Source organism: Vigna angularis, chromosome 4 (assembly GCF_016808095.1).
Source record: "Vigna angularis cultivar LongXiaoDou No.4 chromosome 4, ASM1680809v1, whole genome shotgun sequence".
Lineage (NCBI taxonomy): Eukaryota > Viridiplantae > Streptophyta > Magnoliopsida > Fabales > Fabaceae > Vigna > Vigna angularis.
This window is the reverse complement of record NC_068973.1, coordinates 12,830,311-12,902,399: the sequence shown is the minus strand read 5'-3', so window position 1 is coordinate 12,902,399 and position 72,089 is coordinate 12,830,311. Positions and strand designations below refer to the sequence as shown.

Here is a 72,089-nt window from a genome sequence, read left to right as displayed (position 1 = left end):
ATTGGTTCTAACTCATCAATGTATGAAGAAATAAATTTCAAATAAAGTGACAAGGGTATTCATAAAACCTTGTAATGACGACATCTCCAAAATTGTCTACCAGCATTCTGTGGAGTTCTCGCCACTTTGCTTACAGCAAAATCACCACATTTGCAACGAGGGATTATCCCACCTCCCCTCCAACCACCATCATTTGAAGAATGCGAATTTCTTTCCCACCATGTATTGGAACAAGAAGAACAACCTTGGGAAGGAGCCATTTCTATCTACCCACAACCACTTTGCTCAAAAAAGGGAACAAGTTGCACAAACCCTAACCAACCCTTTTATTTTACCCAATAAATTAAACTTTAACCATTTCCACAAAGTCATTGCACTTCACATTGCCACATATTCATCAAACTGCACAAATTACTCAGTTTTAGCCACGGTGACATTTGCATCGTTATGTTTTTAACGTCGTGAGCCAAAAGGACCTTATTGAACATTTTTTTAACGAAATATGGGGTTTTACTGAACTTTTTTAAAAGATAAGATCACTTTGAACCAAACTTCCAAAAATAAGAAACAAATGATGTATTAAACCAGAAAACTTCTAGTTTGAGGTTTAAGGACCCTTAGTTATTTAGATTAATTGAATTATATATGAGATAATAAACTTAACATGATTATTGAACTAAAAAGAAAGAAGTACTAGAAGTATAATATAAGGGAGAATATACATAAATATATATTAATGGAGATATTTAAGGTGTATAATGAATGGTATGATAGGAAAATAATTATAAAATTAAAAAATATAAGTTACTTTAAAAATATGTGGTTCCTTAAGCAAAATAAAACATAATTATGCCTTAAAATGAATCTTAGAACGAGAAGTAGATAAATTAGCATTGAAGGTCTATGTCCATTAAAACTTTTCAATGACTTCCTCTTGTTACAACCAACATGGTTGAAATACGATTTACATAGTAACTCTATTAATATAACCTATAGTTTTGAAACCTCTTTTTATTTACAACTTAATATAAATTAGAAAATGAAAACATGTATTAGACAAATTTCTTAAAATTTTTAAGCAAATGATTTTACATTATAAATATAGAATGAATAATATATATATATATATATATATATATATATATATATATATATATATATATATATATATATGTATGTATAATATTGTTCATATCAATGTTGCTTTTATTTCGTATAAAATATATTAAGTAACTACATATCTAATTCAACAAAAACTCTTATTATTCTTACTGTGATAAAATATTCCAGTAACAAGTAATATGAAAAGGTAATGCAATTAGATATGAAACGTGTTTATGGCCACAGCCCATTAAGTAAGAGGTCAGAAAATTCTGAACTGCTCCTGCTCCAGGCCCACCTAATTCAGAAATAGAATATGGGTTCCAGCCAAGTTAGGATCTCCCCAAAGATAAAAGGCCATGTTTGGGACCACTGTTATGGGCCACATCTCAGAAGATTCTTTTCACGCCCCCACACTTCTCAGTCTTCAGCTTATGTCACTCCACTAATATATGCCTTTTCGCTAAGGGACAAGTGTTGCTTCAATCAAATTTTCATAATAGTACTACCTCAACAAACTTCTCCTTTCCAGTAATTCTGTCAATTGCAATTCAATCCATATCATCCATTAATTAGCAACCTACATTATCAAATCTTAACTAATATTTTTCTATCCAAAATAATATAATCAAATTAAGTTTAATTCTTATATTTTGAGAAGGTTTTATTGTGACTTTTTTTTATGTTGAGTTGTATAATTCTTTTTTGAAAATTCAAGTTTGAGTATAAGTTTTATATTGGGTAGAAATTTGAAAGTTAAATAGAATATTCATAAATTCATGATCTTAAGGTTTTTGATTGAAAGTAGTGTTAAGATTGAACTCAGGTTTCATAGATGTTGTATATTCTCAGTTAATGCCCCTCTTGAAAGATCCATCACCGATATCAAATATGTGTTATGTTAAGATGAACGATAATACGAAAGGGATACTGGTAGTTGAGAATGTTTCCACTCGAGGTCTAAGATTGGGAAAAATTCAATGTAATAAAGATATGATGTGATATTGTTAGGTGTGTATTAATAAGAAAGTGCATGCTTTTCACAAGTATTCTGTAGTTGAAGTGGCAAGAACACCTTATTATGAAATTTGTGGTCTTATATTCTATTCCTACGTGTGCAATGATTTGCTTTAGTTAATTCTTTTATTTTATCTTAAGAATTGATCTTAAATATGTTTATGTGAATTATTATGCATGATTATGACAAAAGATAAATGTGATTCCTTAGTTGGTTTAAGCAAGACGTGACATCATGTTTAGCGTGCAAGGTTTTAACTTTGGCCAATGTTTTTATGTATCTTGTGTTTTTCTTTCTAATTTATGGTCACCACATGTTTTTTTTTTTAAGAATTGCAGACACACGAATCAATTTAAATAGAGAAACAAAAAGCTACTTGTTCGGGGGAAATCGGTTTCTAAAATTGATAAATTTTGATTTTGAACGAGGGAGTTTTTTAGGAAAAAAAAAAGGCTTTGTGGGCAGTTAAGGTAATAGGGTTAGGTTGGACATGGGTTATTAATAAAGTTTTAGGGTGAGGTTTATGCATGAAACCCTACTATAGCCATGAGTGAAAGAGATGTTAAGACAAAATCGTCTATAAGACTTATATGTCTAAACGCTCTCATGTGTTTTGAACTTTAACAAAATAACATTAAACAAAATGAGAATCTGAAGATGTTATAACTAGAATAGAATAAGCAGATACATAAGTGTTAGGCTCAAAATCCATAATCATCTAGCAACATAGGAAAACCTTAGGAAAACACTTAGCCATATATGAAATGTAGAAAAACCTAAATTAAAACATCCAAACACAACACTAAATGACTCCCAAGTCAAAGCATCTATGAGAGTTATGCTAAACGCATAATCAATACTTAACGGTAATCAGTTAAAGTGTCGAAATATTTTTGGCTAAACCCTTTAAGAGTCTCAAGTAAAAGTCCAAAAACATGTAGAAAACAAAATGTACTAAACGCTCTAGCTAAAGAAAGCAAAATCTAAAAAGTGTTTAGAAACATACTTAATGATACCATGAGCTAAACCTTTCATTTCGTCCAACGATGAAGTTCTCATTCAACGCTTGGTATCTTAAAGAAAAAACTTAAATGATAAACGTTACCTCAACGGTAGAAAATGTAAAAAGCATTTTGTTGTTCTGAACAAGCATTAAATGTCATTAAATGTTCAACGTTCAAAAATAACAAAAGTGATAAGAGAAAAGACATATATGTTGAATGCCCATCTACTCTATTTTATGCATATAACCTACTACACGCATCCACCTGCTAAATTTGAAATATATCAAAAATGGATGTTAGAGAAAAAAAAACATTCACGGAATGTTCTCACCATCAAAAGTCGTGCCAGAAAAATAGTACAACCTACTTCTATCAAAGTACTGGAAAAGCAAGTCTACTCTAACAAGTTGACTTTAACCAACGACTACTTCACACGACAAGACAGAGAAAGATACAAGATTCAAGATAAGAGCTTAGTCTAACGGATATATTTTGAAGAGCCCTTTAAATAGAAGATGATTTGAACTAAGAATCCAGAGAATACCTTACAACGAGAATATCATCCTATGAAGAGAAAAAGTTTAGAGAAAAGCATAAAGAAGCTCAAGGTCAAAGAGAATATTTGAGAAGAGAAAAAGCAAAGTCAAGAAACATTCTCAAGTGTTACTGTGAGAGTAATCGTCTAACGACTTGTAAGCAATCAGTTGGTTGTAATTCTAAAGAGAATTAAAACACTTGTTGTATAACTCATGCGAGTTAAGGAAAACTAGGCAACATATCATAGTGATACCATGAGTGTCTAATGGAAACCAAGAGTGGGTGAAACTCAACTAATCTAGGGTAACATGAGTTATTCGTTGACCAAGGATACTAAGAGTGATGAAGAATATTACACAACTAGGAGTGTGTGAAACTCAACTAGGCAACATATCAAGGGATACCAAGAGTGCCTAGGGATACCAGGAGTGGTGAGAATATTCAGTTGTAATATTGTTGAAGATTATAGTGAAACCCTCTAAGGTTAGAAGAGACTGGACATAACTCAGTTAGAGTGAACCAATATAAAAATATCTCTGCACTTATTGTTTACTTTTCTCTCAACGCTTCTCTTATAAAATCTACAGTTACATTTTCCTTTTAAATATAAGAGCTTTCCATACTAAACGATTATTCATTAAAAGGAAGTCTTTAGAAACACTACAACGAATATTCTGATCAGCACTTGAAAGGAACTTATTATTTGAAACTAATGGCAAGGTCAAGAATTTACAAACATATTTGAAAAATCTTGTACTCGACGACAGTGTTATATCAGAAAGGTTGTGAAAAAGTCTTGCATTAATATTATTCAATCCCCTATAGGGTTTTTAGGTACTTCAAGAGAGCATAGATTGCACCACTTTATTCTGTCCAAGTGAGGGAGAGGAACATGTCTCATAGATCGACTAGAAGATTAGAACCTAGGAGTCCCTATGTTGTGCTTTTGGAACCACCTAGAGGTTGTAATCTCTGTTGGATTAAAGGTAAGGTAGTTAACCTTCACTGTTTGTGTGATCGTCATGATATGTGATTTTTAGTTGTTATATGTTTTGGCCATGTTTCTAATATGTGATAATGTAGATTGTCTGGTATTTGGCGATGTCATGCTCTTTGTGCATTAATGTTGAGGGTGTCATTCTGTGAATGCCATGATTGTGATTAAATATTGTTATATGCGATGATAATTGCCTCTTGTGGTTAAACTGTGGTTTGAGACATTGTTAGTGAGTAATTGTTGCTATGATAACTCATTCTGCATAATAAGCCTGTTGTTATTCTCGTCTATATTAATTGATTAAGAATCACATGATCTACATCAAAAGTTGACTTGACCATACTATTTTACCTTGAAAACCAGGTTGCTCAAGTTTTGACTGTTTTCTTCCCTTATTATGTGAAACGTTATTCTTCTTGGCATGATGGTGTGACTTTTCACTGTGTCTGCATGATTTTTGAATTAGCCATGTGGTTAGGCATTAGAAATTATGTTGGTCATGTTCTTTTAGTGTTTAGACCATGTTGTACTGTGTCCATTGATATAACATATTGGTTTTCTACATAATTTCCTTTGAGCCACGTGGAATTGCATAAAAAACTAGCTTGGCAGAGCTATTTTCACATTAAAACCAGGCTTCCTTTTATTAGACCGTGCTGCAACATCTTTTGCTAGCATGATTAGACTGTTTTTGCAAGTTTTCATTGAACCATGTTGTTCTACATTAAAATTAGTTTGACCATGCTACTTTTGTATTGTAAATCGTATTTTGGGTCATTAAACCATGTTGTTTTTCAATGAAACTATGTTATACCACTTTCTTTTCATGTGACAGAATCGCTTTCAGTTCATTTGCATCATTTTTCATAAGCCAAAGTGTGCTACATTAAAACCTAGACCTTTATGACCTTGGTTGTGCTTTGTTTTCAATAACCAAGTTGTTTAATATCCTATCATAAGGTGAGGAAGGGTTGCTAGGCTTTTTTAAAATTTATTAATTAGAATTCTGAGTTTGTGCTTAACCTTTATCATGATTATTTGCTTCAAAACCATGTATTTATATTGTGTCTGTGTTGTTCAGTGATTAAAGAGTTGTTTTTTTTTCATATTCCTAAACTGTGTGTGCTGTTACACTATTGTATGAGGTGTTACCAAGCTGTCTGAGTTGTAGTGTTGGGCAGTCTAGGTTCTAGTGTTGGGTTGTCTGGGCTGTCCATGCTCTAATGTTGCATTGTCCGAGTTGCAATGTTAGGTTAGGCTATCTAAGTTGCGCTTGACGGCGTTGCGACCACACTTGACAATATACCAAAACCGAAAACTTCATCTTTGAGTTTTGATTTAGCAAATTGATTCTTCATGAGCTATTCCCACTTAATAAACTTTGCAAAATCATAGTATCACTATGTCTTAGTTCAAGAAGTGTCAATTTAGTTAATCAAAAATCTCATAGAGGAGCTCAGATCAACAAACATCAAAACTCATTCACAAGATCAAAACACCCTCTGATACCAATTAAAACAAATTCACCCATCTTTAAAGAAATCCTACCATACTAAACACATTACACACTCATCATTGTCATTTTATAGACACACTTAATTAATCTTCCAACTAGTGAAATAATCTCATTCATCAATTTAGTTAAATTAATCAAAATAAACTCATTAGAGACTAAAACATTATTCCACATATTTATTTACCAACTTCATAACTCAGTTATCAAACTCAACATACAACACAATTTTAACACAATTTTCTCACTCAATCCCTAATCACACATCAACCAAATCAATTCAATCAATTGTCACATGTCCACTTAAAATAAAAAATTACAATTAAATCAAATTATACAATAAATTCACAATTCAAACATCAATTCAATCGATTACTTTAAAACATATACAATTATCACTCTAAAACATATTTATTAACAATATTCATAAAAATTATCATCATACATGTAGTAAACATTTTGAAAATGATCGTTTTAAATCACATTTTTAATATAATTATGAAAACTATTTACCATCATACTTGATCTCATACTTCTTTAATAATTAAGACTTCTATTTCTTCATTTATATAATAATTTTTTGGAAATGATGACCTTAATTGTTAATCAAAATTTTCAATTAAAATATATTTATTGAAACAGCTTTATCTGTAAATTGAGAAAGATGTCAAGATTCAACGTAAAATTTTAAAATTTATCAATTAACCAAGAAATATTTGATGGAAAAGAAAACTATCTATTTGTGATTTTTCATTGGAAATGAAAATAAATTCTTAATAAATCTAGAGAAATATTTTTTTATTAATATGCTTTTTCTAAAAAATAAATGAATAATAAATAGTTTAATAGTATGATTTAAGTGACAAATGAACATTTTAAAAAAAATCACATTTAATTAGAAATGTCGTTTTAAGACTAATCATATGATGGTACCACCTTTCCTAATCCGTAACCAACTCTGGAATCCAAGATTGATTTCATAAATCATAATGCAAAATTACGTTGTATATTGAAGACTCGCAATTTATTTAAGTTTTTATTTAATTATAGGTTTAAGATTGTGGTGTGGTTTATGCGGATGGATTTAGATATAGGTGGATGTTGAAATGTGAGAGGGTAAGAATAGAAATTAAGGGAGGTAGTGGAAATAAAAGCTTAAGGGTTTGTTCTGGTTTGGGCTTTTAAGTGACTTAGAGCATAGATTTTGCAAGAAGAATTTGAAGAATTTTCATCCTCTAGCAGCAGCTTCTTCTTTCTTTTCTTTCTCTCATTGTTTTTCTTTTTTTCATTTTCTTTCTTTACTCCTACTTACGAATATTTATATTCTCTTTATTTTTTTTCCACATTAATATTTTCTTTTTCTTTTTCAGATTCACTTTCTCTCTCTTTTCCTTTTTTTTTTCCTTTGTTCTTTTGTCTCACGTTCACATCATTCTTAATACTTTTAGGATTTATGTTTCATAATAAAAATAAATATGATGGACTCAATTTTTCTCATTCTAGTAAGAAACATGATGAAGGGCATATCATCATGGGGATGGAATCTATGTGGGCAACACTTGTTTCCAAGAGCTTGGATAGTTTATGATGGTATGGTCATTGGTTCTTTGTTATATGTGTATGATCCTGTTTTTTTCATTTCTGAAGGAAAGGATTGCTATAGCTTGAAATTTACATTGCTAATTAGTTGACGCATATTTAGAAATGTATTTGTAAAGTTATACAGTCGTCTGTTAATAGTGAAGTTGAATTTTTATAAATCTGTATGAATTAGTAAATACTGATATTTTGTGTGAATGAGTATTGATGTTTATAGTCGACTTTTAATGTTGCTGCCAATGGTCCAAGCGACTTATCATCTAGATATGGTTCTGGTGGTCATAGTAGACGTTACAGTGACCCATCCCAAAATAATGATGCGAGCTCAGGCTCCAATTCTAATAGTCGTAGGACACCAATGTTGGGAGGAAACTTTAAAGGCTAGAAGGAAGTGTTTAAGATTGGGAGAGGTTGGAAGATTTTAGAGAAAAGGAAAGGCTTGTTGTATTGAGTGCTTTTAGACTTTTTGGCTTGCTTACAAATGATACAACCATCCCCTATTTATACTAGTGGCACCTCCTTAACAATGGTTAGGATCTTGCCACCACAACATTCATCTAATTAAGGGCTATAATTTATTCTCTAGAACTTTCTAAAACATTCCTATAATTCTAAACTTATCTAGAGACATCTTATGGATAAGCATCTCTAGATATTTTTGTAGATCATTCTAGAATCCTTCTCGATAGGATTTTCTAGAATGCTATTTGGGTCTTTGCTAATATTGGGCTTTTATCTTTTAGGCCCAACATACAAAATCAATTTATATTTCAACAACCAATTCTAATAATCCCAAAATTGTGCACTTTGGTGTGGTTTCTTTGAGGCTAGTTTTCTTTTGATTTGTGTTAGGTATTTATTAACACATTCTTCACGTTCATACTATCCTTTTGAAATACATGTGAGACTAAATCGAGAGCACTTAAACATTGAAAAATTTGAGCTTGAGTATGGACTAGATCCAATGCTTGATTTAGCTTTGGTGGGATCTCCAGGTTATCGTGAAGCTTTTGCACTTAAACATTGCAAAAGTTAGTATCAGAAGCTTCTCAAGGTTATTAGGTTATTAGAAGATCTCTTTTACTTTTTGTTATCTTCATATTGTTCTAAGAGAGATAGACATATGAATTTTATCACTTGAATGTGTTTTTATTGTTTTTCTTTTGAATGACATCTATGGTTACCTTTCCTTCCTTTTCAGAGAAACTTGCTTAGATCACTCAAGCCACTCTTAATTTGTTGAATTGTTAAAAGATCAGCATAATTGTGGTTTCAATAAGGATTGGTTGGATGATGTTGAAAAACTCAAAAACGTGTTTTGATTTCGCGTTTGGAGGATCTTAAACATTAAGTGACGGAAAGTCTTAAAAAAGTAGTGGAGCTAAACTACATATGTATTATATGATTACCTTGTAATGATGTTTTGTAATGGCCGAGTAGTGTAGCCAAATAGGTTTTGTAGATCTGTGTTGAGAATGAATAGCGTAGTTTGATTGTTAATACAAGGCTTATGCTTTATGATTAATATGTATGAATAATATTAATTTATTTTATATAATAATATTCAATTTTATATAATAATTGTATGAATCATGTTAATATGTTGAATAATATAATTTATTTTATATAATAATATTCAATTTTAGTTTATATTATTTGATTGTCTATTTTGTTATCAAAATCAATTTTATTACAATCAATAAAAAAAATTAATTTATACACATTTTCGACGGTTTGAGTGGATCCTTTGCTAATCTCAGCGATTTTTGCAAAACCCCTATCAATCCCGACGGTTTTTGCAAAACCCCTGCCAATTTCGACGGTTTTCGCGAAGCCCCTGCTAATCCCTACAGTTTTCGTAAAAGCCCATCAATAATTATTTACCCACACAACTTTTCCCATGGGCTTTTTGCAACCCCGAGAATTATATTTTTCGGGAGTTAAAACCCCCGCTAACGTCAAAAAACCCCCTACTAAAATTACAAATTTTTGTAGTGCTAGTTGCTAGTTATTCATTGATTTTGGAGCCTTATCAACACTCTTCATCATCATAGTTCCTTCTGCTGAACCATCTAACAACATTTTAATATATGATCTATGTCCACTATAAAACATGTTGAATTGTGGTACATAATCAAATCTATTATTAGGATATTTCTTCAACCAGGCTTTATATATCTCCCAATTCACAAAAATGTTCTAGTTCCAATAACAGTTTTGGCATGGATGTATTTGGATGGTGGGAAGAATCTAACTAGAAATTTTCTCTCCACATCTTTCCATCTTGTTAAGCTTTGGTTTAAGTGAGATTGCTGGCTTCACCTGGGAATGTAAAAGGAAAGAGTCTAAGATAAACAACATCCCCGCTTACCTAAAATAAATGAGGGTTATTATAGATAGATTTTTCACATTTGAATGAATTTTTACTTCAAATAGTTAAGATCCCTCCCAACGCATTTTGTACAGATTTTGTATCCAATCAATGTCATTATCCCCCTAAATGGCACAACACTTATCATTAGTAATTATATATGTCATTGTTTCCTAAACACATATCAAACATGTCCCTTCCTTATTAGTATTCTTTACATATCTCTATTTTTCTGGTCTCCAAATCCCCTAATATTTAAGTTAATCATAATCATTTACCCTCATCCCTCTTTCCTCCCTCCCTTGTCTTTTTTGTTTCATTTTGCTATCTCTTTCCTACAAAATTTTTAGTTCTTCCATAATTTCATCATCCTTCCCATTGTAAGTTAGACCTATTTCTTTTCCTCATTCTCATAATATAGATGCTTCATTAAACTCGCTTCTTAACCAAAGTTATTTATTACAATTAACTATTACACTATAAAAAATAAACTTACAAAGGTTGTAAGTAGTTGACCGTATTTGGGGTCTTGTTAAGGTCTGATTCTCAAAATCAATGAAACATTGTCGATTATATTAACCCTCCTCAACTTGCTTCGTTCCCTGTGTAAAACATTTTGCTCTTAAATGTGTCCTTAGGGTTGGTATTTATTTTGCTAACGAGAATGATTTTGTTCCTATTCTGACAACCATCTCATCCATAATTGCTTGGCTTGTCAACATCATTTTTGTCTGCATTCTTTATTGCAGTTTAAAGAACTGTCACAAAATCAACTATTTTGTACATCTTCATTTTAATATCAGAGTGGGAGATACCAATATTAATTCACATGTATTCATCTATCTAACTTTACACAAAAAAATTCATATTATAGTCCGTACATTCCAAAGATTCATGTCATATGCAATAAAGAATGCTCAAAATACTCCAAAAACAAGGTTTATCAATAAACAAACCAAAACGAGTAGTAGTAGAAGAATCAGAATTTCATATAATATTAAAAGAAAGCAAATTATCTAACATTGTATCCAATAGAAGACATTCACACCTTCTTCAAACCACTTATTTAACTCATTTACTGATAACAATATATCAAGACTATTTGTTGTAAAAAATGCTGACAAAACCACGAACAAAATTTTCTGAGGCGTGTAGAGTCATTGTCCTTAAGGACTTATCCGCGGTGTGTTGCGCAAGTCCCCCAAGATACAATAGGAACTTCCCAGAATATTTCTGAGGATCTCAGAATATTTCTGAGGATCTCAGAACTAGCAAGGATCTCTAAAAAGAGTATAAAATAAACCCAGAATAATTTTAGAAGAGGAAAAGAAGAAAGTAGAATCAGAAAAGACTGACTTGGGATGTTTTTGGAATGGGGGAAGAGCTCTCTATTTATAGAGTTAGGGAAGAATAAAATTAATAAAAGACAATAAAAGCAATAAATAATTTGACCGTTGCAGCACTTAAATATATTTACATTGGTTAATTTTTTTGCTTTGCCAATTAATAAAATACCAACGTTCTGAAAAGGAACGTTGTCATCAACATTTTATTAACCTTGCAAAATATTCTTTTGCAATAACATAGCATTATTACAACAATCCCCCACTTATTGCAAAAGAAGTTGAAAAAAAATAATAAACTTTTATTCTGGGTCTCATAGGATGTAATGCATCAGAGCTGGTATAGCAAGCTATATGAACCAGTCTTAGATTGAGATACTTAACACACAGTGTAGTTGGTATAGCAAGTTATATGAACCAAAGATACTTGACGTGTGTTAGAGGTTTCTCAATCACAATACACCCCCACAATCCTTGCTGTTATCGCTGTGTTGCGCTTAATAGGCCATGTGCGTGCCCGGTATTCATGAGTGCTCTAGAGATCATGCTAAGATCGCATGCAAGCGACCCCACTCGACACTCATATAGGTGATTTCATCAAGTGTATGCTGCAAATCATACACCACCCATAAGGGATATGAAAATCATTAAAACTTTGTTTAAGATAAAATTCTATCACCATATAGAATTTTAATGACAAAGTTTAGCCTCTCAATAATGCAGTCTCTAGCACTTTCACACACACACACACACCATAGGAAGAGACATAATTGATTAAAATAAATTTAGTGCTATCATAACTAACAAGTGACTTGTTTTTACCCATATGAACCTTATTCATGGGATCTCCAATCACAAAGGTTGGGTTACCATCACTTGTTTGTTTGCAAGTGGCTTAAGTCTCATTCCCCTCGATGTTTCTAATATCATTTGTCTTCTCATGGTTTTGTCAGAGGATCTGCTAGATCCCGTTCTGACTTCACATAGTCAATGGAAATAGTTCTTTAGCAACTACTTCACCAAATTGTGTCTCAATTGTATATGTTTATTCTTTCCATTGTAATTCTTGTTTTTAGCTATAGCTATTGCCGATTAGAAATCACAGTGTATTGACACCAATGAGGTTGGTTCCATTCCTAGTGGAATGTTTGCTAAGAAGTTTTTCAACCACTCAGTCTCATTATCAGCCATCTCAAGAGCATCAAACTCAGATTTCATTGTTGATCTTGCAATAATTGTTTGTCTGGCTGATGTCCATGTAATCACACCACCCCCAAGTGTGAATACATAACCACTAGTGGATTTTGTCTCATCTGAATCAAAGATTGAGTTAACATCACTGTACCCTTCTAGTACAGCGGGAAATCCACTATATTCAATGGCATAATCCATTGAACCTCTTAAGTATCTCATAAGCCTGGAAAGTGCATCCCAATGTTCTTGATTTGGACATTGAATGTACCTACTCAGTCTACCTACTGCATAAGCAATATCAGGTCTAGAAAAAACTCATCAAGTGTAGTAAGCTCCCAATTATCTGGGCATACTGAGGTTGAGATAATGATTCTCCTTTATTTTTCATTAATTTAGAATTAACATCATAAGGGATACTGACTGGTTTGAGGTTATAAAACCTAAACTTCTTAAGAAGCTTCTCAATATATTGTTCTTGGGATAGTAATATATTATCTCCCTTCCTTATGATTCTAATACCTAAAATCACATTGGCTTCACCCATGTCTTTCATTTCAAATTTTGATCCTAGAAACAATTTAGTTCTAGCGACAATCTCATTGCGTGTACCAAAATTTAACATGTCATCCATATACAAACATATAATGACACAATCACCATTTTCAAATTTAGAATACTATCAATATCATTAGGTGAAAAGCCAAAATTTATTTTTCGAGTAATTAAGTAAAATTACCTACACCCCCACAATTTTAAAATATTTAATATTGGTAAACGAGAAAATACCTGGTTGTGCTTTTCTCTTTGTAGGTAAAATATACGAAAATTTACTTAAGTACCTCATCTTCTTCGTCCTCATCCGCGGTCCTTACAAATGCGACCAGAAGCCATCGTTGCTACAAGCACCTTAGCAGCCTCTAGAAGTTATGGGTTTCCCAAATATCGTCTGAGTTCTGAAAACAAAGTTTTGATCCTCGGAGATTAAGTTGTCATCAACATTCTAAAAAGGAACGTTGCCATCAACGTTTTATTAACGTTGCAAAATATTCTTTTGCAATAACATAACATTATTACAACATTATTTATCAAATATAAATTAAGATAATTAACATTGATAAAATAGTCTAACAAATACATAAATATTGCTTTTAACCAAACCATTATTATCATTTACTAAAACACTTAGAGAAAACTTGTGCTTATTGTGAGATTTCTTTTTATTTAATTACTCAAGTTAGTCTCGTTAAAATGAACTTTGAATTTACGTTCTCCTTTTTCGTGAACAACATTAGTTAGATAGAGTTCATTAACGAACAATCAATATAACAAAAAAAAAGGAAACAAAATTACTTATATAGAATAAAAAAAACAAATATAATGACAAATCATAATTTTTATGAATGGCAACTATGGTGAAAACTAAATTTAAGCAATAAACTTTCATTTAATGTACTAAATGTAGTTTTCCTTTAAATTTAGCTCTTGCGTTGAAATAATGCTCTGTTTCCTAATTAAAATGTCGTAAATAAGAAGCTCAATTAATATTAAAAAGCTTAAGAACGAAAAAAAATGTTTAGACTTCATTCGTTATAGAAATTTGAACCTATTTTTCAAAAAGAAATGTTTAATAAATGATTTTAAATAATTAAGCTTTATCAATGTATTGAATTTCACTTACCCTTTCAAAATTATCTAAATCGACTTTTGTTTCTTTATGATTGTTTTCAAATTCTTGTTTGTAATAGTGATAATTTATAAGCCAGTAAACCAAAAGAACAAAAATTACAAGCATACTTTAGAGAACTAGAATTTACAATAAAAGTTCAAAGACATATTGGATGGGTAGTTGAGTATATTAAGATTTTTGTCAAGTGTGGTCACTTCAATATTAATATTAAGATCTTTCGATTTCCTGAATAAAAAAATAGTAAGATATATGTCAAAATAATATTAACAAAATTAGTTGATAAATAATATAAAAGAAAAATAAAGAAAAAATATGTTACATGAATCACCTCAGAGTTAACTTGGTGTTAGTTTTCTCCACTTTTTCCCTTTTTCCCTTTTTTTTCTCCTGGGCTGGTCTGACTTTTGTTTATATATATCAAAGTAAATTGAAAGACATTGCAAAAGTTTCCCAAATGTTAAGAAAAACAATAAAATTTTCTCTAAGACAATGACTATTGACAACATTGCAAAAGAATGAAGAAAGAAAGTAATCAACGTGACCACCAAATTCTTACATATAAAAGTAGAATTAAAAGTTGTCTATTTATAAAACTCACCTGAAGAACAAGAAGATTGGTAGAGATGTTATTCAAGGCCTGTGCATTTTGCTTTAAGAGCTCACCTACAAGGCCTACAAGAAGCATGCAAAGGAAAAACACAAGATCTGCAAAGCAATGAAAATGGCCGACAAGACATAAATCGTAAATGCAAACATAAAAATATCTGCTATGAAAGAAACGAACCTTTAAGAAAGATATAAGAATCTGAGGTATATAAATACAAATACACATATAATACAATTTAAATAATCAAATCATGTCTATTTTCAAAATTTAACAAAGGGATTTTTGAAGTTGTAATAATCTCGCATATAGTTGAAATGTTTTTATAGAACCGAATATATCATGTAAAGATTTTTTCTTTTCACAATCTCTCCACACTATCACATATGTCTTCTAAGCCTCTTCTTCCCGTCATCGAAAAGGATAATATATGTAAAAGACTTTTCAACGTTCAAGTCAGCACTTGGTCGAAATTCTTTCGTCAAATATCAATTAATGCAAAAATGAATAATAAATCATTATTATTGTGCTATATATAGTGTTAACCTTGTTGACAATGAGTCCATTCGAATAGGCCACAACTTATGAGTCCATTAACCTTGAAGCCCAATGGCCAAATTACCCGTTAAGCAAGATTCGTCTTTGGTTAAGTCTTTCCATGTTGCATCCTCAATAGACCATAGAAAATACCAGCACGTGGTGCCTGGTCTTCGGCATTTAGTCCTCAATCTTAATGACAAGTTAATCGAATAACATGATATGACATCATGGATATGATTTCAAAATTCAAAACATACTTAAATTATCAAAATGATCAAAATTCAAAACAAAATCATGCACGAACACAAGTATGGATTCCTAATCAATTAAACCAAGAGGTTCAAGGATGAACAACAAATTGAACCTTCATTTTTCTTTTAAACACATATAAATGATTTGAATTGAAAAACAATTTCAAGACAATTAAGAAAGTGTGGAGTCAATGCGAAAAAATGAAGGAACTGATACTTAGCTCATAATGACTGTGAATTGACTTGGCTATGAATACACTTGAAGACGCCATGTATTCCACGAAGACATGTTGAGCTTGGATTAACAGAAAACGAAAGCATAGATGGTTTGGTGTGGTGCGTGTGTGTGCAATGGTTAGTGAGGAACGATTTCTAGAAAGGTTATGCATATTCTAAGGAAGGAGGCTAGAGGAAGCTAAACAAGAACCTCTAGCTAGGACTTTCAAATATGAAAAGGTATATGAAATGATCTCAATAGAGTTTTATTAAGCATTCAAGAGTAATCTTTACAGTGATGTAGGTCTTTATTTATACGAAAGGAGACCTCCAAATTCTCAGCCAAATGAATTACATCACACGTCTTATTTACATGCTGGGAATAATGGATCAAGGGACAAGTGTCACCTCGTTCGTTGCATGGTTTTCCACCATGTGCTTAATATGCTAAACACGAGATGTTCTAGAATAGTGGATTGTTCTTCTTGCACATAACTCAGCATATTGGCAATTAGTATGGAGCTTGGCAATAGGAAAATCAACTTGGTATAAGGCATGGAAACTCGTTAAATAAAAAGGAAGCTCGACAGCTTAGCATGGAAGCTCATTTGGAACATAAGAGCTCGGTTGGAAGTAGAGGATCTCGACTAGAAGTAGAGGAGCTCAACTGGAAGTAGAGGAGCTCGATGGAAGCAAAGGAGTTCGACTGGAAGCAAAGGAGCTCGATTGGAAGTATATTTACATGGTCAAAAGGAAATCTATACTATTGGATTTAAATACATTCGATCAAATTTTAACATCTTCCTTGACCCATGTCATTAATAGTTGTATCCTATTATGCCCACTTATCTTAGTGTTTTCCCAACCTTCTACTATTCTTCTTACCATGCTCCTAGCGATAGGTCCTCTGATTAGACCTAAGTCATCAGATGAAGACCCATAAACCCATTACTTTAAGGTTTTTGATTAATAATAATGTCAATCTTTTATGTGTTTGAGCTCAAGTTTCATTGTTTTTGTATCTCTCCGATGAATCTCCTCATCTATAGATCAAACACTATCCTCAAACATTATAAAGTGTCATCATTATTCTCCTTCTCCTTCTTAAAGATTGAAAGCACGAGGAGAAAATGACATTCACAATGAAAATTGTGTATTTTCAATTTTTGTACTAACTCTAAAAAAAAACAATATAAAACTTAAAGCATACAACCCTTAACATTGATTTCACTCAAACCTTATCGTTATAGTTACTTTAATATTGTCTTATACAAGGCTAAATCATTAACCAAGATTGAACAAATTTGTTCTTTTAAAAATTTTGATTTATTAAAAGATTCTTTAAAAATATTTCCTAAAAAATTTAAAGAGAAAGTAAGTTTTCTTTTTGTCCAAGTCTTTTTATACATCTAATATCAATTATTCAACCTTAAAATAATTGTTTCACGATCATTACAACTACAAATGTCAAACAAGCAATCACACATCCAAATAATGCAACTAACAATCTCTTTGAACAACTCTCAAAAGATATTGAATGCACAACCTTCTCAAATGTTCTGGGATGATTTCTCAAAGTATTTCTTAATAGTGTTATTTTTACTGGTTATAACTTTTCATAATGTTTATTGTATAGAGAAAATCTTAAAAATTGTTTATAAAGATACTTCAATTTTGACTTAATTAATTATGTTAAAATATAATCAATTATGTTATTCTTAGTTATTTTTGGAAACACAACTTGGAACAATATAAATAAATTTATGCTTCATCTAATTGATTATAAATGCAAACTTGTAAAAACTATTAAAGAATGTTAGATTATGTTAAGTCAGACTCAAAAAAGAGAAAAGAAAAACATTAAATTCAACTAAAAGAATAACTTGCAATAATAAAATCTAATTGATTAACAACATAATCAAGGATTATTTTAAAAGATAACATATCAACACCAAATTGATTATTTAAAAAATAATCAATTAATAACGGAAGCAAGGTTTTGAAATAATTTGTGCTAACTATTTTATAACAAATTAACACTAATGATAATTGATTATAATCTTATATAATAGATTATTACAAGAAATTATCAATTCATAAATTTTAAAAAAATCACTCAAGGTTGTATAACATCTGTTTCTTTAAAATTTAAATTCACATCTTTCCTATATATAATACACATATTCAAGGAATTACACTCTAACACACAATAGAAGATCTTCAATCTCATCAAGATTCATCATCAAAATATATTTTATTCTTCACTTAACTTCATCTTGATAGACTTAATCAATGTCTTGTTTTTTCGTGGTTGTTTAATTATTTTTATTTATGCAAATGACTTCTTCTTAAGATGATGATTCTTGCACTAGGTTGAAATTGGAAATAGTTTCCCTTAAGGCATTTTCATTTGGTTGAGTTATTTTGCAGATTAATCGGTGCGCTTAATGCGTGTGTTTATTTATTTATTTTTTGTTACGTTTGTGAATTTAATAGGTAACTGGTGATTGAATTTTCTTTTTGGTGGCATGCGCAAATGGTCGGTGTTCCTTTAACTAATATTAACTGTGTTATTGTGGTTTTTGTGTTTTATTTCATTTTTGTCTCATCTTATTTGGTAAATGAATCCATAAACTTATGTGTCAAAATGTTAACCTCATTGGGTTATTTGACTTCTATTTTTGTTGCCTAGTGAGTTACTTTTTAGATTTATCCTCTACCATATATGTATTTATGATTTTACCTGAAACTTTTAAGATCAAAATTATTATCTTTTAATGTTTACAAGTTGCAACTCTTCAATTTCAGAACCCTGAACTTCCTTTTGTATATGCCATCTTCTCAAAACCCTGAAACTTTCTTTTTCATCTTTTCAAAAAAATCATGTGTATTATATACTTTTTAATAAACTAATCTATCACAAAAATTACTTTTAATGTCGGTTATTTTAGATGTTTAATGTTAGAAGAAATCCTTGACGTCTTAGACCGAGATGTCAAATTAACTTTGTTAAAAGCAGACATTTAAATGTTAGTCATATAGTGTAATGTCCCTTAACAACGAGTATTATAACATACCGACATCCAATTAGTGTCACTTCTAATGGAGAGTATTTGAGGTATGTCAGTGTACTAACAAATGTTGTCTTTTTTTTTTTTAAATATTTTTTATATTTACAATTTAACCAAACTTGAAAAATAAAAAATGCTCTAAAATAGTTCAAAAAAATTTCAGTATGATTATATTTTAAAACTAAAACTATTGAAACACAAAATGTGACTACTAATACTAAAACTATCAAAACTAAAACTAAAATAATAAAAACCTTGTCCAGACAGTTTTCAAGAAAAATACAATTGTTACTGTGGGTCTTAACCCCATCATTCCAATACACATGCTACCCATTCATGTCTTATCTTCTTCATTGTGTCATACATTGTAGGTGATAGATTTTTGAACAACTGCAAAAATAACATAACTTCATTATGTATGCATACTAATGTTTAAAGTTTGATGTGATTTGTAATATGTGAAAGATATATGTTATTATCTTAGTCCAATCATCTTTAATTCTTGCTCGAATGATGGTTTTTATCTAAGACATGACATAATAGTCACATGCCCATGAATCTGGTTGTTTGTTACACTAAACAAGACAAAAAATAATCATATATCAAGGTCATAAATTGACATGCAAAATTAATAACTTTAAGATGAATGAGTTTCAACCTTTAGATATAATACTTGAATTTGTTGTGCTTTGTCTTACCCGCAACTAATTAAATTGGAAACATTTAAAATATAGGTTAGTATTAATATAAATAAGTAGATGATACGAAACAAAATAACACTTATGTTTGTAACATGGATTTCAACTCAAGTTTCATCTTCTTATGTAAGGAACAAAATCATACAACAATACATTATCATTGTATAATGACCATTAATTGTTAATGGGCCCTACCATGAATAACAAATAGTTAGTTGATTAATTAGCATCACTTAATAAAATATTATATTCAATAACACATACCAATCATGGTATGCATAAGGTACATATCTTTTGTTTTTACTCAAATATCCATGTTTGTAAATAAATTTGCTTGTGATCAAGTGTGTTTCCAGAAGATTGAATGACTAAGGTTCAATAAATTCATAGGTGGAAGTTTGACCTTGGTTGACAATGACTATGTCCATGTACCTATAATAAGAAAGTTAAGTATATATTAAAAAGTAGCAATTCCAAGATTTATATATGAAAGACAATTAAAAATCTTACATGCACCATAGTTGTATGATTCAAATATTTAACATTCAGTCTCCCCCAATGACCTCTAATGCATCATTTCGAGTAATGTACAATGACACATGACATTGGAGGCCAAATACTTTTAGCTCTCACTCTACTAGTCCTCTATTTAACCTGTTTAATTTCGTTATGAGCTTTCCTAGACGATCATTGTCTACTTTTGTCATGTCATCTTCTTCATGGACAACAAGTTGACGCATAACCTGTTTCTCAGGATGGGAGAACTAAAATAAATCTTTTCAAAGGTATGAGTCCTTTATTTATAAAATGTTACATAAAAATACTAAGAATAACAATATAGTATTCATGGTGGGCCAAAATATGGCATGATCAATACTTTAGGTCAAGCTATAAATGTGCCTAAGGTCTCTTCAACAAATTGAATTTCTGAAGTTGACACAGACACTCGAGCATGGAGATCTTGAACTTCATCAATTGTCACATGCACGTAGTGGGGCAATAGAGGAGCACCATGAAAGTTTTTCCCTCCTCCAAGTTATTATCCTACGGTCACTACAACGATCTCCATCAACCAATAACTCATATTGATAAGAGTAATCAATAGCATCTGTACTAGAGCATGAGCCTTTTTTGCTCACATGATGTCCTGTTGACGCTTCAATGGGTAATTACATATTCTTTTGGATCATGGACTAAAGTTTTTCTTCAAGTGCTCTTTGCATTTGTTATTGTTGTAATTATTCCATGAATTGTTGTTCCATAACTACCATGCTTTGGTTGATTCTTTCTTCCATTTGGAGCTCCATCTTTCGCAACGCCTTTTGACTCATGAATTCACTACTTGAAGATGTCCAAAACACAGTCCCTACACAAAAGCAATAGGTGAAAATGAAAGAAAACAATACCAAGGCATCCAAAAAACATGCATTTGAGATAAATGAAAGAAAATTTACCTATGGTGTGGTCGCACGGGTCATCGCAACTACTAAGAGGTTGAGAAGAGAGAGTACAAAGGAATTGTGAAAGGGAAATGCTCTCACACTATTTTTTTTTTAAGTTCTTTATATAGTACATGATGTTGGGTTCTATGAGGGATCAACATCATATATCTTTAGAGATAAGATATTATGGAGACTGACATCTAATAGGTACATGAAAATAACTTTGTGCTATATGAGTTTATTATTTTAAACATCATTAGACATCAACCACTTTACAACCTATCGTGTAATTAGATATCACATCACCTTTCCTATAATACAACATCTAAAGGATATAGGAAATGTCATTCTTAACTCAATTTTTTAATGTTTAAAACATCATTAGATATAGATTCTAGTAGAATATAATGTCTAAAAAAATATCACATCGACTATTATAAAATCCGACATCAAATTTTTTTATAACAGTACTTTTCAACTAATTTTTTAAATATTAAAAATAATATGATGTTTTCCAATTAACTGTTTTAGATGTTAAAAAATCATATAATATTAATCTCTCTCCATATGTTTATAGCTTTATTAAATGGGAGATCTTATAAACCCAGTATAATGTTGCAAATGTAATACAATCATTTTATACTTTATCTTTGGTTCTATTAGTTTTCGTCCAACAACTTCAAAATTTTTCTATTTAGTTTGTATAATTTAAGAAACATTTGTTTTTGTCTCTAACTCAGTTACATTAAATGTTTTACTTATTTAATTAATAATTACAAGTTATTTATATATTGCAATTTTAATAGTTAACATTCTATTATAACACGAGTTTTTAAAGTATCCACTTTAATAATGTTTAGACAGATACTTTAAGATAAAAAAAATTCTAACCTAAACTAAAGATTAATTTTGCGTTTGAAGGACGGGTACAAATTTAGCTCAAACTGAACATATTTTCTATTTTTAAATTGAGTTTGATGAAGAAAATGTCAAAACCTTAAAATAAATCATGTACTTGGCTAAATTTTTTCAACTAAAGACAAAAAACAATCTTGTGTTTTTTTAAGAAATAAATAAGAGTATAATTATTAATTAGCATTAATTATTTTAATTTTTCTAATAAGAACTATAAAATAACTTAATTACAGCTTTGAATGTTTTTAATTAAACTTTTATTATTTTTTTTACAAGAACTCTGTTTATATTTTTCAATTTTGAAATTGTATATTTCTTTGTATCTATGGTTTTGAAATTAGTATAAAACAATATTGGAATAATAAAAATCATGTTTTGTGTTATATTAATAAAAAATCTCATATTTTTAAAGGCAAAGTAATAAGATCATGAAAATATATGATTATCATATCACCTAATCAATTAAAAATATTAAAAAAATAAAAACTCAATTAAAATATATAAATTTTTAGATATCCAATCTACAAAAAATCATTAATAAAAAACTAAATTAAAAATATTCATAAATTTACAACTTAATTAATTCTTAGAAAATTTAAATTTAATATTGTATTACTTGTTTATGAAGTAAATGAGCAATAAAAAAACAAAAATAAGAGAGTAGTAGCCGATGAACTTGCCTTGAACGCTATAAATGAGAGTATTTGACTTGGCCAGCATAAGATATTAACAGCATGTTAGTTGCGTCTCCTTGAACTTACTCTGCACCTGCACGCACCTTCCTCTTCCTCCTCCTCCGAGTCCATAACGGAAACGGAGCGTTTCAATCGAAAGCATCTTACCATTATATGTGCTGTTTTCACTCTGCCAATAACCAGAACCAGAACCTGAACCTGAACCAGAGCTAGCATTGTTTCCTCGCGTTCTCCGAAATTCCAATAACAACACCCATAATTCCCGTTCCTCTTCCCTTCCCCCATTTTCTTCCCAATTCAGCACTTCCTTCTACGTAGCTAGGGTTTCTGCCAATGCTGCCGGATTCCTCCGAGCAGGACCTCGACGATCCTGACATGGAATTCGTCGAGGTGGATCCCTCTGGTCGTTATGGTCGGGTCAGTTTCACATCTTCCTCAATGCGGATCCTTAATGCCTTCCGTTATACCCCTTCGTTTACCTTGTTAATTCTATTAATAATCGATTGATTACTTTTGCAACTTATTTTTAAAACGCTTCGCTTGATCTGATTTGGTTTGCTGGATTATTCTGCAGTACAAGGAAGTTTTAGGGAAAGGGGCTTTCAAGAAAGTGTATCCTTTTTCGGTTTTTTGTATTTTTCCACGCTTGATTAAAATAACCAGTAACCAGTCTGCATGGATTCGTTTTGGGGGTGGGAGGATTTTTGTTTGGCCTTAACAGTGAAATGGAAATGTAGATATCGAGCGTTTGATGAATTGGAAGGTATTGAAGTGGCTTGGAATCAGATTAAGCTGGCGGATGTGTTACGTAACTCTGAAGATTTCGAGCGACTTTATTCGGAGGTTCATTTACTCAAGACTTTGAAGCATAAGAATATAATTAAGTTTTATAACTCATGGATTGACTCTAAGAGCGAGAACATCAACTTCATTACTGAAATTTTCACCTCAGGAACGTTGCGCCAGTGAGTCTCTTTCGGCTTCTGTTGTGCTTTTATTTTGTAACGTTGGTGAGCTTTTTGTGTTTATGTTTTACTTTCTTAATTTAGATACCGGAAGAAACATAAGCATGTTGATTTGAGAGCTGTGAAGAAATGGTCTAAGCAGATTCTGGAAGGCCTTCACTATCTTCACAGTAATAATCCTCCGATCATTCATCGTGACCTGAAGTGTGATAACATTTTTGTCAATGGGAATCAAGGGGAGGTAAAAATTGGTGATTTAGGATTGGCGGCTATCCTCCAGCAGGCCAATTCAGCTCACAGTGTCATAGGTAACATTTCGTGTGAAATTGTTATACTCATTTTTTTTCTTTTGTGGACTGCTGCGGGAAACTGAAAGCGTCTGTAATTCTCATTGTGACCCTAGGAACTCCGGAGTTCATGGCCCCAGAACTTTACGAAGAGGAATACAACGAGCTTGTTGACATCTATGCTTTTGGTATGTGCTTGCTAGAGTTGGTAACAGTTGAGTACCCGTATGTTGAATGTGCCAATGCCGCTCAAATATACAAGAAAGTGACATCTGTAAGTTAAGCTCTTTTATCAAAATGTTGCCAACTATTTTACCTTACGTGTGATGCAACGCTGATATTAGAATTGTTCATTTCATCTCAATGGAGATGGATATAGCATTTCATTTCTCAATGAAAGCTTTTCAAAAATCCTAGAATATTTGATATGGTATTTTTTCTTCTTCTCCAGTTTTTGAACCTGAATTTTAATTGGCTTCTAAAGAATGAGAAATGATATTAGCACATTCTTTCGAACACACTCTATGCTATTAACTGGAATTTATTACAAATCACATAATTCCATGGGTCTCACTTTTTACTTAATGATTCTTTCTCATAATTTTATAATCTCCTATACAATTTAACCAATAGCAGAGTGTGGGTGCTAATACTCCTCTTTTGGGAATAATGGTTAACACATCTTCGATAAGAATCATCTTAGGTTTTAGCTTATGTAGGAAATTGCTAAAGATCTAATCTATAGATGTTTGAAGAGGACCACAGATGTGGTTGGGCATGCTTTGAGGTTTAAAATGGTCATGGAAAAAAAAAATCACTCGGGAATTTTTACTTAATGAGTCTTTCTGATAATTTTATAATCTCCTATACAATTTAACCAATAGCAGAGTGTGGGTGCTAATACTCCTCTTTTGGGAATAATGGTTAACACCTCTTCGATAAGAATCATCTAAGGTTTTAGCTTATGTAGGAAATTGCTAAAGATCTAATTTAGATGTTTGAAGAGGACCACAGATGTGGTTGGACATGCTTTAAGGTTTAAAATGGTCATGGAAATTTTTTAACTCAACTTGAAATATATTTTTCTGTCTCCATAGTCTTATTCATAGACTCTGCAAAGAATCAAATAACTGTCCAGTAGTCAACAGTTGACGGGTACTCATGATATTTTAGGGGCTTGTTTGCTTCAAGGTAACATTTTTCATTGCTATTAAGAACTATAAAAATGTTAAATAGTTTCACCTTATCTTGCCAAAATCTTTGAAAACAGGAAACAAACCAGAAAATAAAATGTTTTTCAATTATTGGTGAAAACGGTAACGGAAACCATTTTCTTAAACCAGCCCTTATTCTCACTTATCATCTTTATGTTTATTATTGTTGTTTCCATTCCTGGTAGGGAATAAAGCCAGCATCATTGGCAAAAGTGACAGATCCTGAAGTTAAAGCATTTATTGAAAAGTGTATTGCTCATGTATCTGAACGGTTGTCTGCGAAGGACCTCTTGATGGATCCCTTCCTTCAGTCAGATTATGATAATGAAAGTGTAGGCCGATCTTCAAAAGCTCAAACCCATCATTTAGGTAATTATATCCCTTGCATCTAATTTCCCAATTAACTATATTATTTTGTTTACCATCTGATGCATACCAAATGCAGCAAATATTTCTCATAATCAAGCTATTGTTGTGGATACTTCTGCTGAGGCAAGTAGGGAATTCACGGTGGAAGGTCAGAGGAGAGATAATAATACAATATTTTTAAAATTGAGAATTGCAGATTCCTCAGGTCTTCTCTTAATTTCTTATCTTATATTTATCCAAAGTTTCTATTTTCTTTTTCATTGGTTCTGATGTTCATTTCCATGTAGGTCATATTCGCAATATCCACTTTCCTTTTGATATCGAAGCAGACACTTCAACCTCTGTTGCCAGTGAAATGGTTGAGGAGTTGGAACTAACTGATCAAGATGTTACAACTATTGCTAGGATGATTGACTCTGAAATTCGGTTTCACATTCCTAGTTGGAACGTCAGTGAACTTCCTGTTGACAGTTATAGTCAAGATTCAGGCTATACCTCTGAAAGTAGGCCAGAGGCCTCTCCTATGAAACACGATTCCATTACTTCTCCTGGCAGTCTTGCATTAGAAATATTACCTTCAGGTCGAAAGTTCTGGTCTGACTCGCCAAAGGGAGTTGGTGGAAACTCTCCATATCGTGCTGGTTCTTCAAACTTTTGTTCTGCTGCAGATGCAAACGCTGCGGATGGTAGTCTGGCCGCGAATGGTGATATTTCAGCAGATGATCGTGTTGGTGATTGTAGTGATGAGAAGGAGTGTGATGAGATTGTTGATTCCCCTTCCAGTGAAAAAAGTATTAAATCAGGTGCAACCAGTGAAAAATCTGCTGTGAATGTAATATCTGGAACCGTGAAAGATTCAGAAGCAGAATACATCAATCTCATAGCAACAAAACTGGAGAATTTGTTGGTTAAACAAAGAGAGGAGTTAGATGAATTAAAGAGGAAGCACAAATTAGCTGTCTCAGATCTTTTGAAGGAACTTTCTCCAGAAATTAGCCAGAAGGTTCTAAATATATGCAACCTACAGATGCCTGGCGGTGAAGTGAAGGGAGAGGCTCCCGCTTCATTCATCTAAATACCCCGTTTGTAAAGTTTATGGTAGTCGCGGGTTCAGAATCTAGAAAAAGCCAAAGCTCAATTTAGGATTGAAATTAAGTAGCGATCATGTTTGTTGCTTAGAACCTGCATACTGTTAATATTTTGGTTTTCATAATTGATAGAGGATAATTTTTTAATGCTTTTAGTGTCCTTGGTATATAATGTGAAGAGGAAATGCAGCTGGAGTTGGTTTATAACTAGGGAGTGATCTTTGCAGTCCTTGGGGAATGGCTCAACGTGGTCTCCAACTTGGAGGACTCAATGCTATTGCTGCATTTACCCAACAAACATGGGTTAAAGTAAGAAATTAGTTTCTATAGGTCATGAAACAGGATTATATCAATTTAATATCTCATCTGTAAATAGTCTGATACAATAAATTAAACCATAGAAAATTTATACTTGTACATATACATACATATATACATATACATACATATATATATATAATAGTTTATATATACTATATATATGTATATATGCATGTCCTTTCAATTTTACATGCAGGTCTTCCCAACTAATATTTCTGGGCTTGGAGGTCAGGTACTGCAAACTTAGAATTGTTTGCTTACCCTGTCAAAGTATTATAATTTTGTTATTACTCACTTGTGTTCGGGCAGTATATAAAAACATGATTTTAAACTTCTTTTATTTTATAAAATTAATTTTTATTACAATTAAATTTGAAGTTAAGTGAAATATATTCAATGTTTTATTTTCAAAGTAAGTCTATAGAAAAATAATATTTCTGTTACAAATGCATTTGTTTTTCACTTTCAAGAGTAAATTTGATCTAGTTTTCTTTGATGAATCCATGGCATTTATTGGTGATGTTATGTTTCTTATTTCAAAATGCCTGTATTCTTGCCTTTTTACCAATAGAAAGAAGAGTTAAACTATATGATGCTGAACAGTGTTACATAATTAGACGATGTTGTTATTAAGTTATTAGATAATGTTCTTTAAAATATTAAAAATTGTGAGGAATACATTTAATAAAGATATTGTTAAAATTAATTCAAATATATGTATAGAGTAAAAGTACACTTTTCTTTATATTCCAAATGAAGTGCATTTTAGTATTGGGAAGAAAATCGAGTTTGCTTCTTTGATTTTTTCAGGCTTAATAAATTTGAACGGTATCGTTATCGGATAGTGTTCATATTTCAAGGTCCTATAAATACCTAGTATTATTCTTTTTTGGTAAATCATCTTTTATTATTTACTAGTATTGAAACTAATACCAATACATACATCATAACCAAATAGTTTTATAAACAACAGGTAAACTAGGAGAATACAATAGATCGAGTACGTGGGCAATGATTAATAAAAATTATGACTTTTTTATAAGATTAACAAAGCTACAGATTTGAATTTGGATTATAAACTATTAATCTCAATAGTCTTTTGTTTTAACCATATGAAATGAAATTTTAAGTTATGCATATTTGACTTTAAGTCGTTGTTTGGTTGAATACATTCGGAAAGACAGAATAGTCTTTCAACGAGTGAAAATTAAGCAGAATGAAAAGAGATGCATCATTTTAAAAATATGTTTTTATTTTTAAGTAAAAAAACTCAATTTGAAAAAAATGAAACTAATACAGAATTCATATTTTAGGTTTGGTATATTTTATTTTAATTAATGTAATACTTTTTCTTACACGATTTCTTTCTTTCTTCCTAATCCTCTAAATAAAATAAAATAAAAATATGGGTTTGTTATGGTGGATATAGGTTCCAGCAAGTCTACTTAATGTGGAGACATGAATAAAATAGGCGTCCCAATCAGAGGAAGGAACAACGCTGGGAAAAGGCCACGTGGATGTCCACTCTCTCACTCGCTTATTTAACAAATCACCTTTTTATACAATTGTGAAGTCAAATGATATTAAAAACAAGAAATTGGCTACTAAGTCTAGATCAACATTCTTCTTTAGTTTAGAAAAAAAACTGCAATCATGAGAATTCCTTTATTAGAAATTACACCTATTAGAAATCGTGTCTGTACGTACAATTTAAAGTTTTCAAATATATTAGATAATATATGGTATATAGTATATAGATTGAATGGTTAACATTCAAGACCCTCTTACATCAATATTGATCAACCATGTTAAATGATTTTATTGATATTGGATCAACGTTTAAAGTTATTATTACGTCAATAGTCTAGTAAATGATAAAATAATAGTAGAATAATTAAAAGATATTAATTAAAGATATCGATATTGATAAGTTGTTTATGAGTAACTAACCGAATCTAAAGGTAAGTTTGTCTTTATTATATTGGATCTATGCTAGTTTAGGATCCATGGGATAACTTATAAAGATAAGGTCAAGGCCAAAAGCCAGGTATGTTCTACTGCATCCAAAATACTCAATTGTGATAAACAATTCACTAAATCACGTCTAACTTGAGCGTCGGAGTGCCTTTTGCAGGTACCCCCTGGTCAAGAGTGCAAGTGAGCGGAGTAGGCGACTCAAGCATTGGAAGGCAAGAAGATTACGTTAGAAAGGTACGATTCTCAGCCCTACACATATCCATACAAGAACATTTTGGCACCTATCGTGGGGCTGAGAGAAGCAGAAGAAACCAAATGGTGACCACGAGAAATATGGAGGAGCAACAAAGCACCAGAGAGATGATCAGGAATATGCAAGCACAGATGCAGACCCAAGCGCAAGCACTATTGGAGATGCAGCAGAAGCATGAATAGGAGATTGCGGCACTAAGGGCGAAACAAACTCATCTCGAGCAGTCCGCCCACCATTCAGTGTCAAACCATGAAAATGGCAACAAGGCAAGCCGTAATCAACCGCCATCCCATCACACCAACCCCAACGATCGCAACCAAATGTCGGCCCATCACACCAACCCGAACGGTCAAGGAAGAAGGGAAGCAAATAGTAGGGTTATACCCACGCCTCTACAAATCGTGCGACCTACCAGCCTACTCCCATTCACGGTGGCCATCATGAAAGCTCCTATGCCGGAAAAGACTCCTCCTATATTAGAGAAGTATGATGGCTCGACTGATCCAGATGATCACCTCAGGACATTTGTGAACGCAATGACATTCTACACAGACAACGATCCGGTTATGTGTAGAGCCTTCTCGTTATCACTCAAAAGAGAAGCATTAGAATGGTACAACACACTTGCCCCAAACATAGTGGATTTTTATGCCACTTGAGAAGATCTTTTTGGGAAACAGTATGCATCCAATAGGGTACAAGAGTTAACATCGGCAGAATTGGTAAATACTAAACAAGAGGATGAGACAACTTTGAAGGCCTTTATGGAAAGGTATAATGAAACTGCACGGTGAGTTAAAGAGGTTAATTAGACTTTTATCATCAGCAATTTGCCTTCACGCTTAAGATTAGGATATTTTGCTGAAAAATTATATGCGCAACCACAAAAAACTATGGATGAACTTCAAGAAAGGGTTGCTAAGTTTATTCGTATTGAGGACACGAGGAGCTCAAGGAAAAAACAACAGCAGGAAGCTTTTGCAGGCGAAAATAGAAGGGATGGTAGACGATCGTTCGGCGACAACAATAAGGGAGGAGATCCTCGACAAAAGGACTTCCCCCGAACGCCTAAATTTGATCATTACACAACTGTTAATGCACCCAGGGCAAAAATTCTTGAGGAAGCCCTTAGTGCTGAACTTCTTTCGGTCAGAAAGCTTCATTCACCTAAAAATGTTGATGGAGGAAAGCACTGCCAATACCATCAAAACCTAAGACATACTACCGAAGAGTGTGTAACACTTAGAGATAAGATTGAAGCACTTATTCATGCGGGTCATCTCTGTAAGTACGTGAAGGAGGAACGACCGCAGATAAGAAGCCCATCAAGAAGAAGGTCTCCACGGAGAAGTACCGAACGACCGTATAGAAAAGAAGAATGAAGACATAAGTGAACTCGCAGCCGTAGTTGTAGCCTTGACCGCTCAGTTCGGGGGCATATCATCTAGAAAATATAATAAAAAGTCCTTCCTAACACTTGGAATGTGACTCATCTCACGTTTACTTTAGTTAAATTTTGATGTCATGTTTGTCTCGAATAAATTCTTTTGACAAAATTTATGTGCTTACACTTTTGGTGCGAATAAAGCTATACAATTTTCATTCAATCACAAGTTGAGTGGCGATATTAAGAAACCCAGGGAACGCTCTCCCTGAACCCCTGGTCCTAAATCGAGAGGTGAAGAATGTTCTCCATGAACTCTCACTCTCGTCTGCAAAACCCAGGGAACGCTCTCCGAGAACCCATGGTCCTAAACCGAGCGATGAGAAACGTTCTCCGTGAACTCTCACTCTCGTCGCAAAACCCAGGGAACGCTCTCCGAGAATCCCTGGTCCTAAACTGAGCGGTGAGGAACGTTCTCCGTGAACTCTCACTCTCGTCCGCAAAACTTAGGGAACGCTCTCCAAGAACCCTTGGTCCTAAACCGAGTAGTGAGGAACGTTCTCTGTGAACTCTCACTCTCGTCCGTAAAACCTAGGGAACGCTCTCTGAGAACCCTTGGTCCTAAACCGAGCAATGAGGAACGTTCTCCGTGAACTCTCACTCTTGTCCATAAAACCCAGGGAACGCTCTCCGAGAACCCTTGGTCCTAAACCAAGCAAAGAGGAACGCTCTTCGTGAACTCTCACTCCCATCTGCAAAACTCAAGGAACGCTCTCCGAGAACCCCTGGTCCAAAACCATTAGGTGAGGAACGTTCTACATGAACTCTCACCCGAGTTTTCTCGACTTAAGGGAACGTTCTAAGTGAACTCCTAGAGTCTGCTTCTTGGTGCCGACAGAAATGAAGACTTAAAGCACATTGAAAATAAGCTCCCCAATACAACGAGAACGACCTTTCTCAAGCTCATATAAGTCCTATAGTTAACATTGGCTAAAGCCGAACGATTAACTCGGACTAGGGGGGCATATGTATGGTATATAGTATAGACCGAACGGTTAACACTCAGGACCGTTCAGTCTATCCGCTACATCAACATTGGTGAACCAGGTTAAATGATTTTATTGATGTTGGACCATAATTGAGCCAACGTTTAAAGTTATTATTGGGCCAATAGTCCAACAGATGATAAAATAATAGTAGAATGATTAAAACATATTAACTAAAAATATATGATATTGATAAGTTGTTTATGAGTAACTAACCGAATCTAAAGGTAAGTTTGTTTTTATTTTATTGGATCTGTGCTAGTTTAGGATCCATGGGATGACTTATAAATATAAGGTCAATGTCAAAAGCTAGGTACATTCTACTAGATCCAAAATACTCAATTGTGATAAACAATTCACTAAACCATGCCTAACTTGAACGTCAGAGTGCCTTTTACAGGTACCTCCGGTCAAGAGTGCAAGTGAGCGGAGCAGGCAAATTAAGCATTGGAAGATAAGAAAATTACGTCAGAAAGGTACGACTCTCATGCCTACACATATCCATATCCATATATAACAGATAATAATACAATTTTTTATTTTGATTTTCATATTAGTATAAACAATTTTATATTATCAATTCACTCAAATAATTTAAATAATTTGTGTGTGATGTTTAAAGTAATTATTATAAAATTTAATAAATTTATCATAAATTTAATATGTTATTTGAAGTCAATGTAACAAATTCCAACTAAAGGATACATAAAAAAAATTAAATTGAGGAAATATACATACAATATTTAAAAATATTTATTATCATAGGATGTGCAATTTAATAAGAGTAAAAAGTAAAACGCTAAATCATAAAAGAGAAGTTTTGATGAATAGCTATGTAAGGATAAAGACTTATCATAAGATGATTAAACGAGGAAGATCTAACAAGCTTTTTTTAAACTTCCTTCTAAAGTTCCCTTCCATCAATGTTCTTGTACCGTACGGTCCTCCTGACCGAACGACTCTCCCAAGACAGATCGAACGGTTGCTCCAAGGCCGTCCACCCAGGTCACCATCAGGACCGAGCGTCGAAGCAAACGTTGTCCTTGGACCGACCGTACATAGAACGAGCGATCCTCCAAAGGTCGCCCATCCGGGTCGACCATCAAGAATGAGCGTCCAAGCTGACCGATCAGCAGAACCAAGTGGCCGCCCACCCAGGTTAACATCCCTGGCCGACCACCCCTTCTGACCGGCTGTCTAGATCGACCCATGTCAACTACACGATTAAACACTAATGACTCATTAAAGCCCTTAATGAAGATTAAGGTATGATTGGGCCGTTATCAGGCCCACGAAAGGTAAAAGCCCATTACAATCAGTATAAATAAAGGTTTCAGGTATGATTTCTGGACAGATTGCTTACGATGCAATATATATATGCATTACAGACCGCTCGGTCATACTACTGACTTGAGCGTCGGAGTGCCTTTGACAGGTGCCCGACCGCCCGACTTGGAGAGCGAGGAGGGAAAACGAATATTACAACCAGGACTTGAAGATGAGAGAGCTCGTTCGGCCCTTCCCAGCGCGTCCAGCCCTCGGCAAAGAGGTAACCGTCCGGTTTTCGCGAGCTTCTAGTGCCCCCTAGAGACAGAGCCGCTCGGTCTGCTTCAGTTCGTGAGATTCAGCAACGTCCACCTGGTCTTCGGCAAACTCTTGAGTGTTTTAACAAGGTCAGACCAGATCCGACCGAAACATTTTGGCGCCCACCGTGGGGCCGAGCGAGTATTCCCCATTGTAACCGCAAGGAACCAATGAGGGGCACCTCAAAAGAACATCAACTTCCACCATTCAACCCTTTGCACTCGACTTCATCAACCCAACAACTCAGTCTCCCCCGTTCAGCCGCATACCCTCAGCCGTTCGGTCAAGACCATTCGGCCTCGCGGCCTCGTTTCCCCAACCGTTCGACTGCGCGTGCTCGGCCAATACATTGGTCTTAGGTAAATCCTCAAACCTACTCCAACAAGTACTTCACCAAATATGGTTTCAACCGTTCGACTGCGCGCGCTCGGCCAATACATTGGTCTTAGGTACTTCACCAAATATGGTTTCAACCGTTCGACTGAGCGCGCTCGGCTAGTACATTGGTCTTGGGTAAATCCTCAAACCTATTATAACAGGAACTTCACCAAATGTGGCATCAACCGTTCGGCCAAATCTGACCTTAGGGATGAGGACTCCAAAAGTTCTCACCGTTCGGCCGCAATAAACAGCCGGGATGTGCCTTAGCCCAAGCTGATGAACGGAGAGTTCTTTCCAAAGAACCACTGTCAGCTTGGCCCAGGCGATGAACGTGGAGTTCTTTCCGAAGAACCACTGTCGTCCGGCGTGACCAGAAGCCCAAGCTGATGAACGGAGAGTTCTTTCCGAAGAACCACTGTCAGCTTGGCCCGGGCGGTGAACGGGGAGTTCTTTCCGAAGAACCACTGTCGTCTGGCGTGACCACAAGCCCAGGTATATGCGGGAAAACTGTCAACCTAGCCGGGGCGTCCCTAAGGTGCAACCCGATCGGCCTCCCAGTCTCGGTCCCTCGGCCTCCGCGGCCTCTACCTCTCGGCCTCCCGGGGCCCTAACCGTTCGGTCTTAATGTGGCCTACTAAGGTCGTAGTCGTCCAGTATCAGCAGAGCCTCCAGAGGCCTCAAACGTTCGGCCTCAACTGTTCGGCCTCCAAAGGCCTCAACCGTTCAGTCATCCATGACCTTGTCGTCCGAGCTCGACCATTTAATCTCAAACTCTTAGCAAGATTTGGGAAATCTATTCAATGTCGGCCATCATTGACCCCATTCGTTCGGACATTCATAAGGCCTTCAACTCCTTGGCCTCCAAGGGCCTCCACCTCTTGGCTTCGGAGAACCTCATCTCGGTCATTCAGTCTCTACTTCTTGGCCTCGAATAGCCTACCCGTTTGGCCTAACCAATTCGGCCTCCAAAGGCCTCAACCATCTCGGCCTCCAATGGCCACAACCATCTCGGCCTCCAATGGCCACAACCATTCGGTCTCGACCACCATGGCCTTAACCGTTCGGCCTTCAAAGGATTTAGCTTCTTGGCCACCGAAGGCCACACCAGCCAAATTTGGTCATTCGACCAGACGACCTTAACTATAAGGACGTCCGCCCACAGCCTCACAACTTAATCAAATTTGGCGACAACAATTTCACCTCACTTCGGCCTTTATTGATCGCTAATTCGGCCTCAAGCATTTGGCCGTCTATCCTTCGGTCGCCCGTCTCCAATTGCTTGGCCTTCCATGGCCTCGTAGGTACTCAGCCAAGTCTGGCTTCGAGCATTCGGCCATTCAGCCTTTGCCATCCGATCTTTGCCATCTAGATTCTGTCATTCGACACCGACCATCCAGCCGCATATGTTTGGTCATAACCTGATCTCTCGGATATTCGTTCGACCAATTGGAACCCACCCTTCGGCCTCCTAGAATTTGGCCAGTCGGCCTCGTTCATTCGGCCTTTCGGCCTCGATCATTCTCTGAAGGCCTCAATCGTACGGCTTGAGCTTGGTCTTAACTTCTCAACCTCCTACGGACTTGGTTGATCAGCCAAAAGTGGCATCGACTGTTCGACCTTACATTGGCCTCACCATCTCGGTTGTACCCTTTGGCCAGACCTTGGCCTCCACTGTTGGGCCTTCCACGACCTCATACTTAACCAAATTCTTCACCTGTTATTTGGCCTTTCAGACTTCAATCACTTAGCTACCCAGCTTCGGCCATGCGGCCTCCATCATTCGGCCTTTAGCTCTCGGCCATCCGTTGGTCCCAAGCCCTCGGCCTCCTATGGCCTCAAGCTTTTCGCCCCTTAAAAGGTGTCGACCAATAGGCCATCTTTTGGCCCGTCTTCGGTAGTTCGGCCTCAGCCTATCAGCCAAATTTGGCATCTCCGTTGAACCTCGACAATTTGGCCACGGCATTCGGCCTCCAAAGGCCTCAGCACTCATCCTCCAAACAGAGGCGACTTAGGGACGAAAGCCAACCAGAGATCCCGTCCCTTTTCAAAACCCCTTCGCATAATAAAATCATGCTCGGGCTTGGGGGCTTGTGTACCGTACGGTCCTCCTGACCGAACGACTCTCCCAAGACAGACCGAACGGTTGCCCCAAGGTCGTCCACCCAGGTCACCATCAGGACCGAGCGTCGAAGCAAACGCTGTCCTTGGACCGACCGTACATAGAACGAGCGATCCTCCAAAGGTCGCCCATCCGGGTTGACCATCAAGACCGAGCGTCCAAGCTGACCGATCAGTAGAACCAAGTGGCCGCCCACCTAGGTTGACATCCCTGGCCGACCACCCCTTCTGACCGGCCGTCCAGACCGACCCAAGTCGACTACACGGTTAAACACTAATGACTCATTAAAGCCCTTAATAAAGATTAAGGTATGATTGGGCCGTTATCAGGCCCATGAAAGGTAAAAGCCCATTACAATTAGTATAAATAAAGGTTCCACGTATGATTTCTGGACAGATTGCTTACGATGCAATATATACATGCATTACAGACCGCTCGGTCATACTACTGACCGCTCGGTCATACTACTGACTTGAGCGTTGGAGTGCCTTTGACAGGTGCCCGACCGCCCGGCTTAGAGAACAAGGAGGGAGAACGAATATTACAACCAGGAATTGAAGATGAGAGAGCCCGTTCGGCCCTTCCTAGCGCGTCCAACCCTCGACAAAGAGGTAACCGTCCGGTTTTCGCCAGCTTCTAGTGCCCCCTAGAGACAGAGCCGCTCGGTCTGCTTCAGTTCGTGAGATTCAGCAACGTCCGCCCGGTCTTCGGCAAACTCTTGAGTGTTTTAACAAGGTCAGACCAGATCCGACCGAAACAGTTCTTTTCCTTTTCAATCTTCGCATGCTTTTGGTTATACTTTCTTTTCTTTCTTAAATTTTTCATTGCTGAATATTGTATTAAAGTTGAATATTAATTTGTAACATTAACTTTTGTGATTATTATGTTATATATGATTGTTGTGTTTGTAATTGATATGTTTTTAATACTTTTGTCACTTATAATTTGTTTTCTTTCATTTGTTTCCATATACATATACTATTTTTGTTAGAATATATATGGGTTGAAATTATGTGAATATGATGAATATTTACATGTTTAAGTGTCTGGGTTATGATTATATTATGTGTTATTTTGAATTTGGGATTTTATGTATTATATGAGGTTTGATGTATTAGTTTCATGTAAAATATTGTTTAAAATTTATTAAAGAAGGCAGAGTTGGAGAATAGATTTTGGGTAAGTTTGTCGGTATTTTTTAGTTGTAACTTTTTTTTAATATATTTAGCGAAAATGAGATAAAAAGAAAATTTGGTCTTTTTTTTTTGGTATATATATGAAAAGTTCCTTCTAGTCTAAAATACATTAATTTTAATATTGAATGTTTTAAACTTACTTTTGATATATGAATATAAGTATTTTGGATAAAATTAGTATCTATGACATATTCTATACTTGTATTTTGAAAGATATTAATTTAGTTTTCTAATCTTAGTGTGACTTTTTTACATCTCACTTGTGTAAGTGAAGTTTGTACTCACTTGTCAAAATAATATTTGACCTTACTTATATATATTACAATTAATCCTAGTTGATATTGACTGTGAAATTAGATATTTGTTGATAATTTAACACGAGTCTAATGATTGTGACATAATAGTTTCAATTAACATTATGATAGTTTGTAACAAAAAAATTTGCATCCATATATATATATATATATTATATTGTGATTTGATTTTAATCTTATTTTAACACCTATTCTGTATACTCATGTGATACTTAGATCCATAAATTTGATAATGATATATGATTTGATTATACTGACATTAATCATATTTTGTTATGAGATAATTTATGTATAATCATTTTATATTATATAACTTATGCTTTTGTGCGTTGATTTTATGAAAATGTGTTGTGATTGTTTACCTAAGCATTGGAAATTCATCATATACATACAATTAGATGTAAAACCTTAGGAGATTTAAAATGGTACAAAGACTTTTTCCTTACAAGAGTTTTCACTAGGAAAGATAATAAACAACCAGGTTTAATAATAATTCATCAGATTTATATATCCTTCCGATGAAAACTAATGTGTTGACAACATCTGGGATAGTTTCATCATTATTGTAGATTGGTTCGCCATTATCATTTACGCACAATGGGGAGATGAGAAGAGAAACCCAACTCATCACTTCCATTTTGAAGTTTTGCCCACTCTTTTTACTATTGATGCATGCAAATACACACACAATCATAATTCAATGTTAATATTTGAAAATAAAAAATTTCTTCTAAGTTCACATCCTTCCCAAACAAATAAATTTAACTAAATATATATATTTTTTTCAGAATAAGAATTTAAAAAAAGTGAAAAAATATATATTATATTTTAGCCATGTGGAAATAGTTTTATAATGAAAGATACAAAATCCTGGTTGATATGCATTTGAGTTGGGTTAACATGAGAAAGAGAGAATAATGTGATCCTTGAAAAATTGAGGCAGAAAAAGGATAGAAGTGATATGAGGTCATATTTTATCCATCCACACACTCTCACCAACACCAACACCACCACCAGATAACAGAAATAAGACTTTACACTTCACACAAACCTCGTCTTCTCTCTTCACTCTCCACAATCCCAATTTTCCAAAACCATGGCACTTTCTTCTGCAACTGCTTCCTCCAAACTCATACTCTTCCCACATGCATCATCTTCATCTTCTTCTTCCTCACCCTCTTCTCTAAATTCTACACCCTTCCGCTCCACCACCACCACTCATAAACTAACCACTCTCTCTTCCTCCTTCCTCCAGCCCTCCACCGTCCTCCGCCGCACACCCTCCACCACAACCCACCGCCGCCAATTCACCGTCCGCGCCGCGCGCGGCAAGTTCGAGCGCAAGAAGCCCCACGTCAACATAGGCACCATCGGGCATGTCGACCACGGAAAGACCACCCTCACCGCCGCCCTCACCATGGCTCTCGCCTCCCTCGGCAACAGCGCCCCCAAGAAGTACGACGAGATCGACGCCGCCCCGGAGGAGCGCGCCCGTGGCATCACCATCAACACCGCCACCGTCGAATACGAAACCGAAAACCGCCACTACGCCCACGTGGACTGCCCCGGCCACGCGGACTACGTCAAGAACATGATCACCGGCGCCGCCCAGATGGACGGAGCCATCCTGGTGGTCTCCGGCGCCGACGGCCCCATGCCCCAAACGAAAGAACACATCTTGTTGGCAAAACAAGTCGGCGTGCCCAACATGGTGGTGTTCCTGAACAAACAGGACCAAGTCGACGACGAAGAACTCCTCCAGTTGGTGGAACTCGAAGTGCGCGAGCTTCTCTCCTCGTACGAGTTCCCCGGCGACGACATCCCCATCGTCTCGGGTTCCGCACTCTTGGCCCTGGAAGCTCTCATGGCGAACCCTGCAATCAAACGCGGAGAAAACGAATGGGTCGATAAAATCTACCAACTCATGGACGAAGTGGACAACTACATTCCCATTCCGCAGCGCCAAACCGATCTCCCTTTCCTTCTCGCCGTGGAAGATGTTTTCTCAATCACCGGGCGTGGCACGGTGGCGACGGGGCGAGTGGAGCGTGGGACGATCAGAGTTGGCGAAACCGTTGACCTTGTAGGTTTGAGGGAAACGAGGAACACGACGGTGACCGGCGTGGAGATGTTCCAGAAGATTCTTGACGAGGCGTTGGCAGGGGACAACGTGGGGCTTCTGCTGAGAGGGGTTCAGAAGGTGGACATTCAGAGAGGGATGGTTCTGGCGAAGCCTGGCACCATTACGCCGCACACCAAGTTCGTGGCCATTGTTTATGTTCTGAAGAAGGAGGAAGGTGGGAGGCACTCGCCGTTCTTTGCAGGGTACAGGCCTCAGTTTTACATGAGAACCACCGACGTGACGGGGAAGGTGACCTCCATCATGAACGACAAGGACGAGGAGTCCAAGATGGTTATGCCCGGTGACCGTGTTAAGATGGTCGTCGAGCTCATTGTTCCTGTCGCCTGCGAACAAGGAATGAGGTTCGCCATCAGGGAAGGAGGGAAGACCGTTGGTGCTGGTGTTATCCAATCCATCATCGAGTGAATTCTCTTCTTTTTCATTTCTTCTTCCTCTTCCTTTTATACTCCTTTCCTTTCCCTTTTTCTTATACTTTCCACCTTTATGATGGATGTTGTTATTCCATTCCATTATCATATTCTTCTATCCCAAATCAATTCTCTTTGCTGTTACTGCTCTTTTACTTAACTATCTTCAACGGAATGCAAGGTCCTCACATGAGGTAGTTAAACTGTTACATTTGGCTAATTAGTTCTACTCTATGTCTTGTTTCTTGCATTGCAGTCGATTGGTGTTGGATTTCACGAAACAATGAATTAAATAGGAAGAAAAAATTTGCTGCAAATAGATTAATGTGTGGTGTACTCATGAAGGATAAACAACCTGAATAAGTTCTCATATAAGAGTTTGATTTGGGTTACTTTCAAGTTTTCCTCTTACTTTCATACGAGATTAATCAATGCTGAAGACTACAAAATGAACATTAGTTGCTCATAAGTTCAACCTGTTGGAATGTTATAATAACCAAATTAGACTGGCCAGTTCCCTTGGCTAAACACTAAACTGGTTTGCACAACAACTTGGTTCAAAAATACTGGCCAGTTCATCATCAGATTAACCGTCAGAATCAATCAAGCCTCGTATCCCAATTCGAGTTAAAAAAGCATTCCGTGCAAAAGACTTGAATCATGGCTCATTCTTGCCATGATGATAAAATAATACAAAAGATTAACTTCTATATATAGATTTAAAATATACCATAATAAGTTCAGATGTTCAATAATGCATGCCTGCAAACGAGGCAACCGTCCAATTTTGTGACTATCCAGCACTTAGATTACCTATACTAAATTCATGCACCGTACCAAAACGCAGTTATTTTCTTACAAGAATCAACGCTACCTGAACGCAAGACTGTCTATAAGTTGTTAGATGCATGTTTCCTAGAATAAAGTTGATAACATCAACTCTTGAACAAAAGATGCCTTCTGCCTTCGCTCTTCAATATCCTCTTCGTCTCCCGAGTCTGTCTCTGAGCTGCAAACAAAACCATCAACAACGTTTCAGTACTGAGTTTAAGCAGAGAATTTTTCATAAATCTTATTTTTGTCCCTGTTTTTAAGACAGTATACAGCCGTTGCTACTATCTTTATGCAGCATCAACACAAATTTTTTATCCTCACTATCAATGCATCAAATATTTTTAGTTAAGAAAATTTTGTAATGTATTAAAGGAAAAAATAAGGTTAGCATTTCATATATTGCTACTCGTTAAAAGTATTTAATCACCAAAATGTAACTGGATGAGTAAGATAGATTCGCTTGTCAGTAGAGCATGCTTGTGAAACAAATGTCAGGAGATATTAATAAGGGTGTCTCATCACATTGACAGTCAAGTAATTTTGGCCAAAAGGGTATCATACAATTCGACATATTCAAGGTCCAGAAGGAAAGTTTTCATAATCACCAACAAAGTAGGTTATGCAAAGCTATAGTTGGAGCTAGAGCTTCACAGAAACAATCAGAATTGTTTATCAAGAAATGCAAGCTAATTTAGTGGCAGTCAGTACATGTACATATTGGCATACATAATACGACTACCAATCAATTTTCATTTTTAATACCGGTACATTACACTTAAACAAATTCATTGTTTTTCCTATACTAGAACAATTTTGACACCATTTGTTCATCTAATTAGTTTCCTCTGACGAGGAATCGTCTGATGTAGTAATGATAAGAATTGTTTGATAGTCGCTATGCCGCTGAGACACTATGGTTTTTGTTTTGTCTGCTGAGTTGTTTAATGGATTTGAATCATCTAATGGTTTTTATTTCATCATGGAGGAAGATAAGCTTCGATGTGAATGATGTATTGGTGTTTGAACTAGCAGGAAAATGCATAAGTAATGTTGATGGCTTCATGAATATACTCTACAGAATCATTTATAGTTATTTCTAAGTCTGACAAATGTAAAAATATATCGTACACATTTACCTTGTTTCACACACCTCCCTAAGCTTTCAAAGTAACTTTCAAATGAAAAGAATAAAGTAAAAATTCCACAGCAAAATATAGTTTGTCGTGTTATATATATGAAATGTCATATTATGAATAGAATATAGATTGCTGTTAACCAACTAATAAATACACTCCGAGTGATATGTCTTGTAAATCCACAGCGCACAGACAATTTTGAAATGTATCGCTATGTATACACTATATATAATGTGTCAAATTGGATAAACAATTACCCATGTCATAAGAAGTATTATTATCACTATTTTTATGTATAGAACAATGAATTAGTTACAATAGTGATAAATTGAGATAGACTACTGCACTTATGAATTTAGCAGATACCAGTGAAGCAGCTAAATTAGTTATAGTAGTACATTTATAACATTTCCAAGAACAGGAGATTATCAGTGTCTATAAAGGAAAACAAAATTGATCTTTAGCTATTCTTTTAATGCTTTACAGTTAGAATTATCAGTTTCTCGTGCTCTTTTTCACTATATAAGCATACTTCCAATACAAAAATACCAGAGAAAGAAGGATCATACCCTTTTCCACTGGAAATGTCAGGATCATACCCCTTTCCACTGGAAATGTCTGAAGCACTGCTGGAGAAACCTTCACTAGGTTGGATACCTCTGGAGTTTGGAACAGACAGATTGCGAACAAATGGTGTCAGAAGTGGATCAGGCACCAGTTCATGTCTTCCTCTGGCAGGAAGTTTCTTGTCAAACACTACTGTATCACCCGACGAGATGCTAGATTTGTCAGACTTCCAAGATCTCTATAGAAAGTATAGATCATTTATTGACATATTCAATTGAATTGGGCAAGAATCAAGTTCTCTTAAAACCAAGAGTGAGCTAGATAACATTAAGAACACAAAGATTCCATGATTGAGTTGGGCAATATTTACCTTGCTTGAATTCTGTGCAACCCTGACTGCATCCTCCCCTAAATTTTCTTCACACAGAGGACAGGTCTGATATAGGAAAATTAAGACAGTCAGTCAGTTTTCAAATTTAAATTACAACTTAATTACCTAAGTGAAATGTTCAGAAACATTAAATATTCTTTCTTAGCTTTAAACTAAAATGGCTGCTAGTTAATTTTATCCTTACCCTTTTCTTTCTCATATCAGAACAGTGCAACATATCAAGTATATAGACAGAATTTTTGTTCAGTGTGTTATATACAATTGAACTTAAGCTATGAACTACGGTTTACAAACTATAATAAAGTCAATGAACAGTCTCACAATTAATCAAGGAAAGTAGGAAAAGGAAACAGAGTCGAATAGAAGTGTACATGTTATGATGTTAGCAATAACTTCAGCCAAACATCAAATTTCAAAATTCAGAACCGTCATACCATATCTCTTGGGTCATAGCAATCCTCCTCTTCCAAACGAGCACGGAATGAAGAAAAATCAAACTCGAAGTCACAGAAAGGACATTGAAAAAGAGATTTTGCATCATCATCCTCATCTGTATAATTTAGCATTGAATATTTATCTGTATAGTTCAAATGGAATCCTCATCAGTAAACTATTTTGGCACAAAGGATCCATTTTTAATGCCATAAAAGGTACATCTCAAAAGAAAACATCAATAGGAAAGATAAATGTATTGTATGTTCCCTACAGCTACAAATGTACAACTTACAAGATTATAAAACACTAACAAGAAGGAAAATTAACAGTGCTAAGGTTCCCTTATGCTCTTCATGGTATGTTTAGGTTCAAGGAGGGGAAGATTGGGGGAAGAGAATAGGAGGTGAAGAAATTAACCCTTTTTTTTCATATTTGGATGTTTAAAATCATCCAAGTTTCTCTAAATTTGAGTAATTTTGTTTGTAAAAATTAAAGCAAAAGGAAGGCTTGGAGGGTAATCCCCTCATTCTAAAAATCTCAGTAACAAGGAGAATGCTATTGCCCCATTCTCGTCCACCTAAACATACTAGCAATTTGCAGGGCACATCCAAAACTCAGGATAAAAGTGAAGCCATAGGACAAAAAAAATCCAGAAAAGAACCAAATGTGAAAGCATTCAAGAACAGAAAAACTGATAGATCACACATGTGTGACGCCCCTAACAAGGGAGAAAATAGTTCACATAAGCACAATTCAAATTGGAACCTTTTCAATTTCACCTTCATCAGACTCAGAAACATTCTCCTCCCCCCAAATTAAATATCGTGAAGGCCCCCAAGTTTCATTAGTTCTCCGCGCCAGTAAATACGATTGAATTTCTTCATTGACGCTGTTCCTTTCAAACTTCAACTTTTCTAGATTCCTCCTCAAAGCAGCAGCTTGAGGCTGTTCTTCCTCTGAGGAATCACACTCCTGCGTCATTACTCCAATTCAATTCACCCTCTCACCCTTGTTTTTTTTCTTATTTCTGCTTTTAAGGCTTCGGAGAAATTATTATATTCGCAATTATCTCGCACTCTCGTATGATAAGAGCAGCATATATGGAAAAGCTTGGCAGAACCTGCCAGAGTTATTTGATTTATTGTCTTAATTAAGCCCAAGTTCCCATAAACAGAGAACCTGGAAATCATTACTGAGTGATTAACTTGTAAAGCCAAAACATATCCTGGCCGTCCCTTACATCAGCCCTGAATTGCACAGACACCAATCGAAACGGTTACTTGTAAATGATGTCCACTTGCAACACATTCAATGGCAGAAACAAACATTCAGAACAATAATTTTTGTTTTTTCAAAAGTAACTGTTCCTGATAAATGCCAACCCTTTAAGAGCAAAACTGCATGCTTCAAAGTGGAGGTCCTCTGAGGGAAACGATAACAGAAAAACCGGAACTTTGAAATTAAACTTCTCTGACTAGCGAACACGGGCTTGAGTTCAGTTCACTGAAAGTTCAATGCAATTCCAAAGAAACCCAAATGCCCTCTTTCTCTCTTTTTTTTCCCCCCTCACTTGCACCCACCAGGGAAAAGACGTACCTTTAGGACGTAATTTTCACACCAAGAGGAAAGAAAGCATGTAGAGCAAAAGGAGAGAGAGAAATGCAGTAGTGAAGAGAAGAAAGTGAAAAGGGGTGGTAAGAGAAGTACCTGAGTGAAGGCGAGAAGCTTGGAGAGAGGGGAAGTGATTGGAGGGATGAACAGTGGCAGCCCTGAAGATGAAGTCCATGGTGGTTGTAAGGGAGAAAGAGATGGTGTGGTTTTGTTGTGAGTGAGTGAGTGATGAAAAGAGATTTCTCAAGCGAAAAGGGAAAGGACATGCTTTCCCGTCAATATTATCATCACTCATCAATTCATCTGCTCCGATTAGTGTGGTCGTGTTTTGCTACTCATTTCTTTGCCTTCTGACACTCTCTACTCTCACTTCTGACACAATAAAACATTCATTATTCCTGACTCACACGTGCCACTTTCACCACCTTATTCTCATAAAATTTCATACCAGATTAAACCACGTTTGCATTACAATAATAGAGATTGCATTGCCATAATTATCTCCCCCATATCTATCAGTATTTTTAACTATATTTTGGTTAGCTTTAATCGCATTTCTTCTGCTTGTAAATCAAGCTTTCAACCAATATATTCTTATATAGATCATATGGCTTAAAGCATATAATGTATCTTAATTTCCTGAACTTAGTTTCAAGAGGGATTAAGTTTTAAGAAAATATGTTTCTTTTATCTCAAAAGTAATTTAATTAATGCAATTTTTTACACTTCACGCTATAAAGCTACATTTAAATGGGCTTTTAAAAATAAACTTGATTTAAAATACCAACCGTAAATATCATAAAGGAATGTTCCATTTTTGGAAACATGAACACGCTTAAACATATCATAAATTTTCATATTTATAAGTCTTTAAAATATATCAATGGTAGGTAATAATTTGATGATTTAGAATATATTAAAAATATTTTTAATACACTAATATTAGTATATTTTAAAGACTCAAGAAAAAAATCAGACACAAAAAATTTAACAAAAAATCTGAAGTCATACTCGAGTTAAAAAGCTTAATGAGTTTTAAGAGGTCATCGGTGCTAAATGAATTTGAGTATTGTTTTAAGGTATGTTAAATGTTAAAAAAAAAAAAAAAAAAAACTGGATAGAAGTTCACAAGAAAAGCATACCAAAACACAAGTCAACCATAAAAGGAGTCTAAAAAACTAAGTCTTCCCTATATGTGAATACAAGATTTGCATGGATGAACTCAATAAATCACATTCCAGTCACAATATAATATATGTTAAGCAAGCCGAAAAACATGTTTGATATGAAGCATTTCATTTCTACATTATAGATTCACTCAAACATGAATTAGATATCAATATAGTTTGATAATAACTCGATGACTGATCATAAAATAAATCTAATAAATAACAAATCTTATTTAAAATAATTCTAATATTAATATTCAAAAATGAAAATTAAACTCAATTTTACAAAATCAGTTCTCCTCACCTATATAACATTTGATCATTCTAACTTGAAAAACTTCTTAGTCCAACATGTCTTGTGTCAGCAAAAATTGTAATTATTACAAAACAGAATACTATTTCTCAGTTCGCATGAACCAAAATAGACAGATAATATACACCACAGCAGAAGATTCAGCTGGCTAATACGTTAGCATGAACGCAAGCATGTATAGTGAATGTAGAAGAAAGATGAATCAATTCTTGAAGCCATTACCACAGTTGTTAAGCAACTAAACAACGCAAGAACACATGCTGAGACGATTCCGCAGCATCCTCACATATAAACTACGCACGGAAACTGCAACATAAAAACCACGTTCATCATTCGATCATGCAGAGCCTCCATGACAGAAAAATGGGTTCATATTGAATCAATAAGAAAAATCTTAGTATATTGTACTTTCGATTCTTTTTTAAATAATAACTAATCTAAAATATTAATCGTCTTCAACTTTAAAAATAAAGTTAAATAAAAATATTAAAAGCATAATTAATATTTTCTTAAAATTCGAAACAAGAATTAAATAAAAATAACATTCTTTAAAAAAATTACCAGATTTAGACATAAACTGACGATATTTTAATAACGTGTGTAATATTAATTGCATAATTTTAAATATTAATTATATGTTATATTTTATAAATATAATCAATATTATTGTGTGTTTTTAAATGCATATGTTAAATACTGATGTGTACGCAATATTCATTGCATAGAATTCATCATATGTTATATTTAACGTTTAATAAGCATACATTCGATAATATATTTTTACTACATTCAGGGCGTGTACAATTATATACGTTCCTTTTCTTTGTTTTTTAAGATTGATTTGAATAAATCAATTAATATATTAAATTTTCTTAACTCTAATAAAATAGTATATAATTTCTTATTACACCTTTTTTTCCCTGTGTGATACAATCAATCCATGTACGAATATTATATATATTATACATAATAAATATATTATATAATATTATATATATATAGTTTGTTTTTAAGTATTTAATCTTTTACATTTATGATAAGTTTATATTTACTCTTCAAATTTATTGATTTATTTTTTAATTGACAACTCATTTACATTTCGTATTTTTATACATTAGTGAATAAATACAACAACAATTATTTTTTATAATTGACAGCGATTTGTGAACTGAACATATTCAAAAGAGATAAAAAAAGGAAGAGTTTTTTGTTTCGGTTAAGAACAGGAGCAACAAAATTTAAAGATTTTGCTTTGATTATAAGAAAACCAAAGTAGTAAGTCGAAAAAAAATAAAAATAAAAAATATAATTTTGAATTTTTGGTAGCAATTCTACATACAACAGTTGTCATAGACTTTTTTCAAATTTTAAATAATTATTTAATTTTAAGGATGTATTGTTAAGATAAAATCATTTATATGACTAAAATGTCTAAACACTCTTACATGTTTTGAAGTTTAACAAATCAACATTAAACGAAATAAGCATATGAATAGGTTATCACTAAAGATATCATAATAGTTGAAATATAAGTGATAAGTTAAATATGTTGAAAATCTAGTAACCTAGGAAAGTCATAGAAAAACGCTTAAGCTTAACCTAGACGTTGTACTAAATGATTCCCAAAAACCTAAAGCGTCAATGAGAGAGTTTTGCTAAGCGCAGAAGCTATATTGTATCAAATAGTAATCAATCAGAACTTTCATATAAACAAAAGTGTTTTTGGTAAGTATTTTGAAAGTCTTAATCAATATCCCAAAAGCATGTGAAAGACAACTTGTTAAACGCTCTAACTAAAGAAAGTAGAAATCTTAAAGCGTTTACAATAGACTAGACACTACCATGAGCTACACCATTCACTTTGTCCAATGATGAAGCTTCAATTAATGCTTAGTATCTTAGTAAAAAGGCTTAAATGATAAAATGCTACCTGAATGGTAGAAAATATAAAAAGCACCTAGTTATTCTTGACAAGAATTAAATGTAATTAATTGCCCAACGTTCAAAAACAACAAAAGTGATAAGAGAAAAGACATATTTGTTGCATGCATATCTACTATACTTTGTGCAGATAGTCTACTACACGCATCCACCTGCTCCATCGGATATATATCAGAATTGGACGTTAGAAACAAAGAAGACATTCACGGAATGTTCTCTCCATCAAAAGTCATGCCAAAAAAATAGTACAACCTACTTCTATCAAAGTATTGATTAAACAAGTATGCTATAACGACTTGACTAACCAACAGATGTTTCACAAGACAAGACTAAGAATACACAAGATTCAAGAAAAAAGTTAGTCTAACAGACATCTTTTGAGAAGCCTTTAAACAAAAGATGATTTGAAGAAAGAATTAAGAGAATAACTTACGAAGAGAATATTATAAAGCAATATCGTCAGGAGAAAAAGCATATACAAGCTCAAGAACTGAAATAGAATATCTGAGAAGAAAAAGTTCAAGTTAGAAATACTCTCAAGCTTAATTGTAATATTAGCTTATTATCTGTAAGAAGAGAGAAAAGAGAGAAAAGAGAGAAAAACAAATAAGCGAGTTTGTAGAGATTGAATTGTATTGAACATATATCCTCTATATGAGAGTAATCGTCTAATAACTTGTAAGTAATCAAATTGATTGCACATTCTGAAAAGAATTAGAACACTTGTTGATTAGTTCAAAAGAGTTAAGGATTACTAAGCAATGTATCAGGGGATACTAGGATTGTCTAGTGGAAACCAAGAGTGAGTTAAACTCAACTAGAAGGTGTATCAGGTTGATATTAGGAGCGTCTAGGGATACCAAGAGTGGTGAAAAATACTGCACAACCAGGAGTGAGTGAAACTTAACTAGGCAGCGTATTAAGGAATACCATGATTGTTTAAGGAAGACTTATTCAAACACTGCAACGAATATCTCTTAACTATTGAATAACACTTGAAAAAAACACATTGTTTAAATTTATTTCAAAGTCGGGCCTTTAAACAATCTTTGTAAAATCATTCAATCTTGACTAAGGTGTTATATCATATTGATTGTGAAAAAGTTTTCCAATAACATTATTCAACCCTTCCTTCTAGTGTTTTTCAGATACTTCATCTATGACAACGATTATGGGAGGAACTATTGTCATAGATCCTTAAAATAAAATAATTATTTAAAATCTGATAGGGTTTATGGCCGCAGTTGCTTTTGGAACCTCTGCAAATCCTTTTATGGTTTGGTTATTGGGACAATCATTGTCAGAGGTCCGATTTTACTTAAAATATTTTTTTTAATATAAAGGTCTATGACCTTGATTAGAACCATAATCAAAGTCATTTACTTTTTTTGCCTCAGTTCTTACCATAATCGTTGCCTAAAGTATGCATCTTTTTTAAAAGATGGTTTTGTTTCTATAACATCCTACATCATAGAAACAGACTTGCTTATGCAATCAAGTATGTACAACAAGTAATTACAAACCATAATATATTTTTCAATCAAAAACAAAATTATAATCATAAATTATCTCAATGTACCAATTATAATATGCTAATGTACAAATTATTATATCCTAAAATTTACATACTATTGTACAAATATATTACATATTTTGCAAGGTCTTTCCGTATGTAATGAATAAACTTGGCGGGAATTGGAATATGAGTCTTGAATCTCTGCACACAATACAATGATTTCAATTAGTGTATATGATTTCAAAACAATGGAGAAAAAAAACTGATTAAAATCAAATATTATTGTTTCCCAACCACTTGTAATATGGGCACAAATAGTGGTTGTCACCCAATGCATTGCATAGTAACCACACTCATATGAGTCGGTTTGTCTATTACACTACAATATATCATCATAATTATAACTAATTAAGGAATATCGGTGGAATAAAACAATTTTAAGAAAGTATGGACCAAAATACCAAACTTTGAGGGTCAACCATCCAAGCTTTTTAGCATTTGCAGTTGATTTCCCTAACAATATCATATGTGCTGCAATTTAACTATGAAAAAAAAATGTTTTAATATACACTTATATAACAAAGAAAGCTCATAACATTGAGGTTCTTACCTACTTGTTTGAGATGTTTGGGAGGAGACTTGTGAAATGAACAAAACTACACACTGGTAGGGAAACCACAAGTTGTTATCAATGTTGCCTTAAATAAATAATAACTTATTTTTTTATGTCTTAAAATTATAGATGGAACTTTCAAGTTAACAAACTACAATTATACAACAATATAAGGGACAAAATATATATCTCCTTCCCTCATGCAAAACAATTAATGACGTATGCTTTGATGTCATCAAATTTATTGCCTTCATGAGTGAGTTGGGGGTCAATGAACCCATAGACATCATTGAACCCCATATTGTTACTTACACCAAACATATACTTGAAAACAAAAAAAAAATATTTCATGTAAGTAACATTGCATGCATCATGAAAGTTTCAGATAAGAAGACATCAAATATTTCAACCCCATCAACCCACAACAACTTCAAGTCTTTAACTAGTGGACTAAGATAAGCAACTATGTCATTTCTAGACTACCTTAGACTAGATATCATCATAGACAACATCATGTACTTTCTCTTCATGCCCAATCCAGGAGATAGGTTAAAACTTATCAATTTAATGGGTCAACAACTATGATTGGTACTTAAATTACCAAATCCATCACTAGCTAAACCAAGCCAAAGATTTCTACATTCTTGACCAAATTGAGGGAATTCATGACCAATATTTTTCCATTGCATTAAATCGGTTGGATGACGAACCAGTCCGTCAATTGTTATCTCATATGCATGTCATCTAAAGATTTTAGCGTCTTTTGGATTCACAAACAAACACTTAAGTCTGGCCGCGATTAGAAGGTTTCAAACTACTTTCAAAGCAAAACCATCATTTTCTATCTAGCCACTATCTTCATTATTTTTTTTCTGCTTGTAAAGTGATAACACATTTTTCAGACATTTTTTCAAACCTTTGAACTCTTTCTTGTATAATATGCAACCATTCGGACATGCATGTATCCTTTTATACTTCGTACCCATCGTACAAAGAATTTTCTTCGCATCATAATTATAAGTGGTTAGAGTATTTCCATCTAGTAGCATTTCATTCAACAACAACAACAATTGTGCGAAACTGTTATCGGTCCATTCATTGGTTGCCTTCAAATTCATGAACCTTAACACCGCTGACAACCGTGTGAAGTTAGTTGAATAGACATACAAATGAGTCTTCGTGTTAGTAGGCGTCGTCTCATACATATGCGCTTGGGCAAAAGCTTCTATGCCAACACAGATCATGTCCTCTAATTTGTCTCTCTCGGTCGATCTTCCATGGTGCAATCAAATACATGTTCAGTTAGAGAGATAGATGAAAAGTCTATAAATTTTTTGTGTCATGTCCATGTTTTATAACTTCGAAGGAAACCATGATAGATAAGATGTTCCCTAATTTCAGTTGCATTCAACTTTCTCTTATTCAAAAAATTGACACAAGGACATCTAAACTTCATTTCATTATCACTTCTACCCTCATTACGTTGTGCAAATTGTATAAATTTTTATGGTCCTCTCTCGTACTCAACACTGATGCATGGTGATTTAATCTAATCTCGATTCATACATACATATATATATATATATATATATATATATATATATATATATATATATATATATATATATATATATATATTGAAATTGTTCACACAATTTCAGTAATATTAAATTATCACTTTGATCGCTTTTGTATTCAAGGTTTAACCATATCCGATTCAAGAATATTCACTTTCTTTAGTTTATTAAACATATAAATTTCGAACAACATATCTAAAGTTTCACAAAATTTTGTTAACATTTTACATTGGTTTTCAGGTTACACGAAGTGAAAGTGATTATAAACCACAATCAAACATGCTCCCGAAGATCAATACAAAACATAGTTGCAAATATTCATGAATTTTAAGACATGTATATTAAATTATATGAATTAATAATATGAAAAAAATGATTACGCTTCTTAAACTATCCAATCGAACAATTCAAGATTCAATGCTTATAAATTATTATCGTCTCCTCTTATATTTATTTTTTAAAATAACACATTTTTTCAAAAAACTTGGAGATAGTAAATAATTTTTATATTAAATCTCAAAACTGAAAACTAAGGCTAATTCAATAAACAATATATTCAAGCATACAATAGTTACATATCCAACATACAAAAAATGAACAATGTACAACAAAATTATAAACTCATTAAAAAAATAAATTTTAAACATAATAATAGGAACATAGGAGTGTGAAAGGTAGAGAACAATGAAGAAAGATGCAACTATCCCTGTTTGATGTGACAATCAACATCACATCAAACAACTCAACAATAACTACAAATATAGTCATGTTCAAATATAACTCAACAACCAACCACACAACTCTACAATGAAATGAAACAACAAAGCCAATAACACATACAACTTGACAACCATCACAAATAGTTCAACCACCTCAAATTTAATCCTAAAATAACATCACAAATTCAACCTAAACATTACTATTCAACTTTAAATAACCTGGCACAAACCATAAAGAACTCAATTCCAAACACCAACCACTCGACACAACAATAACATGCTCAAATCAAAACTTCTACAACAAAGATCAAAGCAACCAACACTGGTCAACTTAAAACAATACAAACTAAACTGAAAAGAGCATGGTTTCAAGCCTAAAGAGCATAAATTCAAAGCTTAAACCATAAGGATTAAACTTCTAACCTCACGAATCATAGCCTAACATATCAACTTCCACTCAAAACCATAAAACAACAAAGTTAAAGTTCAAACAACATATCAAAACTCCCTGCAACACATCCACAAACATGAACAACATGGTTCAACATTTAAACTACTCGGATCAAAGCTTAAACAACATGGTTCAAGACTTAAACAATAAAGATTGAAGCTTATACAACACAATTCTAGGCATGCCATGCTTTACCGAAATTTTAAACATCACAGATTAAGCCAACACATGATTGTTCACCTCAAACAACATGACACCCATCCATTTTGTGGTTAATCATCGTTTATGCACTAAATTCTTATGCAATTTATCATATATATCAATCCAAAAATTTAAGCATTTAAAAATGTATACCACTATAACCATGATCATTGACTATAACCAGATTCTGCACAAGATAAAAAATTATATCTTATACCTAAAAAAAATCGCAACAAATCATATGAACCCTCAATACCATAACATATACCCATAACCACTCAATAATAGAAAATAAATATCAGAATTGAACAACCTAAAGAATTAATCATATACCCCAAAATTTCTTCTCTTGCAACCAGACACCAATAACCACATGATCAATATATCAACATACACAATCATAAAAACCTAAAAAAATACATTTATGCTCCAACCAAGGTTTTCACCACCCTCAAGTTTCATACCACATACCAAACTAAATAGACTATCACGTTTATCTTATCATACATATAACAAACAATACAAGTAACATCACACACCACACATTCAAATATTATAAAAATAAAAAGAATTAAAACATGCCTTATGCATACAACAAAAATCAAACAAATAACCTCCAACCATAACAAACTCTAACCAATTGTGTCACATTTCACTTTTATAAAACTCATTATTTCTTATTTTAATTAATATTGTTCCACCCATACCATCCTTCTAGATATTTTATTTTTCCGAAATCTTACACTTTTAGGATAGAGAGAATCAATACTAAATCTTTATCAATCAAGTGTTACACTATCGATTGAGCAACATGGTTTGCTCCATCAAGCGACTAAGTTCCAAATTCTACTTATAAATTTTGTGTTTTCATCACTTGATCAATGATTAATTGTTGCTTAAAGAGTTCCATAAGAAATATAATTGTTTCAACTGCTCTCTCACTCTAACCTTAAGTCATACCTTGAGCTGTACCACTTCATTAATCAAATAAACACTTTAATGATAATACTATATACTTACAAGAAATACTATCACTTCAGTGACTAACCCAACAGTCAAGTGTATATCCCTAACCAACATACAAAATATTACCTAACTAATTTCCAAAATTCATTAGTCAATTTTTATTTATTCTAACTCATTTTAAACATCAATTCACATTTTCTTTTTGGAAACAAAATGACATTTTCATATATAACTCATAGCATGGTTCATATAAAGAAGAATTTATTGCATGTGTTAGAAAGTAAAGGAGAACTTTTACTCCAAAAATAAAAAATATAATTAATTAAAAAGGTCGAAGATATTACTTCTCATAGGGAGATTAAGACTTTAGAAACTTACAAAGAACATAAAGAGAAAAAGAAATTTAAAAATAGTGAATTAAAAAAAAACTAAATAATGAAATTTTATTTTATATTATTAGACCTAACTTGACATTTTAACTTTAACTAAAATCAATTTTTGTAAACTAGAAAAACAGGTTCTTACATGGTATATAGTATTTATAATAATTATTAAGTAATACATACACTATATACATTCATATTATAATGAAAATTATCATTTTTAGAAGTAATAGAATTCATATCTCTCTTTATATATTATACATATTTATCGTCATTCTCATATATTTTTAATTTGTCGAAGTATTTTTTTCTATTTCATTATCCATATACATAATTTACTTAACATAATAACATAATATGTAATCAAATAGTAATAATTTATAAAATCAAAACAATATCAATCTCAAACAAAGTTTGAATTTATTGAATATTAATTGTTGGTATGAATTTAATGAATATTAATTGTTGGTAGCAATTTTCTAGTAACACTTAAATATACTTAGTGATGTAGGAGGACTTATTACTCTCTAGATCATCGGATCCACAACATCTATATTCTTGGGGTATTATTAGATTATTCTTCTAATAGTTAGTTAAAATACTATATTCTTCTATTACATTATAGTGTTAGTAATGACATTATTAGTCTAGATACAATGTAATCTTACTAAAGTTCAAGAACTTCAAACAATTGAATTATATGTAATTCTCACTTTCTTTTTTGAATGTGTGATTTTCATAAATTTTATGTGAATTAGTGCATTTGATTCTTGTATATATTTCTCAAGAACCGATTAATATATCATATCATCATTCTTTATCATGTTATGTTTTTTTTTTTTTATATATGTTCTCTAAGTACTAGATCTTCTAGTACTCCAATACATTTTTGTACGTGAACTTCTTGATTTAATACCAACAATATTCTAATGACTACATTATTTCAGTAGTAATACATTTCACTTATCATATTACAAACATAAATAGACGTATTTATTTAACTCCCTTGACATAAAGATAGCGTGTCTACTAATAAAATCGTTCCTTTATACTTGAAAAAAACTCAAATTATATTATTCAAATTCTTAAAAGATTTAATTATTCATTGTGGACCCTTTTCTTTAATTAAAACCCAAAAACAAAAAATTAAGAGATTGAATTAACAATAGAAAATTAAATAATAATTCTAATAAAATATTTGTTATAATTAGCTTGACTTACCTATTCTACTTCCTCAATCTATTATAGAAATAAATAAGTCACACACTTTTCTAAAAAAAAACAGAAAAAAAAAATCTAAAACGGTATGTTTAGGAACAACAGTTACAATTTACCTATTGACACATTCTAAAATCAACAGTTACATAACCGTGGCTTTTGGTAATGTGAGACCCTGGATAATTAACAAAGATAATTCTGACACCTCACCACTTATGCACGCCACATCATTTCTCAGCCATTAAAACCCACTCCCAAATCTGATCAATCCCTCTGCTGTGCACAAAAACCGAGCCACATCATTACTCTGAAACATTAAAAACGCACCAATCTTTGCATGCACGCACGCCACGTGTCACGGGGGAAACTTCCAATTCAGAGTTTGGTGTGCAGGTGTCGGCTTGAGAGACGTTCGTTCAAACGAACGTGAGTTTAACCAAAACTGGATTTTTGGAAAACACTCTCTCACTTGCACGCACTCATCTTCAACCTCAGAACTCACCCTTTCATCTTCTCCAACTTCTCTCTAAAAACTCTTAACTTCTCTCTACTGTAAAACTCACATCTCTTCTCCGATCACGTTTGCAGCACCGTAGGAGTGTTCGTCTTGCTGTGATCTTCATTTTGGACCGAACCAATCTCAGTTCTGAAAACGATTTAGTGGAAGAAACTTAAGTGGCTGTTGAGTATAGAAAAGAGCTGTAGTCGAACGTGTGAAAGTCATACTTTTAGGGCGTACACTGCTATCCAGGTAAGGGAAGCTTATTAAATTTAATCCTTATGTTTGTCCTGTACTGTATGAATATTACGTATGTCGCATGAAGTATGAACTGTGTTATTTGATTGTTGGTATATGATCATAAGTATGAGGTGTATATTGGTTGAGTATGCATAATCGAACGTGGTTGTACTACATGAACATGGTATATGTTGGTTGAAATGTATGATATGAGTGATACGTGTGAATATGAAATATATATGCTTAGAAGAAGTGAAACTTGAATATCAAATTTTCTAAGATAACGTATGTCCGACATTAAACGGTTCTCGACCGTTTGGTGTTCCAGTAAACTTCTTTGAATTGGAATACTTTCATTTGGGAAGGATTCTGGTCGAGCATGAGCTATGTAGGGCTTTTACGTATAGTTCATAATGAACAGTGTCGAGAGTCCTTGATAATACAGATCCTTCATCGGTGTCGACCAACAGTGTCGAGAGTCCTTGATAATACAGATCCTTCATCTGTGTCGACCAACAGTGTCGAGAGTCCTTGATAATACAGATCCTTCATCTGTGTCGACCAACAGTGTCGAGAGTCCTTGATAATATAGATCCTTCATCTGTGTCGACCAACAGTGTCGAGAGTCCTTGATAATACAGATCCTTCATCTGTGTCGACCAACAGTGTCGAGAGTCCTTGATAATACAGATCCTTCATCTGTGTCGACCAACAGTGTCGAGAGTCCTTGATAATACAGATCCTTCATCTGTGTCGACCAATAGTGTCGAGAGTCCTTGATAATACAGATCCTTCATCTGTGTCGACCAACAGTGTCGAGAGTCCTTGATAATACAAATCCTTCATATGTGTCGACCGACGGTGTCGAGCAACCTCCTTAATACAGGTCGTCCATTTGGGTCGACCGACAGTGTCGAGCACCCGTGTTAATACAGGTCGCCCATCTATCTCGTAGTCGGTCCTATTATGTTTTGGAAAGGGGTAAATTCTCCGGTCTCGTTCCTCACGGTTATCCCAGTTATAAAGAGGGTTGAACGTTTGTGATTATATGTAATTGGACTGAAAGATTATGAATGATGAACAGTATATGTGATGAATAAACGGTTGTGGAATGGGAATGAGCGTTCCAGGGAGGAACGACTCTAGAATGAAAGTTGTGAATTGTAATGTATGAATGTGGACAAAGCTTAGCCGACGTTTCATCTTGATGTTCCGTGAGTACTCGTCCTCACGTAGAGGGGGTACATCATGTGTGGGAACGGCAGGAGGTCCTAGTCCTTAGGGTTACTTTGGACGGAACGGACTAACCTCGGGTGGCAGCTGAGGAGAAATTCAGTTATCATACCACCTGGGTGCAAGAAACGTAGTAGCTACACAGAATTCATACAGTCCGGACAGTCAGTCTAGTATCAGGAATTGGTTGAGTAATTGAATGAGTTAAATTATATGTTGTGAAGTATCGACATGATTGTTATGTTTATGAAATGTGTATTTTACTTGAATTAAATTCGATAAGCTTACCCCTGCACTCGTTTTCCTTGTATTGTCGATCGTCATTGTACGTCCGTCTTGTCCTTGCGATGATCATCCATGTGGATGGGAGCAGATGGAAGTGATCTGATGGAAGAGACGCTGGGAGAAGAGATTTTGGAAGATGCCAATCCGGTTGAAGTAGAGGTTAAGGTCGAGCACTAGAGTGCTCGACATGGGGTAGCCTTTATTATTTGTTTAGCTTATGAAAGTTCAGCTGATGTTTGTATAAACATGAGTCTTAGAACCTTGGAATACCGCTGGACTATATTACATTCTGTACTTTAAGCCGTTCGACGTTTTGAACCTCGTAAATTTTTGTAAAGACTGCACTGTTTTACTGTTAAATGTAATTAATTCTGATTATGGTTATTACTGTATTTTGGGATGTTACAGGTAACTTTTAGGCCACACTTACAAAATTGTTGTATGTTTAGGAAACATTTTTATATATGTGATCTAGTTTAGTTCAGCCTGAAGTAAAAAAAGCTACAGTGACTTATTAAATAGAGAATATAATTAGGCAGCTATTTACAGAAATTTTCATTCCTTCATCACTAAAATTTAGGTATGAGATTTCATGGCCCTTTTTACTATAAGCTGTAAAATTAAAATTTAATATATACATTGTGATTTTACGTGAATAATGAAAACATGAAAAAAAATCCATTCTTTTAATCATTTTTGTCATAGTAAAAAAAATGTCAAAACATTAATAGAAAAGGTTAATGTTAATTCAAGAGAAAAGGTAAAATTTTGCAAACAAGATATGACATTATATACGATTAAAAAAACCATGTCCCATACCTCAACCATTCATGAAAATCAGAACATAAATTACCACTCATTATTCAAATGACATCACGAAATAACATTAACAAAACAGAAAACCAGAAACAAACTAAGTCAACTAATCATCATCAGGTTGAATCTTCTTCTCTTTCTCATCCAAGCCAAGACTCAAACTATCAAAATTCTTCCGATTTTCTTCTTGATGTGCCTGCTGCAATTCCATAAGATCTTCAATCCTATATAGACGTAAAATATACTGTGAATCAGTTCAAATCTTCAATCCAATATTCAATGCTTAGACGAGTTATTCTAAAGTGCCAATGAATTCTTAATGCAAATTTCCTTCATTAAAGGTTATAATACAAACTGTTCCACGAAAGGTTCCACCAGACTCTTTTCTTCAATATCTTGTTCATCACCCGAATCCCGGGGTGCATCTGTCGCATAGCTGCAAACAAAATCACCACCAATATTTCAGATTTGTGTTGCTACCAAGTTTATGCAGCCTCAAATCCATTAATTCATAAGCTTTTGGAATGTATTAAACGAAAATGATAGTTGTTTATTTCAAATATTGCTATTAACTAACCAAATTCAACATCAGTAATATAGATTATACTTGTTAAAGTTTATTAATGCCGGTGTCACATAACATTCAATTAGGTAATTCGGGCTAAAAGGGTATCATACAACTCAATAAATTCAAGGCTCAAGGTTTAGAACGAAAGGTGTTTGATATTGCAGAAGATAGGATAGGAAAAACTGCAAAAAATACTGCATACAACTGCTCCTTTAGATTTCCAATTTAATATAACCACCATAAGTTCAAGCATGGGTTGAATTGGAATAAGTGCTGCATATAGAAGATCATTATCTTTTTAGAAAAGGGAAATCAACATCCTTCTTGTAAAATTAGTTCTATTTCTACATTTATTACATTTCCCAGAACGTGATATTAGCCATAACCAAAAAGGGAAAACAGTTTATTTTAACTACATTCTTTTAACTTTCTGCACTTTGAACTCTCAGTTTCTCATGCTTGGTCGTTCTCACTTTACACAGACTTTTCAAAAGAAATACATATCAAAAGAAGGATCATGATCATACCCTTTTGATTGGGAAATGTCTGTTGCTTTGCTAGAGAAATCTTCACCAGGATGTATACAACTGGAGTTTATAGCAGATTCATTGACGATAAACGGTGTCAAAAGTGGTTCAGGCACTGGTTCAGCCCTGGAAGAAAACTTCACCTCAATCACTGCCTCTTCATCTGTGTAATTAAACACTGAATAATTTCCTGTGTGGTTTTAGAGGTATCTGCATAAGTAAGCTACTGTAGCACAAGAAATCATTTTAAAGATCTAACTTTTATTTCTCTTTGGTATACCCCTATTAATAAAAATACGAGAAAACGACCTAGAAGCAATAAAAAACTAAAAAGGTTCTGATTTTCACCTGTGTAATACTCAGAACCATTGGCTTCTGTTTGGTGAAGAAGTTCCTCTCCAACACCATATCTAGGAAGCCCCCTAGTTCCATTATTTTTCTTCACTCCTTCAATGACGTTTCTCAATTCCAATTGGAGCCTCTCCAGGTTCCTCCTTAAGGCAAGAGATTTAGGCTTTTCCTTTGGCAACTTGCTCTCCATGGCCTCTTCAATTGATTCAACCTTCTCCATCAAAGAAACTTCTTTTCTTATAGGCTTGAATGCTCAGAAAGTGTTACTTATGTACAAAAGAATTGGTGCAGCATATATGGAAAGCTGAGTAGAAAGAACTCCATGCAGGGTGGTTGTGAAACTTACCATAAAGAGAAACTGGAAATCATTACATTACTGACTAAATTTGAAAAAGTATTTTCATCAAACATCAAAGGCTGACTAAATCTTGGCTGTTCCTTGCATCAACCGTGAATTGGATACACTGCAAACGAAACTGTTACATGCAAAAGATGTTCTGTTGGAACAGTCAACGGTCAAAGCCAAAATAAACATTCAAAAAAATAAAAATTTTCAAACTTGACCATTTAAAAAAATACCAACAATATTAAAACAGAAGGGGACTTTCACATTAAAGATTGCTCATTGAACCAACCCAGGTCAATCGCAGAAAAAGGTGATATTTGCTTTTCTTCATTTTTTTTTTTCTAAATTCAAAGGGAAACAAACACAGAACAGGACATGCTTTTCTGTCAATTTCAATTTTGTTTACTCATTTATTTGTCTTCTGACTCATTGATCATCGATTACTCACACGTGCCACTTTACTCATTTATTCTCTGACAAAATCTTACCAAATTAAACCACGTTTTGAATAAGCTTTTTGTGTCGTGAATTGAGAAAATATATATCCCAATACAGTCATCCAATGCTATGTGCTTTCAGTTATATTTTTAATAGTTTATTTAACTCCATTTCCTCCACTTTTACATTAACATCTGAACCCCAAGTGCGTTTTAGAACATATTTTGTATTTGTAAAGCATATATGTTTATAAATATATTATTAATGTAAAAGATGTATGTTGGATATAATATTTGTAAAGAATGGTTTTGTTAAATCTTTCTTAGAGGTCTACAAATCATATGATTCAACACTAAATTGTCTCAGTATTTAAGTCTCTTAATATCTACTGAACCATTGATAGAACCGTCTAGTAGCTACTCTGATATGTAATGAGAAGCACTTGGTCTATGCATGTTTCACATGTGTTAATTATAAATAGGACATTGTTGTAAAAAATAATGTTCAAGTTGTATATGTGAGTGAGAGTTTGGTCTGCTAAGTTGTAATCTTTGTAATTATAGTGAATTCTCCTGATGTAGGTTAAAGTTTGTTTAAACTTCATACAGACCATGTTAATTTTGTTTCATGTGATTCTTTGTCATTATTATTCACTCATTCTTTCTACTCTATCATAAATATTGTTTTTTTATGAGTGTGTCGTTTTTGGAAGGGATACTTGGTGAAGATACAAAGGATGTCATTCAGCTCAAAAGATTCTAGTATTAAATATGAAACTCTTTAAGGAAAAGAAATATTTTATATTTTACTTATGATCTTATTTCATAAATAAAACTCAAAATGACGACAAGTTGAAAAATGTTTGTATTACCACTTTATATAGTAGATACAAATAATTACTTTGATATAATAAATTAAGATTCATTTTTATTAAAGGTATTAGTAACAAATTGAGTATGCTTATTATAAAATTTCCGGAAGGCAAAGTATGACAAATTACTCGATTTCATTGAGGTACTATTGGAATTTTTTTCTTTTTACTTGTAACTTTTCGCAATTGTTATGTCAATAGTATAATATGATAGATATATGTGTTATGTCTATATTGTTGTATAATATTTCATTCTAGATTATCTCATCCTTATGTAATTTAGCCATTAACTGATTTAGAAACTAATTTAACATATAATAGTTCATCCTCATGTAATTCAGTCATTAATTCAATTAAATACTAATTTAAAATGTAATTTTAATAAGTAACTAAAATTTAGGTGTAAAGTCATTTATTTAATTAAAATTAATTTAAAATATAATTTTTGTAAGCAGTAAAACTTAGGTAATTTATTAAGACGTTATGGGGCGAGGAGTGATCGGAGGAGAGAAAATCAATGTTTGAACGAGTATGAAAATTAAACATATATTATATGGATTATAGTAAATAAACAACATAGTATTTTCATTTTAAATTTAAAATAATAAAATATTAAACATTATATACTAATTCTAGGTCTAATTAATATAAAATACTTTTGTAATTTATTATAAAATTGTTCCTGTATATTTTTTATATCAGTTTTAGATCTAAATGATATAAAAAGTCTAAATAATTTGTTACAAAATTTCCATTGTATTTCTATACCAATTTTAAATCTAACTAATATAAAAGTTTCATCATATATATACAATAATGCCACTTATTATAACAAATGAATTGTAAAACACTATAATATTTCTTCATAAAAAAAATAAATGTTACCCTAATATTATATTTAATATTATATTATGATTCACAAAAGTTTAGTTGTCTTTATATAAAAATAAATTCACTCATCAATTATATAACAGTGAACATGTTACAGAAACTAATCCAATATATCCTATAAATAGTGCAGTGAACATATTATATTAAAACTAATGTAGTGATTCAATATAGGCAAAATATTAAACTCTATGGTCTCAATATGTATTATTAAAATATTATCTATTTCTTTATTTACGTATTTAATCTTTCACTTTTTAAATTAACAAATAATATCAAATAATTAATATGTTAAAACCAGTCCAAACATGAAGTATCTCTATTGCATACAAACAATATTATTATCAATTAAAACTAAAAATGAACATAAAAAATACATAATGAAATACAATACTAGGTGATTAATATCAGTTTTTTATTATAATAGTATTAAGTCATAACATTCGATTTACTATTCAAATTTTTAAAGTGACAATTAAAATAAATAATATATTATTATGTTAATATTTTTTAAATACAATTTTATTCATATCTTAAATACTATAATAATAATAATAATATATTAGTTCTATCAGTTTTTTTCTTACAGATAGTTATTTTTTAAAAAATATTTACTATTTTATAAATTCAATTCTTAAATGTTTTACAGGTATATAAGTGTCAGACCTCGTAAATACGCACCCAAAATCTCTCCTGTCAGCTCATTTAAAACGCACCCAAAAACCCTCTGCGCGGACGCCAGGTGTCAAGAAACGAGGATCAGAAATCAGATAGTGGGATGCAGGTGTCAGCAGAAGAACGGACGCTCGTTTTGATGTGGGAAGAAAATGATTTTTCTGAAAACTTCCGCCCCACTCTCTTTTGCATGCAACCTTCTTCCCAAAACTCTGAACTTCCCATTTCTCCTCCTTCTCACTGGAAAATCTATCTTCTCTCTAAGAAAACTCACCCTTCCTCTTCTCCGATCATCATTCAGGCACCGTAGGAGCATTTCCGGCGTCCCAAGCTTCTACTTAAGCCGAATAGTTCTGGATTCTGAAACTGGTAAGTTTCTCGTCCCTAGCTGTTCGTTCGTATGAACATGCAAGCCAAGCTCTGGTTGCATACGGTCACCTTATCTGAACCAATCTTGGTTTTCTGTAACTTGTTTTAGTTTGAAGAGTTTGGTTGAGCGTTGAGGGTAGAAGAAATCTTATTTCCGCGAACTGAGTTTTAGTCTGAAGGACGTACGTTCACACTAGAGGTAAGGGAAGCTTATCTAATTTAATTATATGTTGTTTGTACGTTCGTTAATAATAAATGCATGTGGCTGAGTGGTTGAATGTATGTATAAAGTATGAATCCTGATATGTTTGTTGATGTGGTATATGATTTCTTGATATGATATGGATTGTGGGAAGTAAGCAAACTGAGTATGATATGAATTTTATAAAGATATGAAATTATGTATTGAGGAACGAATTGAATATAAATGAGATCTGAATAGGAATTCCCCTATGATAGAGTACGTTCGTCATTGAACGGTCCTTGACCGTTCGGTGTTTGTAGTAAACTTTTTTGAAATGGAATTCTTTCATTTGGGAAGAATTCTAGTTGAGGACGAGCGCCTCCTTATAGTAGTACTATGTTTGAGCGTTCGGCCAAACGTAGATGTACCTGAGTGTTACGTGAGGAACTGAAAATCTTGTAAACAGGTATTTGTATATTTAATTATTCTTCAACACTGTCTCCAACGTGTCTTATCATATTTATTATTATTAATGTTCCTATTATAAGTCTAAATTAGTGATAGGTCTCAACCCAAGCTCTTGTAATGAGTGGCGCTCGGTCTTATACCAAACGCGCGTACTCGTTTTTAATTTATCAAACTTGATGAAACTGCGTTCGTCCAAATTTAGTAAAAATTCCTTTTACCGTGTTCGGTCATTGACTGGCATTAGGTTTCTGTAATTGAATTATTCTGAATATGGTTCTTTAACGTCTTGATGTGTCTACATCCATTGGATCCGGCCTAGAGCCTCCATACTTAATTTATTCTTTGAGTATTGGTCGGAACTCACGAGAGTCAGTTCATTCAACTGATTTACGTGGTAAATAACGTTCGTCATATATGGTATATTATTGTACTCGGCTGATTCTTAAATCTAAAAGTAATTCTCTCGGTCTTATTCTATTCTGAAACGGGAAATTTATCGATCTCGTTCCTGTCGTTCGTCCTCGTTATAAAGAGGGCTGAACGTTCGGTATTTTATGTTCTTAGAAACGATGATGAAAATGACACTAAAGTGAAAGATTATAAAGGATGAAGAGTATAGGAGATAAATTAAAGGTTGTGAATTTGGAACGAGCGTTCCGGGGAGGAACGACTCTTGGATGATTATTGGAATTGGTAAAGTATGAATGTGAAAATGCTTAGCTGGCGGTTCATCCTGATGTTCCGTGAGTACTCGTCCTCACGTAGAGGTGGGTAGTTCATGTGTGGGAACGACAGGTGGTCCTAGTCCTTAGGGGTACTTTGGACGGAACGGACTAACCTCGGGTGGCAGCTGATGAGAGTATTCCAGTTACTACATCACCCGGGTGCACGAACGTCGTAGCTATACAGAATTCATACCGTCCGTACAGTTAGTCTAGTAGTAGGCCTTGATTGAATCGTATATTGGAATGTATTTGATGTGTTTGAGTATGAGAAATGTATGTTATTACTTGAATTAAATTACGTAAGTTTACCCTGTGTTTTATTGTGTTGTCTCGTCCTTGTACGTCCGTCTTGTCATTGCAATGATCATCCGTGTGGATGTGAGCAGATGGAGACGCGCTACTGGAAGAGGCGTTGGAAGAAGAAAATTTGGAGGAAGAGAATCTTATCGAAGTGGAAGTGAAGGCCGAGCCCTAGGAGCGTTCGACTGGTTTATAGAAATTTTGTTGTGAGGTGATCGTTCGGTCACCTCCTCCTTTTTGTTCTATGTGACCGTTCGGTATTTAGTTTTTGTAAACCGTTCGGTCATGGTTTCTTTTATCTGGAACAATTTAAGTTTGTAACTTGTGTAAGGCCGTTCGGCCGTAACCGCTCGTTGCTTAGTTTAAAGACTGAACTGATTTATTATTAACTGTAATCAATTCTATTATATGATTTTATTACTGTATTTTTGGGATGTTACAGTAAGTATTTCAATATGAGTTGAATAATATATGAATACTAATATCCAATTTTTTATTTTTATAAAATTATATTTTTAAATTGTATTTCAAGAAAAATAACTATTAATTAAGGGTACAATAGTTAAACATATCATTTATACATAATACACAATTTAATTTTTTATATAGTTATTTAATATATTTTGTAAACAATAAATAATTACAAAAGGACTTCATTGATATTTTTTACATTTTAAATAATGCTTAACGTAAAATAAATTAATAAACTATGTCTATATAATTTTAATTCCATTCAAACCGTAGAAATTGTTACAAAAGCTATAGCGATAATAGTTACTGTTTTCTTAAATAGTTAGATTCAAATTAGACTATATTTAGGATTTAATAATTCATTATATTCAAATCTTGACTGTTTTAAAGATATATAAATAGTATAATAATAAAATTGAATATTAAATGCTTTAAAATATATTCTAAGATAAATGATATTAAATAGTAATGATTTCATATCTTTGGTAAAAATTAAAATAATTTATAATAGTTTATCTCAATTCATAATGATGAATATAAATATTATATATAAGTATAGGGTTTTTTTTTACTTAATTATATTTTCAAAATAATGGTAAAACTTAAAATAAGAAAATTAGTGATGTTTATCTAAATTTTAAATGTTGGAATGTACAAGTAGTATATAAATTTCGTGGAGTTTCATAATTGATAAAGAATTAAATCAATTACATTAGTTATAACTATTACAAAGTTTTACTAATCATAAATTAATATAATAATTTTAAATAAATTTTTTAAAAATCATACATGAAAGTCAACTACAGTATTATATTATAATTCTTATAATTTTATTATTATTATTATTATTATTATTTAGGCATGAATATATGTTTTTAGTTCTTGTAAAATAATTGAGTTTTTAATTTTAGTTCTCAAGTTTCTATATTCTTTTTGGTTTATGTGTAAAAGTAAAAATTATCACTTTTTAGCCCTAATATATAGTATATGATATTAATTATTTATTTGTGTGTTACATAAAAAAATAAATAATAATTTCAAATTATTTAGTTAAAATGAATATTTAAAGAATAATTATTTTAAATTATTTAGGATTACAAATCAAATAAAATTATTTTGTAGGATGTAAAACAAAAATTTATATATTTCAACGGGTCAATAAAGTAACTTTTTAAATTTTATAAGATATATAATATAACATATTTTAATATAATAATACTAATAGAATAAGACCGTTCATAATTAATAATAAGATAGTAGATAATTTACAAAATAAATATATGGTACCTAATAAAATTACTCAAGAGAAAACATAACTATAAAATATATATATATATATATATATATATATATATATATATATATATATATATATGGTACCTAATAAAATTACTCAAGAGAAAACATAACTATAAAATATATATATATATATATATATATAACTATCATCCTACAATTTCTTAACGTATGAAATTGTTGTCTCTCATTCTATAGATGTGTATCTATATTTATATCTTTCTTCACTAGTAAAAAAATTGCATACAACTTCAAATATTTTGGGTTTTTAACGATGAATTCGCGAACAACATCATATCAGGAGACGTTAAATTTACGTCGAATTTAAAAAATTTGACGTTAACGTCGAATTTTGTTAATATACGACTTTAACTTAATGTCGAATTTTGTCAATATTCGACGTTAATAATTTTTTTTTATTTTTTTTAATTAATTCTGATCCTTTTTTACAACTCTATGAGACCTGAAAAACAAAAAAAATAACAAATTTCAGTTTTTGGTATTTTATAAAGCATGCACTATAAACGTGTAGTGTAGTATCAACAACAAACAATAATAACCAACAAGAAACAAGTTCCATCAAACAACAACAACAAACAAGTTCAACTAAACAACAACAAACAAGTTCAACAAATAAGTTCTTCAAAACGAAAACGAAAACAAAAACTAACCTTCAAAAAGTGAGTTTGTTGGAATAAAGTTTCGTCATAGTGAGAGAGAAAGTAGAATGCGCCTATGAAGGACAAGAGCATGAAAATAATCGGTTAAAACAAACAAAAATCATACAAGTAATTAATTAAGATGCATTTGTATCAAATGAAAGAAAGATTACATGTGATACTCGTTAAACTTCGTTCGTGAAAAGTTTGAGAAGAGAAGATGATATCGCGCGCTAAGATAAAGTGAATGAATTTTCAATCTCCCGCTCAATTTTTTATTGAATTTACTATCCTTTTAACGTCAAATTTAAAATTCATTCGACATTTTATATCCTTTTACGTCGAATTACAATTCTAAACGACGTTTAATAATTACATTTATTTAAAAAAATGTCACCGCTCATTTTTAACGTTGGTTATTGAGTGGTTGGACGTTGAACGTGTGACGTTATACGCTGTTTTTGTACTAGTGCTCTCTCTTCACACCAAAGGTGATTATTGTAAACAAAAAAAAAAACAAATAATAACAAGACAAACAAACATCTTAACTAATTTGCACATCTTATATCAACAAATACAATTAAAGACTTTTTTAGACTCAATTATTCAAATATATGTATTGATATTAAATCATTATAATTTGCACTTGTGGTGACTTCTACTATTATGTAGAGCCAACTAATGAGTTTCATCTTACCACTTACAAGGTTAGTCTTGCCCCATCATAAGAACTCTAGCATTGTCCTCAGATTATGACCTCCTACTATTCTTATCATATATAAGACATTCTCATCTACATGAGTCTGAATGGTTATTAGAATGTCAGGATAACCTCTAGTCATGAATTCCTACATCAATAAATACGTTAAAGAAATCAAACATTTATATGAATTCCTCCTTGGAAAAGCCTACAATATCACCATTATACTTTTATGTCACCTTTTGAATCAATATCACGTACATACTTCTCAAAATGTAATATATATATATATATATATATATATATATATATATATATATATATATATATATATATATATTTCAAAACATAGCTTATGACATTCCAAGACAAACAATATAAGTTGTTTGAATATTGTTTAATGTTATAGAGTAGGTGGATGCATGTAGTAGGTAATATGCATAAAATATAATAGATATGCATCGAACAAATATGTCCTTCTCTTATCACTTTTGTTGTTTTTTAATGTTGAACATTTAATGCTTGTTCAGAACAATAAAGTGCTTTTTTATATTTTTTACCATTCAGGTAACATTTTATCATTTAAGTTTTTCTCTAAGATATCAATCATTGATTAAGGACTTCATCGTTGGATGAAGTACGAGGTTTAGCTCATGATATCCTCTAGTATGTTGTAAACGCTTTAATATTCTACTTCCTTCAGCTAGAGAGTTTAACAAGTTTGTCTTCTACAAGCTTTTTGAGTATTAAATGAGACTCTTAAAGGGCTTACCAAGAACATTATCTCGACACTTTTACATTCTTATCATTTTGAGAGTTTGATTGATTACTATTTAGTATAGTATAGCTATTGGATTTAGCACAACTCACATAGATGCTTTAACTTTAATAATTGTTTAATGTTGCGTCCCGTTTAGGCTTATGTGTTTTTCTAAGATTTTCCTATGCTATTAGGTTATTAGAGATTTTGAGCTTAACACTTAAGTTTTTTCTATTTTGATATTCTAGTGATAACATCTTATTCTCATTTCTTTTAATGTTGTTTTGTTAAACTTCAAAACATATGAAAACATTTAGACATATTAGTCTTATAGACGATTTTGTTTTAACAACATCTTTCTCAATACCTATGGTTATATGCTCATGTCGAAAATCATGATCACCACAGGTGAAAACTACCACAGAGTAAAATGGCAAGTTATTATAAAAGTGAAACTTTTTATACCTATTCTGGCAATAACATGTATAAAAAATGGCTTTTATACATGTTCTAGCAATAATGAACATAAAAAGTGAAACTTTTTATACTTGTTTTAAAAGTATACTTTTTATACCCCGCTTCTATACCTATTCAAAATCTGTATAATTTTTCTTAATCGGTATAAAAATGCTTAGAGATTATAATAATTACTTTTATATCTTTTAAATAAAATAAATAATAAACCACCTTAAATATATATATATATATATATATATTTAATTCTATTATAATTTTTCATGATATTACAAATTTTTTATTTGAACTCAATTTCTAAAATTTAACGCCTAACACTTTTAGAAATTTAACTTTCCATGGTGAACCACGCATGTAAGTGTTGAAAACATGTTATTTGTCATTCATTATATATTATTTATCAGAAAATAACAATAGAAAAACAAAACGTAAAAAAACACTAAACATAAAAGGAAAATTGTAGAAAGACAAAAGTGTAGAATTTAAATTCCTGTGTTATGTTAAATGCAAAATAAATTATGCATTTTTCTCCTTAAAAAACAAGTATTTCACATAATTTACAACATAATTTTCTCCATTTAGTTTTACTCTGTAATTTTTTATTTATTTATCATTATTTATTTATGATTTTATATTTCGATTTTGGAAGAAATAAAACCTAATATATATGAAAGTTTAGGTTTTGATTCATAATCAAAATAAAAAAGCCACACTTATTACTTCATACTAGATATGTTTCAATTGTTGAACGAAGTATAATGTCAAAAATAATCGTTGTCAAAAATCTTCTCTACACTAATGTACCTTGTCTAGTATGTTTCTCTTTATATTATCTTCCATAATGTAATGATGGATAAATTCTCTATTATCCTTTGTTTACTATTGGATTATCTTTTTCTTTATCTTCCTATTTGATCTCTTGTATCTTGATACATTCATCTCTTATTTACATCATATCATTCTTTTTATTTCTCTTATCTCGATCATCTTTTCTTTAATGTCTCGATTCTCTATGTCGTTAACAAAAGTAAAAAATATTTTAGTAATGGTATATAAGATTTGTAATTCCCGCAAGTAAAATATAAATAAAACAAATTAAAGTCTAAAAGATTAGTACATAAAAGAACAATATTAACATAAATAAATATTTGCTACTCTAAGATCATAAATTTAATAAAAGTAAATAAAATATATCTATAATTATGCAATTTCGAGTAAATTTAGGATTTATTGAATTTTATAATAATGATTATATAAAGTATTATATAATCCAGTCCATTACAGGAGAAGTTAAAAATATACTATAATCCATTACCATTTTCATATATGATCGGCTGCAACGAAGATTTGAATTTCCATAAGTTTAAAATGTTTTATTACAAATTACAATAGAAATATATATTTCTGACTTTAGAAATATGTATAATCTTTTTATTACAAGCTAAGCCAACTTTATACTAGTTTTTCTTTAAATAGATGATTGATTTTGTTTGAAAGTCTTGATTATAGAACCTAAAACTAAAAGGATGTTATCATATTTCTTTAAATTTGTTATCATATTTTTTTTTATATTATATGCTACAATTTTCTCCTTCTTAATGTTTGTTCACATTTAATATATAATTCAAATTTTGGAACATCCCAATTTTTTTCTACATATAATCTATAGTTAACATAAATTAAATACTTAAAATAAAACTCTATTTTTGTTTTATTGAAAATCTCTACAATAAATTATATTGAAAAATAAAAGCATAATATTAAAAGATTGTTCCAACATCTTCTGATATTGATCACTCTATCTTTCTCTTACGGTTTCTTAGAAAATTTCTTTAAATGTCTTGTGTACGACAAAAATTATACCCATAATAAATCTTATATCTTTTTACTAAATAATCATCATATATAATTTGTTTATATTATAATAACTACTTTGTATATTTTTAAAAAATTTACATTATAATAACTATTCATATATCTTTTAAATTTTAAACTAAATAATAAATCACCTTGAATATATATTTTTTAATTTTATTATAAGTTTTCCGGAACTTATTTTGA

At 32.8% G+C, this 72,089-nt stretch overlaps 3 protein-coding genes across 4 annotated transcripts; 2 read left to right on the top strand and 1 right to left on the bottom strand.

Moving 5' to 3' along the window:
- Nucleotides 1-22,811: 22,811 nt before the first annotated feature.
- On the top strand, nt 22,812-27,136 carry LOC108331941 (probable serine/threonine-protein kinase WNK3). 2 transcript variants are annotated; one of them, XM_017566975.2, is made up of 8 exons: nt 22,812-23,213; nt 23,371-23,408; nt 23,534-23,761; nt 23,846-24,069; nt 24,165-24,322; nt 25,448-25,631; nt 25,729-25,836; nt 25,919-27,136. In XM_017566975.2, the coding sequence occupies exons 1-8, from the start codon at nt 23,130-23,132 to the stop codon at nt 26,704-26,706; spliced, it is 1,812 nt and encodes a 603-aa protein (XP_017422464.1). In that variant the 5' UTR covers nt 22,812-23,129; the 3' UTR covers nt 26,707-27,136. The 2 variants fall into 2 exon arrangements, with proteins under 2 accessions (XP_017422464.1, XP_017422462.1); XM_017566973.2 differs by having other exon boundaries at nt 22,813-23,213; nt 25,708-25,836.
- An 11,137-nt stretch (nt 27,137-38,273) lies between these two features.
- LOC108329868 (elongation factor Tu, chloroplastic) lies at nt 38,274-40,053 on the top strand. Its single transcript, XM_017564226.2, has one exon. It carries the CDS (start codon nt 38,391-38,393, stop codon nt 39,840-39,842), a length of 1,452 nt encoding a protein of 483 aa, XP_017419715.1. The 5' UTR covers nt 38,274-38,390; the 3' UTR covers nt 39,843-40,053.
- A 479-nt stretch (nt 40,054-40,532) lies between these two features.
- Nucleotides 40,533-45,210, bottom strand: LOC108331147 (protein DEHYDRATION-INDUCED 19 homolog 5). Its single transcript, XM_017565777.2, has 5 exons — nt 44,915-45,210; nt 43,207-43,349; nt 42,752-42,817; nt 42,384-42,619; nt 40,533-40,853 (listed from the first exon to the last, which is right to left on the bottom strand). Exons 1-5 carry the CDS (start codon nt 45,111-45,113, stop codon nt 40,760-40,762), a joined length of 738 nt encoding a protein of 245 aa, XP_017421266.1. The 5' UTR covers nt 45,114-45,210; the 3' UTR covers nt 40,533-40,759.
- Between the last annotated feature and the right edge of the window lie 26,879 nt (nt 45,211-72,089).

What these genes read in the sequence shown, in the direction of transcription:
- LOC108331941 (XM_017566973.2), top strand. Translation starts at nt 23,130, where the DNA reads ATGCTGCCGGATTCCTCCGAGCAGGACCTCGACGATCCTGACATGGAA. An exon ending in ACCTCAGGAACGTTGCGCCA is followed by an intron (nt 23,762 to 23,845) that starts GTGAGTCTCTTT and finishes TTCTTAATTTAG; the next exon opens with ATACCGGAAGAAACATAAGC. An exon ending in AGCTCAAACCCATCATTTAG is followed by an intron (nt 25,632 to 25,707) that starts GTAATTATATCC and finishes TACCAAATGCAG; the next exon opens with CAAATATTTCTCATAATCAA.
- LOC108329868 (XM_017564226.2), top strand. Translation starts at nt 38,391, where the DNA reads ATGGCACTTTCTTCTGCAACTGCTTCCTCCAAACTCATACTCTTCCCA.
- LOC108331147 (XM_017565777.2), bottom strand. Translation starts at nt 45,113, where the DNA reads ATGAGTGATGATAATATTGACGGGAAAGCATGTCCTTTCCCTTTTCGC. An exon ending in AGCTTCTCGCCTTCACTCAG is followed by an intron (nt 43,350 to 44,914) that starts GTACTTCTCTTA and finishes TGAACTATACAG; the next exon opens with ATAAATATTCAATGCTAAAT. An exon ending in GCTATGACCCAAGAGATATG is followed by an intron (nt 42,818 to 43,206) that starts GTATGACGGTTC and finishes TTCCTATATCAG; the next exon opens with ACCTGTCCTCTGTGTGAAGA.